General features: G+C 41.9%; 2 protein-coding genes and 2 pseudogenes across 26 annotated transcripts; 1 reads left to right on the top strand and 3 right to left on the bottom strand.

Annotated features, from left to right (window-relative positions):
* Positions 1-1,038: 1,038 nt before the first annotated feature.
* On the bottom strand, positions 1,039-1,157 carry LOC118143546 (5S ribosomal RNA; annotated as a pseudogene).
* Positions 1,158-16,061: 14,904 nt separating this feature from the next.
* On the bottom strand, positions 16,062-16,463 carry LOC108592737 (large ribosomal subunit protein eL39-like). The gene has a single exon (XM_078331180.1). The coding sequence runs from the start codon at positions 16,351-16,353 to the stop codon at positions 16,207-16,209; it is 147 nt and encodes a 48-aa protein (XP_078187306.1). The 5' UTR covers positions 16,354-16,463; the 3' UTR covers positions 16,062-16,206.
* An 8,476-nt stretch (positions 16,464-24,939) lies between these two features.
* LOC118143495 (small nucleolar RNA SNORA40) lies at positions 24,940-25,028 on the top strand (annotated as a pseudogene).
* A 5,635-nt stretch (positions 25,029-30,663) lies between these two features.
* ZMYM1 (zinc finger MYM-type containing 1) lies at positions 30,664-65,479 on the bottom strand. 25 transcript variants are annotated; one of them, XM_078331176.1, is made up of 13 exons: positions 64,808-65,479; positions 62,290-62,514; positions 58,660-58,759; positions 56,698-56,867; positions 54,586-54,658; positions 53,234-53,483; positions 49,044-49,140; positions 42,711-42,885; positions 42,411-42,623; positions 37,385-37,538; positions 35,279-35,416; positions 35,075-35,112; positions 30,664-34,296 (listed from the first exon to the last, which is right to left on the bottom strand). In XM_078331176.1, exons 8-13 carry the CDS (start codon positions 42,729-42,731, stop codon positions 31,990-31,992), a joined length of 2,871 nt encoding a protein of 956 aa, XP_078187302.1. In that variant the 5' UTR covers positions 42,732-42,885; positions 49,044-49,140; positions 53,234-53,483; positions 54,586-54,658; positions 56,698-56,867; positions 58,660-58,759; positions 62,290-62,514; positions 64,808-65,479; the 3' UTR covers positions 30,664-31,989. The 25 variants fall into 25 exon arrangements, with proteins under 25 accessions (XP_078187302.1, XP_078187300.1, XP_054115095.1 ...); XM_078331174.1 differs by having other exon boundaries at positions 65,421-65,479; XM_054259120.2 differs by lacking the exon at positions 49,044-49,140.
* Positions 65,480-71,527: the final 6,048 nt, after the last annotated feature.

Genomic DNA, 71,527 nt, shown 5'->3' with positions numbered 1-71,527 from the left:
TCTTGACCTTCAAATATATACCACTTCACATACAATGTAAGGACCTTAAAACAACATATTTCAATTTCCCTTTTTCCATCATTTGTGTTATTGTACTTTATTTCTATTTATGTTATAACCCCTAAAAAGAAATTATTTTTGCTTGGACACTCAAATATCTGTGAAATAGACTTGACAGCTAGGAAGAATTATATATACACACACATACACATATAAATTATATATATGTATACACACACATATTCACTCTTCATTCATTTGTATAAATCTGAATTTTCATTTGATATTATTTTACTTCAGCCTGAAGAACTTTCTGTAACATTTCTTGTACTACATGTCTGCTGGTGATGCATTCTTTCACCTTTTGTCTAAAAATATATTTGTTTTGCCTTTATTCTGAAAAATGTATTAACTAGATATAACACACACACACACACACAATTGTAGGTTAATGGGCTTCTTTCAGCCCACAATTATCATTGTGTTCTAGCTTGCATGGTTACTTTCCTTTTTTTTTTTGAGACCGAGTTTCACTGTTGTTACCCAGGCTGGAGTGCAATGGCACGATCTTGGCTCACTGCAACTTCCGCCTCCTGGGTTCAAGCAATTCTCCTGCCTCAGCCTCCTGAGTAGCTGGGATTACAGGCACGCATCGCCATGCCCAGCTAATTTTTGTATTTTTAGTAGAGACAGGGTTTCACCTTGTTGACCAGGATGGTCTCGATCCCTTGACCTCGTGATCCACCTGCCTCGGCCTCCCAAAGTGCTGGGATTATAGGCGTGAGCCAGCGCACCTGGCCGTTTTTTTTTTTTTTTTTTTTAAGATAGGGTCTTGTTCTTTTGCCCAGGCTGGAGTGCAGAAGCGTGATCATGGCTCAGTGCAGCCTCAACCTTCCAGGCTCAAGCAATTCTCCCATGTCACCCTCCCAAGTAGCTGGGACTACAAGCATGGGCCACTATGCCTGATTAATTTTTTATATTAAAAAATATATTTTTTAATTAAATTTTTTATATAAAAAAAATATATATATATTTTTAAGCCTACAGCACCTGGTATTGCCAGGCAGTCTCCCATTCAAGTACTAACCAGGCCCAACCCTACTTAGCTTCCAAGATCAGATGAGATCTGGCACGTTCAGGGTGGTATGGCCACAGGCTCTTTTTTTCTTTTGAGATGGAGTCTTGTTCTATCACCCAGGTTAGAGTTCAGTGGTATGATCTTGGCTCACTGCAACCTCCCCCTCCCAGGTTCAAGAGATTCTTCTGCTTGAGCCTCCCGAGTAGCTGGGATTATAGGCACCCACCATCATGCCCAGCTAATTTTTGTGTTTTTAGTAGCGATGGGGTTTCACCATGTTGGCCAGGCTGGTCTCGAACTCCTGATCTCAGATGAGCCATCTGCCTCAGCCTCCCAAAGTGCTGGGATTACAGGCATGAGCCACTATACTTGGCCAGTGTTTTTGATTTTTAGGAGAGATTTCTCTGTGTGGCCCAGGTTAGTCTCCAACTCCTGAGCTCAAGCAGTCCTCTTGCCTTAGCCTTCTAAATGCTGGAATTACGTGTGAGCCACTGCACCCAGCCAAGTTTGCATTGCTTCTAATGAGAAATTAGTTGTCATCTTTCTAGTTGCTTGTAAGCTTTTACCTCTATCTCTGATTTTCAGCATCTTGATTATTATGTGCCTTGGGATGGTTTGCTGTCTGTTATTCTGTTTCAGAATTGTTGAAAATCCTGAGTCTATGAGGTTATAGTTTCATCAAATTTTAAAAGTTGATTCCAGCAGCTTGGGAGGCTGAAGTAAGCAGATTACTTGAGCCCAGGAGTTTGAGACCAGACTGGGCAACATGGTAAAACCCCAACTCTATAAAAAAAAAAAAAATAAAAAATTAGCTGGCTATGGTGGTGTGCACTTGTAGTCCCAGCTACTTCGGAGGCTAAAGTGAGAGGAATCACTTGAGCCTGGGAAGGTCGAGGCTGCAATGAGTCATAATTGCACCACTGCCCTCCAGCCCGGGTGACAGAATGAGACTCTGTCTCAATAAAAATAATTATAATAATAAATAAAAAATTTAAAATAGGCCAGGCGTGGTGGCTCATGCCTAAAATCCTAGCACTTTGGGAGGCCAAGGCGGGTGGATAACAAGGTCAAGAGATCGAGAACATCCTGGCCAACATGGTGAAACCCTGTTTCCACTAAAAATACAAAAATTAGCTGGGCATGGTGGCACATGCCTATAGTCCCAGCTACTCAGGAGGCTGAGGCAGGAAAATCGCTTGAACCTGGGAGGTGGAGGTTGCAGTGAGCTGAGATTGCGCCTTTGCACCCCAGCCTGGCGACAGAGCGAGACTCTGTCTCAAAAAAACAAACAAAACATTAAAAAATAAAATTGGCCATTACTTCTTGGAATATTTGTTGTGCCCTCTTCTTTTTGTTAGACTTTTATTATATGTAAGTTGGATTGTTTGACATTTTCCCACAGGTCATTGAAACTGTTTATCTTTTTCTTTTCTTTTTTTTTTTTTTTTTTTTTGAGACGTATTACTCTCTCACCCAGGCTGGAGTGCAATGGCGTGGTCTCAGCTCCGCCTCCTGGGTTCAAGCAATTCTCCTGCCTCATCCTTCTGAGTAGCTGGGAATACAGACACATGCCCCTACACCTGGCTAATTTTTGTAGTTTTAGTAAAGATGGGGTTTCACTATGTTCGCCAGGCTGGTCTTGAACTCCTGACTTTGTGATCTGCCCACCTTGACCTCCCAACGTGCTGGAATTATAGGCGTGAGCTACTGTGCCCGGCCTATCTTTTTCACTTATTTTCTTTGCCTTAGGGCTTCAGTGAACTTAAAGACATGATTTGCCATGTCTTCTAGTTCACTGATCCTTTCTTCTGTAATGTCTAATCTCCTGTGTCCCCAATAAGTAAAATTTTTCTTTCAGATATTCTTTCATCTCTAGATGTTCAATTCATTTTATTTTAATATTTTCTCTTCCCTATGTTCATGTTTTTCTTTGTATACATGTATGTAGCCTTATTAGCTGCTTTTGGCATTCTTGTCTGCAATTTCATCATTTTTGTTATGCTGGAGTATTGTTTGCTTGTTTGTTTTTTGAGACAGAGTCTCACTCTGTCACCCAAGCTGGAGTGTGGTGGTGCAATCTTGGCTCACTGCAACCTCTGCCTCCCAGGTTCAATTGATTCTCCTGCCTCAGCCTCCCTAGTAGCTAGGATTACAGGTGTGTGCCACCATGGCTGGCTAATTTTTGTATTTTTAGTAGAGAGAGGATTTTACCATGTGGGCTAGGCTGATCTCAAAACTCCTGACCTCAGGTGATCCTCCCACCTCAGCCTCCCAAAGTGCTAGGTGTAAGCCCCAAGCCTGGCCTTTTTTGTTTTTCTTCCTATTATCTGATTTTTTTCTACTGCTATGGTTCACATTTTCCTGCTCCTTGACATGTCTAATAATTTTTATTAGATATTGGACATTGTCAATATTATGTTGTTAAATGTCTTACTTTTAAGAGTATTAGTTTTGTTTCGGCAGCATTTAGATTTGATAGAGCAAGTCTGGAGTGACCTTTTCTCTAAGACTAATTCCAGTATTTCTACTGGATACCTCAGGTGTGTAACAAAGTTATTCTATTCTGAATAGTCAGAATGTGAATGTCTCCCAGGACTGTGTAAACTCAAGGAATTGTTTAACTTATAACTCCCTGGTTGTTCCTTTTTCAATAATTGTTTTTTCTCTGACCTTGTGGAGTCTTGTTCTATACATGCACAGCTTAGTATTCTGCCAAGAACTCAAAAGAAATTTTACGCATATTCTTTTTCTGTATAGTTCTCTTCTTTCTAGTATTTTGTTCCACAAATTCCAGCTGCTTCGCCCTTATCAAACTCCAATCTCTGGCCAGGCATGGTGGCTCATGCCTATAAGCCCAGCACTTTGGGAAGCCAAAGCAGGTGGATCACCTGAGGCCAGGAATTCAAAACCAGCCTAACCAACATGGTGAAACCCCGTCTCTACTAAAAATACAAAAATTAGGGCTGGGCACAGTGGCTTACGCCTATAATTCCAGCACTTTGGGAGGCCGAGGCAGGTGGATCATGAGGTCAAGAGATCGAGACCATCCTGGTCAACAAGGTGAAACCCCGTCTCTACTAAAAATACAAAAATTAGCTGGGCATGGTGGTGTGTGCCTGTAGTCCCAGCTACTTGGGAGGCTGAGGCAGGAGAATTGCTTGAACCCAGAAGGCGGAGGTTGCGGTGAGCTGAGATCGCGCCATTGCACTCCAGTCTGGGTAACAACAGTGAAACTCTGTCTCAAAAAAAAAAAAAATACAAAAGTTAGTCAAGCATGGTGGCACCTGCCTGTAATCCTAGCTACTCAGGAGGCTGAGACAGGAGAGTCACTTGAACCCAGGAAGTGGAGGTTGTAGTGAGCCCAGATCGTGCCACTGAACTCCAGCCCTTTCCAGACTCTGTCTCAAAAAAAAAAAAAAAACCTCTCCAATCTCTGTTTCTTCAATGGAGCAAGACCTCCATGCTCTTGTTTGGGTCCTCTTTTCTATGCCATGGATTGGATGAAGCTTCCAGGCAGATAGCTGTGACAATCATAGGGCTTAACTCATTTACTCTTTTACGTTTACCCTTTTTTCAGGAGTCAGAATCCTGTATAGCCTGTTTTCCAATGTGTTATGGATTGAATTGTGTCCCCCCAAAATCCAGTTGAAGTCTTAACCCCTAGTGCATGTCAGAATGTGACTATATTTGGAGATATGGCCTTCCAAGAAGTAATTAAGGTAAAATGAATGCATATGGGTGGGGCCTTACTCCATCATGACTGATATCTTTATGAGAAAAGGAAGAATCACCATGGATGAGTGGACCACGTGAGGACCAGGAAAGAACACAGCAAGCAGGCAGCTCTCTGCAAGCCAAGGAGAAAAACCTCAGAAGAAATTAAACCTGCCAACACCACCATCTTGAACGTCTACCCTCAAGCACTGTGAGAAAATACATTTCTGTTTTTTTTTTTTTTTCTGAGATGGCATTTCACTCTTTCACCCAGGCTGGAGTGCAGTGGTGTGATCTCGGCTCACTGCAACCTCCGTCCCCCAGGTTCAAACGATTCTCCTGCCTCAGCCTCCTGAGTAGCTGGGATTACAGGTGCCCACCACCCTGACCCGCTAATTTTTGTATTTTTAGTAGAGACAGGGTTTCACCATGTTGGCCAGGCTGATCTCGAACTCCTGACCTCAAGTGATCTGCCCACCTTGAGTGCTGGGATTATAGGCATAAGCCACTGCTCCTGGCCTATTTCTGTTTTTTGAAGCCACTAGTCTGGTATTTTGTTATGGCAGCCTTAGCAAACACATATACCATATATGAACAGGCGGTTGTTTCATATACTTCATGCAGTTTTGTAGTGGTTTACAGCATCAGTTTTTTGTCTTAGCTGGAAGCTGAATACAACAGATTTGTTTTAACAGAGGACAGAGCAAGTTGGAAAAAGTTATAAATAGTCACATGAATCTCCATTTTACATAGGAAAACAATGAACATTTAAAAAAACAGCTTAAATGAAGTAATTGATGTACAATAAACTGCACATATTTAAAGTAAAAATTTGATACAGTTTGACATATGTATACACCCGTAAGATCATTATCACTGTCAATCTAAATACTAAACAGAGAGAGGCTCTCTCTAAAAAAAAAGAGATTTATTCGGGAGTTAGGCATTGCAATAGGAATATGTGTGCCGCAATCAGCTATGTGTATGTGTTGAGGAGGTAAAGAAAGACAAAGGTGGCCAGGCGTGGTGGCTCATGCCTGTAATCCAAGCACTTTGGAGGCCAAGGCGGGCGGATCACCTGAGGTCAGGAGTTCAAGACCAGCCTGACCAACATGGTGAAACCCTGTCTTAAAAAAAAAAAGAATGACAAAGGTTTCAGCTGGGCGTGGTGACACATGCCTACAATCCCAGCACTTTGGGAGACTGAGGTGGGCAGATACATGAAGCCAGAAGTTTGAGACCAGCCTGGTCAACATGGCAAAAACCCTGTCTTTACTAAAAATAGAAAAATTTGCTGGCCACAATGGTGCACATCTGTAATCCCAGCTGCTTGGGAGACTGAGGCATGAGAATCGCTTGAACCCAGGAGGAAGAGGTTGCAGTGAACCAAGATTACACCACTGCACTCCAGCCTGGGTGACAGAGGGAGACTCTGTCTCAAAAAAAAAAAAAAAAAAAAAAAAAAAAAGAGGGAGAAAGATTTTCAAAGGAAAAAGTGAAGAGGATTACGTAATTGTTTTGAAATGATATCCTTGGCTATAAAAATCCTTAACAAGGGTGTTGCCTGGCTGAGTTTGGATAGGGAGTTGCTGGGTAGATGTCTTTGCAGATGAATTTTTTGTGTAGGTTTGTGATGGCTATTGTGTAAGGTTGTGTTTTTTGCAGAATCTTGTGATAGCTTTTGTTATCAAGCATACAAGCCTTCCCTAGCTCTATTTTTTTTTTTTTTTTTCCGAGATGGAGTCTTGCTCTGTCCCCAGACTGGAGTGCAGTGGCACAATCTCAGCTCACTTCAACCTCCATCTCCCAGGTTCAAACAATCCCCTGCCTCAGCCTCCTAACTGGCACTACAGGCACGTGTCACCATGCCTGGCTAATTTTTTGTATTTTAGTAAAGACAGGGTTTCACCATGGCCGGGATGGTCTCGATCTCCTGACCTTGTGATCCTCCTGCTTCAGCCTCTGAAAGTGCTGGGATTACAGGCGTGAGCTACCAAGCTCAGCCTTTTTTTTTTTTTTTTTGAGACAGAGTTTCACTCTTGTTGCCCAGGCTGGAGGGCAAAGGTGCAATCTTAGCTCACCGCAACCTCCACCTCCCAGATTCAAGCGATTCTCTTGCCTTAGCCTCCTGAGTAGCTGGGATCACAGGCACATGCCACCATGCCCAGCTAATTTTTGTATTTTTAGTAGAGACGGGGTTTCACTTTGTTAACCAGGATGGTCTCGAACTCTTGACCTCGTGATCCACCCGCCTTGGCCTCTCAAAGTGCTGAGGTTACAGGCATAAGCCACCGTACCCGGCCCCGGGGTGCAGGGATTATAGGCGTGAGCCACTGCGCCTGCCCTCTTTTTTAAATTTTAAATTTGGTGATGTCCAAAATTTAAACACTAGTTAATAATACTCAACATAATACTAAATTTCAATGCTGAAAAGCTCTATAAAAGAAATAATCTATGCTTAAGAGTCACATTCTTTCTAATGCTGTTTTTTCTCCTACTGAGAATAAAGCTTTTTTGAATCACTGACCATAGGTGTTGAAGTTTGTGGTCCGACTGTTGATCTCTGCTCACTGCAACCTCAAACTCCTGGGACAAGCGATTTTCCTACTTCAGCCCCCAAGTAGCTGGTGTGCACCACCAATTCTAACTTGTATTTTTAGTAGAGAAGGGGTTTCACCATGTTGCCCAGGCTAGTCTTGAACTCTTGAGCTCAAGTGATCTGCCCTCCTGGGCCTCCCAAAGTTCTGGGATTACAGGTGTGTAGCCTTGATTGTAAAATTACCTTTCATTGGCATACACTACTTATTAGAGGACTGGACTTTTCAGCTCTTCCATACTGTGCATTACTAACAAATTTCATCTACCAGTTCACCACCTTCTGCCAAGAAAATTTGCCCAAGCTGCTCAGAGTGAAACAGAATTTCAAAGTCCGTGACCTGTTTATTCATTTCTGTGTATGTAGTTCTTAGAGCATTAGGTTTAATTTTCTACATTTCCATGTTCCTGTAATGTCGCTTAGAAAATTTGTTACTTCTGCTTTCAAACTTCTTAGATTTCCTCATAAAGATCTTTTAATTGAGGAGTTTATAGATTCTAAAGTACTAGAAGCTTTAATTTTCTTAAAGGCTAAATAATGTGACTAGCTACTTGAAAGAACATCTGAAACAAATTATTCGACCTCTTGCGGTTGAAATTCTCTGTAAAAAATGCTATAGGGCCGGGCACTGTGGCTCATGCCTGTAATCCCAGCACTTTGGGAAGCTGAGGCAGGCAGATCACCTGAGGTCAGGAGTTCAAGACCAGCCTGAGCAACATGGAGGAACCCCATCTCTACTAAAAATACAAAATTAGCCGGGCATGGTGGCATATGCCTGTAATCCCAGCTACTCGGGAGGCTGAGGCAGGAGAATTGCTTGACCCTGGGAGGCAGAGGTTGCAGTGAGCAGAGATCTCGACACTGCACTCCAGCCTGGGCAATAAGCGTGAGACTCCATCTTTAAAAAAAAAATAGTATAGAAGATTTTATTATGCCTCATTCCTGTAGCCTACTATTTAGACATCATTCATTATTTAACAAAGACCAGAACAGGCGATTTTCAAAGCCTCAAGAAAAAGAAAGTTACCTTTTTTTTTGAGACAGAGTTTTGCTCTTGTTGCCCAGGCTAGAGTACAGTGGCTCAATCTAAGCTAACTGCAGACTTGTCTCCTGGGTTAAAATTCTCATACTTCAGCCTTCTGAGTAGCTGGGATTACAGGTGTTCACCACCACACCTGACAATTTTCTTTGCATTTTTAGTAAAGAGGCAGTTTCACCGTGTTGGTCAGGCTGGTCTCAAACTCCTAACCTCAAGTGAGTCACCTGCCTCAGCCTCCCAAAGTGCTGGGATTACAGGCATGAGCTGGGATTACTGTGCCCAGTCAGAAAATTACTGTTATGTAGTTATTTCGGTTTTATTATTTTATCATATTTATTTTAGAGATGGGGTCTCACTCTGTCGCCCAGGCTGGAGTACAGTGACATGATCACTGCTCATTGCAGCCTTGAGCTCCCCGGCTCAGGTAATCCTCCGATCTCAGCCTCCTGGGTAGCTGGAACCACAGGTGTGCGCCACCATGCCCAGCTAATTTTTAATTTTGTTTTTTAGAGATGGGGTATTGCCATGTTGCCCAGGCTGATCTCAAACTCCTGGGCTCAAGCAGTCCTCCCACCTTGGCTTCCAAAGTGCCAGGATGACAGGCTGGAGCCACTGCACCCAGTTGCTGTTTCTTCTGAAGAAAAAAACTTTATGTGTCCCAGGTGTGTATATTGATTCTTCTAGCACCCCTGGACATGATTACCTTGGAGACTTTTATTGCTGTCTCCTGTAGATGAGGACACTTTGATGTGGAGTGGGGTAGTGTCTTCACTTGAGTCACACATTGAATTTGCGAAGAGGATCCATTTACTGTCCTCATGCTGAGATGTCTGAAGATCTGGTGTAGTTTGGCTCTTTAGTATCCGTAGGAATAGTTTTGAACTGTTCTTGACAGAGAAAAAGAAAATAACAGCTTATTTTACCCCTCGATAACCCTATCCAATATCTTTTTTCACTATTTGCTTGGTTGTATAAAGTCTCTTATACTTAATATTGGCATTAAATGTGGAGTATTTTAGAACATCTAGATATAAAAGTCATTTCCCCCCTATTTTTTTAATTTTTTTTTCTTTTTCTTTTTTTTTTTTTTGAGATGGAGTTTCGCTGTTGTTACCCAGACTGGAGTGCAATGGCACGATCTCGGCTCACCGCAACCTCCGCTTCTGGGTTCGAGCAATTCTCCTGCCTCAGCCTCCCGAGTAGTTGGGACTACAGGCGCGCACCACCATGCCCAGCTAACTTTTGTATTTTTAGTAGAGATGAGGTTTCACCTTGTTGACCAGGATGGTCTCTATCTCTTGACCTCGTGATCCACCCGCCTCGGCCTCCCAAAGTGCTGGGATTATAGGTGTGAGCCACCGCGCTTGGCCCCCCCCCCATTTTTTTTAAAGAAAATTATAATATGGCTTTGTTCTTAAATATGCTGGAAACATATTACATTTTTTTTTTTTTTTGAGAGGAAGTCTCGCTCTGTAGCCCAGACTGGTGTGCAGTGATACGATCTCAACTCACTGCAACCTCCACCTCCTGGGTTCAAGCAATTCTCCCTGCCTCAGCCTCCCGAGTAGCTGGGATTACAGTCACCTGCCACCATGCCTAGGCCATTTTTATATCTTTTAGTAGAGATGGGGTTTTGCCATGTTGGCCAGGCTGGTCTTGAACTTCTGACCTCAGGTGATCCATCCACCTTAGTCTTCCAAAATGCTGGGATTACAGGCATGAGCCACTGCGCCTGGCCAATGTGCTTAAATTCATATTTAAGAATTATGATTAGTCTTAAAAGTACTTAGCTTGATTTCCTTAATCAGGCATTTACTTTTCTCTCAGACTAGCCACTTTGGGCAGTTCCTTTTTCTGTTTTGTACCAGTAAAATTTTTGTACCCTTTGATTTGCTTTTGCCTTCAAAGCCCATGATTAATTCTGTAAGAAACAGTGAGCGATGAGCAGACTTTGCCTTTTGAGAACAGGTAAAGTTATCTGGAATCTTCTCTGATGAATAAAATACATAACTGAGTTGCTACTGTGTGACAAAGACTGTGCTAAGCACTTAATATGCATTATCTAAATTTATCTTTGTGGTCAGGCACAGTGGCTCATTCCTGTAATCCCAGCACTTTGGGAGGCTGAAGCAGGTTGATCACCTGAGGTCAGGAGTTCGAGACCAGCCTGGTCAACATGGCGAAACCCCATCTCTACAAAAATTAATACAAAAATTAGCCAGTGTGGTGGTGGGTGCTTGTAGTCCTAGCTACTTGGGAGACTGAGGCACAAGAATCACTTGAACCCAGGAGATGGAGGCTGCAGTGAGCCGAGATTGCGCTACTGCATTACAACCTGGCGACAGAGCAAGACTCCGTCTCAAAAAAAAAAAATTGCTTAGGCTCAAAGTACAAAATGATGGAACTGAGATTTGAACCAGTGTTGAATGACTCCAGAGCCTCTGCTTTTAGTCACTGTTACAGTCTTGCTCCATTTAGTTAAGAGGCTCACCTGAGTGCAGCTTTATTTCTGTGTGGAAATTCTCATGTACTTACCATCATCCCACATCAAACAAGGGCTATGGGAGTATCTCTTTTCCTGCTTCAGGGATACTGCTTGCCATTTGGAGGGATAACATGGAAGTGTGGGGGAATTAATGTTCCAGGGGAATTCTCAGTGAGAATTGGTGGATAAATGCCCCAACCTCCCTGTCCTTCAGTTGGACAGTCCAAAGTACTGTCTACATGGTTCCTTAGAGAGTCCCTATAAGATCAAGCCCCAGTTGTTCTTTGCATTGTGACCACTTCAGTAGCACCGTTTATTGGATTTTTTCCCCGTTCTTATTTCAATCATATTCCCTTCACTTCTGCTTCCTGGAGTCATCTCCCAAATAACCACAACCATGTCTTTGTCTCAGGCTCTGCTTTTAGGGAAAAAAATACCCTAAGAAATCTATGAATTCTGCCTCTAAGAAATGAGGCTTAAAAAGTAAACAAACCAACAAAAAAAAGTATTCAAACAACAAAAAAAAGTAATCGAATATGAACATAAAAAGAATATAGAACAACAGTTCTGTATATAGATCTTCTTATATTACTTGTTAGTTGTTTCTGAAATGTATATCTGAGCATCTATCGATTTCCTAGTGTCTGTGAGTCACTAATTCTACCAACATATAACAGCTTTATTGAGGGATAACGGATGCACAATAAAATGTATATATTTAAAGTGTATAATTGGATACTTTTTAATTTTTTTTTTTTAGATGAAGTCTCGCTCTGTCACCCAGGCTGGATTGCAGTGGCATGATCTCAGCTCACCACAACCTCCATCTCCTGAGTTCAAGCAAGTCTTCTGCCTCAGCCTCCTGAGTAGCTGGGACTACAGGTGCGTGTCACCACGCTCAGCTAAGTTTTTGTATTTTTAGTAAAGACAAGGTTTCACTGTATAAGCCAGGATGGTCTCGATTTCCTGACCTCATGATCCAACCACCTTGGCCTCCCAAAGTGCTGGGATTACAGGCGTGAGCCACTGCACACAACCCAATTTTTTTTTTTAAAGAGACAGGGTCTCACTTTATCACCCATGTTGGAGTACAGTGGTGCAAAGATAGCTTACTGCTGCCTCGACTTCCTAGGCTCAAGAGATCTTTCTGTCTCAGCCTCTCAAGTAGCTGGGACTATAGGCATGTGCCACCACACATAGCTGATTTTTATTTTTTTTTTTTTTTGAGATGGAGTTTCACTATTGTTACCCAGACTGGAGTGTAATGGCACGGTCTCAGCTCACCGCAACCTCTGCCTCCTGGGTTCAAGCAATTCTCCTGCCTCAGCCTCCTGAGTAGCTGGGACTACAGGCGCGCACCACCATGTCCAGCTAATTTTTGTATTTGTAGTACAGACGGAGTTTCACCTTGTTGACCAGGATGTTCTCGATCTCTTGACCTTGTGATCCACCCCCCTCGGCCTCCCAAAGTGCTGGGATTATAGGCGTGGGCCACTGCGCCTGGCCTGATTTTTTTTGAGACAAGGTCTTGGTCTGTTGTTCAGGCTAGAGTGCAATAGTGTGATCTCAGATCACCGAGGTGGGAGGTCCACCTCCCAGTTCTGCGGGAGAATCAAACGATTCTCAAAAAATTTTTTTTTGTAGAGACAGGGGTCTGTCTCCCTGTATTGCCCAGGCTGGTTTCAAACTTCTGGCTTCAAGTGACTCTCCCACCTACAGACTCCCAAATCACTGGGATTGCAGAGGTGAGGCACTGCACCTGGCCATTCTGATTTTTTTTTTTTTTTTTTTGAGACGGAGTTTCGCTCTTGTTACCCAGGCGGGAGTGCAATGGCGCGATCTCGGCTCACCGCAACCTCCGCCTCCTGGGTTCAAGCAATTCTCCCACCTCAGCCTTCTGAGTAGCTGGGATTGCAGGCAGGCGCCACCATGCCCAGCTAATTTTTGTATTTTTAGTAGAGACGGGGTTTCACCATGTTGACCAGGATGGTCTCGATCTCTTGACCTTGTGATTCACCCGCCTCGGCCTCTCAAAGTGCTGGGATTATAGGCGTGAGCCACCGCGCCAGGCCGAAAAACTTTTTTTTTTTTTGAGACAGTGCAGTGGGGCGATCCCGGCTTACTGCAATTTCCGTTTTCTGGTTTCAAGCCGGTTTCAAGCAATTCTCCTGCCTCAGCCTCCTGAGTAGCTGGAACAACAGGCACGCACCACCATGCCCGGCTAATTTTTTGTACTTTTAGTAGAGATGGGGTTTCACCATGTTGGTCAGGATGGTCTCGATCTCTTGACCTCGTGATGCGACCACCTCGGCCTTCCAAAGTGCTGGGATTACAGTCATGAGCCACCGTGCCCGGCCGACTAGAAAAACTCTTAATTCACCAGGTACTGGAAAAATACTCAGGTAGGGCTTGCTTCATCTAATTAGCCCTATCTTGGGCACTGCTTCAGACCTGCTGGACAAATTACAAAAGCAGGAACAAAAAGGATCAAACTGTTTCCAAGAAAGTTAACTGAATCCCAGAACAAAGATCAAGAATGTGAAGAAGAATAGAAAATATCAGGCTGGTCTTGCCGGCCCACGCCCATAATCCTAGCACTTTGGGAGGCTGAGGTTGGGGGAATCACCTGAGTCAGGAGTTTGAGACCAGCTTGGCCAACAACAACAACAAAAGTAGCCAGGCATGGTGGTGGGTGCCTGTAATCCTAGCACTTTGGGAGGCCGACACAGGCAGATCACCTGAGGTCAGGAGTGAGAGCAGCCTGGCCAATATTGTGAAACCCGGTCTCTATTAAAAATACGAAAATTAGCCAGGCGTAGTGCATGCCTGTAATCCCAGCTACTTGGGAAACTGAGGCAGGAGAATCTCTTGAGCCAGGGAGGTGGAGGTTGCAGTGACAGAGCAGGACTCCATCTTAAAATATATGTATATATATATATATATATATATCAGCCGGGCGCGGTGGCTCAAGCCTGTAATCCCAGCACTTTGGGAGGCTGAGGCAGGTGGATCACCAGGTCAAGAGATCGAGACCATCCTGGCCAACGTGGTGAAACCCTGTCTCTACGAAAAATACAAAAATTAGCTGGGTGTGGTGGTGCGTGACTGTAATCCCAGCTACTCGGGAGGCTGAGGCAGGAGAATTGCTTGAACCCGGGAGGTGGAGGTTGCAGTGAGCTGAGATTGTGCCACTGCACTCCAGACTGGTGCCTGGCAACAGAGCGAGACTCTGTCTCAAAAAAAAAAGAAAAAAAAAATATAGTATGACTTCACTTATATGAGCTATCTACGATAGGCAAATTCATAGAGAAAGAAAGACAAGAGATTACCAGATGTTGGGTTAGGTATGAATGGGAATTTTCTGTTTGTGGTGATTTAAAAAATGTGTAAATAGATTGAAGTGATGGTTGCATAACATGGTGAATGTAATTAATGCCACTGAACTGTATACTTCAAATGGTTAAAGTGGCAAGTTAAAAAAAAAATACTCTAAAGAGGAGCTCCCCCAACACCTTAAGGAGCTTAGAGGGCAGGCATACATGCAAACAATTACAACACAATGTGCTAATGTTATAATTTTGATGCACGCAGAGTGTGAAGAGTTATAGGAAAGAGCTCAGATGTTTGTGGGTGTCGGGAATTTGGAATAATCATGGTGAGTGCTGGAACCTCTCTCAGCTCAGTGTTGCCAGGGTGTGGAAGGAAAATATCTTGGGCCCCCAAGTCACCAAGCTAAAGGGAAAGTCAAGCTGAGAACTGCTGAGGGCAAACCTCCCTCCCATTCTATTTAAAGTTACCCCTCCACTCTCTGAAATAAATGCCTATCTGATTGCCTCTTTTGGAGAGGCTAATCAGAAACTCAAAGGAATGCAACCATTTGTCTCTTATCTACCTATGACCTGGAAGGCCCCTCTCTGAGTTGTCCTGCCTTTCAGGGCCAAACCAATGTTCATTTTTACATATGTGGATTGATGTCTCATGTCTTCCTAAAATGCAGAACACCAAGCTGTGCCCCGAACACCTTGGGCACGTGTCGTCAGGACCTCCTTAGGGTGTGTTATGGACGTGCATCCTCAACTTTGGCAAAATAAACCTCAGAAATTAACTGAGATCTCTCTTGGATTTTTGGGGTTCATGTTTTGATAACCACAAAGGGATTCTGAGTGGAGGTGCGTGCCCCTGACCTTCACAAATGTCCTATTGATGCTTGGTACCAGCTTGAGTTATCTTTATGGCTCAAACCAGTAGGACAATTTGCTGAGGCTGGAATCACCCACTCCAGATAATCTCTGATTTCCTAAAATTTGGTTGATATCTAAAATTTATTTTGCTGTACAACTTCCTTTTTTGTTAGTTTTACTCACTTCCAACAAGGCAGGCAAGTTTTCCTGTTTCCATGATAATGGGAGGCAGGTTAACTCCTTCACAGAGTTTGAGCTTACTTCCAATAGAGGTGAGTTGTTTTTTATTTTTTCCTGCTTCTAGGATGGTAGAGAGCAGTCTTCAGCCTGAAACCCATCCCCAGGTAAGTAGCTGAACTGGGATTTTGTCTTGGCTAAAGTTAACAACAATCTGATCTCAGTTTCTTCTTACCATTAGAGCACCCAGTAATCATATAAGTTGTGCAGTTGTTAGTTTTGTTTAACTGCTTTTTTTGTTGTTGTTGTTTGTGTCTGTTTTTGTTGTTGTTTTGGTCTTTTTCCTATTGGGTTTGACTAACTTTATCTGACTTGATCAAATTCAAAGGAAATTTGATCCAAATTCAAATCCAAATTTGATCCAAATTCAAATCCAAATTATGAAGAACGAGTCCTCTGAAATGGTTAAATTCTCCCTGCCACACACACAAAAAAGTGGTATAGTGGGGGAGAAAAAACAGCCAGCAAAAGGAGGAAAGGTTTTTTAGTTTGATTACTAAGGAGTTTATTTACATAACGAGGCCACCTCTTTGCTAGCCAGGCCAAACTGAAAGAGCAACGGCCCTACTTCTGAAATAGCAGCAATTTGTCATAGCTGAAATATGGTAATGAGATAAAAAAATTTTTTTTTTGGAAGTGAAAGGTCTCACATATTTATTACTGAATAACAGGCAACCAAAAAAGCCTTCTTTTTTTTTCTTTTAACATGAATAATGGAAGCACTGTGGGTTGTACTAACTAATGCCTTCATAGCAGATCCAGAGAGGAAACTGTTCAAACTTCTCCAGATAGCAGTGACATTTTTCAGCTTGATTTGGTTACACGATTGTAACTTTCAGACAGCATAAATATGTGTGCCATCGCATGTGTAATTTCTTATAGACCCAGCTTGGTTCTTCTCCAATTGGAGTTGTACCTGATTTTACTACCAGTTTTCATCTGAATCCACTGGGGAATGGGACGATTTTGCTTTTGTTTCTTGGCCAGGAATCGCTTAATCCTGAAAGTCTTGTTAGAAGACATGGTGAGAAATGGAATAAAGCACACACCACGATGGCGGAGAAAGGAAGAGAGGCTTTTTTTTTAAAGACCGGGTTTCACCGTGTTGGCCAGGCTGGTCTTGAACTCCTGACCTCAGGTGATCTGCCTGCCTCGGCCTCCCAAAGGGCTGAGATTACAGGCATGAGCCACCGCGCCCGGCCTAAAAAAAATGTTTTAAGGCTCTCAATGGTTAAGTCATCTTAATTAAAAGCTAACATCCAAGACGTGTGTGTGTGTGTGTGAGATAGCTGAGTGTGGTGGCTCACAGCTGTAATCCCAGCACTTTGGGATGCTGAGGTAGGCAGATCATCTGAGGTCAGGATTTCGAGACCAGCCTGGCCAATACGGTGAAACCCTGTCTCTACTAAAAACACAAAAATTAATCATATTAGTTGGTTGTGGTGGTGAGCACCTATAATCCCAGTTGGGAGGCTGAGGCAGGAGAATCACTTGAACCTGTGAGGCAGAGATTGCAGGGTGCCAAGATTATGCCACTGCACCCCAGCCTGGTTGACAGAGCAACTCTGTCTTAAAAAAAAAAAAAAGTGTGTGTGTGCATATGTGTGTGTTTGTATTTAAAAGACCTTTAAGATTTTGTTTTTGTTTTTCTCCTAGGACCCTCTTTTTTTTTTTTAGCAAAAGTTTTTCTTTTTTTTTTTTTTGAGACAGAGTTTCGCTCTTGTTACCCAGGCTGGAGTGCAATGGCGCGATCTCGGCTCACCGCAACCTCCGCCTCCTGGGTTCAGGCAATTCTCCTGCCTCAGCCTCCTGAGTAGCTGGGATTACAGGCACGCGCCACCATGCCCAGCTAATTTTTTGTATTTTTTTTTTTTTAGTAGAGACAGGGTTTCACCATGTTGACCTGGATGGTCTCGATCTCTTGACCTCATGATTCACCAGCCTCGGCCTCCCAAAGTGCTGGGATTACAGGCTTGAGCCACCACGCCCGGCCAAAAGTTTTTTCTTCTCAGTTGACTGAATTCTATTTTCTTCATTTACTTCTGCTGTCTCTCGTTTCTCTTACACCCTCTATTGCATGGGGGACCTAAAATAGTTTTTAATATCCTGGAGTTCCTTAAAAAAATGGGGCTCTGGGCAGTGAAACCTGTTTTCACTTATGGAAGGTGGAAGAGAAACCTGTTTTTTCTGTATAGAACCCCAGGAATGTAAATAGACAAGTTCCTCTCAGCTCTTAAACTGCTTTTGTATTGTGTCACCTGGTTTTTTTTTTTGAGACAGAGTCTCACTCTGTCGCCAGGCTGAAGTGCAGTGGTGCGATCTCAGCTCACTGCAACCTCCGCCTCCTGGATTCAAGCAATTCTCCTTCCTCAGTCTCCTGAGTAGCTGGGATTACAGGCATGCACTACCACATCAATTTTTGTAGTTTTAGTAGAGACGGGGTTTCACCATCTTGGTCAGGATGATCTCAATCTCTTGACCTTGTGATCCACCCGCCTCGGCCTCCCACAGTGCTAGGATTACAGGCATGAGCCACCGCGCCTGGCTGGTTTTTTTGTTATTGTTTGTTTGTTTTGACTTTGTTATTGAAACAGAAGTTACTCGGGATTTTAAGGAAGAGTTAGTTTAGGCACTTAGAAATGACTTTGTTTAAAAAAAATTTTTTTTAAGTGCACTGTAAAAACATCATGTGGTCTACTCTCATAACAAGTCTCCCTTTTTAGAGACCCAGGATTCACTGCGAGCACTGCCCAGAGCCCAGAGATCCATTTAAATGATAGATCCCTAAGTAAAATTGACCTCCTTATACAATCCTATGATAGATTTCTATAACTCTACGTTTGATTTGACATCCATCTTTAATCTCCCTCTAGTACCACCAGACTTTTTCTCTCTGTACCTTATGATGTAAATTTTGCTATTTGATTTTCACCTGAGTTTTTTCCTTTAACATGCAAATTTAAGGCTATTTAGCCGACAACTGCTTAGGATTATCAAGAGTCTGAAAGTTTAATATGGCAAAGAAAAGGTTTTTATAAATCTATTAAGATGTATTTCTAGGCCAGGAGCGGTGGCTCACGCCTGTAATCCCAGCACTTCGGGGGGCTGAGGCGGGTGGATCATGAGATCAAGAGATCCAGACCATCCTGGTCAACATGGTGAAACCCCGTCTCTACTAAAAATACAAAAAATTAGCTGGGCATGGTGGCGCATGCCTGTAATCCCAGCTACTCAGGAGGCTGAGGCAGGAGAATTGCCTGAACCCAGGAGGTGGAGGTTGGGGTGAGCCGAGATCGCGCCATTGCACTCCAGCCTGGGTTACAAGAGCGAAACTCTGTCTCAAAAAAAATAAAAATAAAAATAATTTTAAAAGATGTATTTCTATTGGCATTTATGTATTTATATGTTGTGTACACAATGTTTCACTCCTGAAAATTCATGATAGAGCTCTCATTAATTGACTTAAAGAAAAACAAAAGCGTGTAAATCAAATACTTTATCTGAAAAAGGAAAGACTAGTCAAATGGTTTTTCAAGTTTACATGACAAGTAAAATCTTTAATAAATAAGGTAGCTTTAAAATTATTGCTAAAGTAATATTAAAAATGTCATACCAGCATACATTTTTATTTGCATTTACTAATCAAGCAGTTTTATACTCAAGCAGTTTTATTAATCAAGCAATTTTATACTCATCCCTGCCAAATACTATAAGAGTCAAAATTTGGGATGGAGTTACAAAACTATAAACCCAGCCCCAAACAGAATGATTTTTGCTTGTATAATTTTTATAAGACATTGATACTGGTTTTTTTTTTTTTTTGAGACGGAGTTTCACCCTTCTTACCCAGGCTGGAGTGCAATGGCGTGATCTCGGCTCACTGCAACCTCTGCCTCCTGGGTTCAGGCAATTCTGCCTCAGCCTCCTGAGTAGCTGGGATTACAGGCACGCGCCACCATGCCCAGCTAATTTTTGTATTTTTAGTAGAGACAGGGTTTCACCATGTTGACCAGGATGGTCTTGATGTCTTGACCTCGTGATCCGCACACCTCGGCCTCCCAAAGTGCTAGGATTACAGGTGTGAGCCACCACGCCCGGCCCGATATTGGTTTAAATGAAAATAGCTACATCTTAAATTTAGTAAGATCACCATAACTTCTAATCCTGTGGCTTTAGGCAGTCTAATCCATAGGCAGTAAGGAGGTTTGCTTTGGGAAAGGACTGTTCATCTTTGTTTCAAAGCTAAACTATAAACTGTTTCTCCCAAAGTTGGTTTGGCCTGTGCCCTGGAATGAACACAGATAGCCTGGAGGTTAGAAACAAGATGGAGTCAGTTAGGGCAGATCTTTTTCACTGTCTGTTATAATTTTGCAATGGCAGTTTCATAACTTTAAATGACAGTTGTAATTTTCTAAATAATTTAGGAAAATGATTAAAATAATTAGGTAAATATAATGCGATAAATACTTGTAGACAAACTTGTCATAATTTAGAATCTAAAGTTATGTTAAATAATACATATTTCAACCAGGCACAGTGGCTCACACCTATAATCCCAGCACTTTGGGAGCCCAAGGCAGGAAGATCACTTGAGGTCAGGTCTTGTCCAGCCTAGCCAACATGGTGAAACCCCGTCCCTACAAAAATATAAAAATTAGCTGGGCATTATGGCAGGTGCCTGTAATCCCAGGGAGGCTGAAGTGGGAGAATGGCTTGAACTTGGGAGGTGGAGGTTGCAGTGAGCACAGATTGTGCCATTGTACTCCAGCCTGGGTGACACAGTGAGAATCTGTCTCAAATAATAATACCCATTTCATTATTTGGGTAGTTTCCATATGTTGCATCCAGTAAGATCACAATTACTCAAGCTATCACCTTTGGTTAATTTTATATGAGAAAAAATATTGTATGGTAAATTTAGTCCTAGGATAAAATGACTGGTTGTTTAAGAAAGAGGGAAAACCAGAAAGTCCAAGCATATCGTGAATGGTCTGTGTAAGTCACAATAAGAGGATTTATATTAAAAAACAAATGAAACAAAACCCAAAAAACTTTTATATAATCAAGTTGTCTATAATTAAAAGGAAATTATAATGGTCCTTCTAGAGATTGGGCTTGATATCAAAATATATACATATAATTTTAATTAAGATTATTACATCTATGTTTCTGTACATACTTTTTTTTTTTTGAGATGGAGTCTTGTTCTGTCACCAGGCTGGAGTGCAGTGGTGCAATCTCGGCTCACTGCAACCTCCGCTTCCTGGGTTCAAGCGATTCTTCCACCTCAGCCTCCCGAGTAGCTGGAACCACAGGCAACTGCCACCACGCCTGGCTAATTTTTGTATTTTTAGTAGAAATGGGGTTTCACCATGTTGGCCAGGATGGTCTCGATCTCTTGACCTTGTGATCCGCCTGCCTCGGCCTCCCAAAGTGCTGGGATTACAGGCATGAGCCACCATGCCCAGCTCTGTATGTACTTTTAAAGTCCTTGTGACATTAAGTTACAGGGCTTTGACTCCTGGGCCTAAAAAGGACACCAAGTCTTGCTGGCTAACATGGTGAAACATGTCATGCACCTGTAGTCCCAGCTACTCAGGAGGCTGAGGCAGGAGAATTGCTCGAACCTGGGAGGTGGAGGTTGCAGTGAGCCAAGATCGTGTCACTGCACTCCAGCCTGGGCAACAAGAGTGAAACTTCATCTCAAAACAACAACAACAAGGACACCAAGTCCTGCCAAATATTAAACACAGACAGCAATTAAAGCCTCATCTTCATGCCTGCTTTAAGATACCAATCAAAATAAACTGTATTCCTGAAATACATGTGGTAAATAGAAAAGTTCCTTTTTAAAGTTTCCTTTCTTGTTAAAGAATAAGTATGCTAGTAACTTTGTTAAGCCCTATCTTAGGTAGCTGTTAGACATGCCATGCTTACAGGCACATAGTACATTCTATGTCCTTGTACTTTAACCAAGATATTTATGCTGGACATGCTCACAGCCATGTCCCAGCTCTCCAGTGCTTTTACCTGTTTAGAAAATTTTAAGTTGTTAGCCAGTTGGGTTTTAGATTGTGAGGTCTGGCTCCAGCCAACAGAGATCAAACACAGCAGTAAGGACAACCCCAAATGCATAAGAAATAAATGTGTGTGTTTTCCTTTGTTCATTGTACTCTTGTGGCAAGATGGCTAGTGAGAGTACCCTTCTGCAGTCCAGAAAGTAAAAACTGTGTTTCTGAAAGATCCTTTGTCTCAGTGCGAATTTTTCTTTGCAGCACTGAGCAACTATTTCCAACATCTATTTCCAATGATACAGGACCAGAAATTAGGGCTATTCAACTCAAGGCCCAGGGACTATTGTGGCAGAGGTAGGCACGTGTGATTGTAAGGGCCAATTTTAAAAGATAAAATAAGTTGCATGAGGCCCCAGGTTCATTCTCCGGCACATTAAAAGAAAAAAAAAAATGATAAAATAAGTTTAATTTCTCTATAAATTAATCATTAATGTCAAAGGCACACTGATGCAAGACCAGCATATGGGCCCCCTGTGTCAGATTAACAAGGTTTTCTTGAAGCATTAACTGACTCCCTAATAAAGGTTATAAAGATTATAAAAGACTTATATACAGCTTTAAAAAGTCTTATCTGAGATTCATTCTATTGAACAAAGTTCCATCAAAGCTACTTTAAAAGCCTATGGAAAAAACAATAATTACTCTTGCTACAGTATATACAAATAATCAGGCCAAGTATAATAAAGCAAATCAGTCCTACCATGATTTCTCTTAGTAAAAATGGGAAACTGGAAAGAGAAAAATTATGTTTCAAAAACTTTAGTATACTTGTTAGATTCTAGTCTTGCCTAATGTTTACCGATTTTTATTTTTTTCTACAATTCAGACCAAATTCTAATTTTTCTTGGCTATGAGCCTGCAAAATGATATTTTCAATTTTTTTCTCCTTTTTTCCTCAGTTTTCCTAATTTTGAGTCACTGAAAATTAAGCTGTACGTCTTTTTCTTTTTTCTTTTTCAGACGGAGTTTCGCTCATTACCCAGGCTGGAGTGCAATGGCGTGATCTCGGCTCACTGCAACCTCTGCCTCGAGCAATGGTGCGATCTCGGCTCACCGCAACCTCCGCCTCCTGGGTTCAAGCAATTCTCCTGCCTCAGTCTCTCGAGTAGCTGGGATTACAGGCACGTGCCACCATGCCCAGCTAATTTTTTGTATTTTTAGTAAAGACAGGGTTTCACCATGTTGACCAGGATGGTCTCGATCTCTTGACCTCGTGATCCACCCACCTTGGCCTCCCAAAGTGCTGGGATTACAGGCGTGAGCCACCGTGCCCGGCCTAACATAACCTACTTTCATACCTGCCTACTGACGTATGGACTTCAGAGTAATGTGGCCTATATTGATTTTCCAGGATTGTTCTTTTTGTTGTTTTTCTTCCTTCTTCCTGTTTCCTCTTCATAGGACATGAGACTTCACAGCCTTCTAAAAATGAGCTTTTTGGCCAGGTGCAGTGGCTCATTCCTGTAATCCTGATTTTGGGTATCCTCATGACCATTCTGCTGATCATCATCCCAATACTGATTCTGCAAGCCTATCAGTAGATCCAGAGGAATCATCCCGGCCAGGGGCTCTGCCCATGACCTGTCTCCCACGTACTCCAGCTTCCATTCCTTGCCCTGCCCCCAGCTGATCCTGTATCAGCCCTTTACCCTCACACACTTTTCTACAGTTGTGTTCAATAAAGTGCACGTGTTCCTGGGAAAAAAAAGCAACCAGAGAAAAAAGACACAGCATGTAGAGAATAAAGATAAGAATGACAGCCAAGTTCTTGAAGAAAACAATGCAAGCAGAAGTAGTAAACATCTTTAAAGTGCTGAAAGAAATATATTAAAAAAACTATTAACCTATAATTCTATATCCAGCAAAAATGTCTTTCAAAACAAAATACAGGCCAGGTATGGTGACTCACACCTGTAATCCTGGCACTTCAGGAGGTTGAGGCAGGAGGCTGAGGCAGATCACCTGAGGTCAAGAGTTCAAGACCGGCCAGGCATGGTGGCTCACACCTATAATCCCAGCACTTTGGAAGGCCGAGGCGGGTGGATCACGAGGTCAAGAGATCAAGACCATCCTGGTCAACGAGGTGAAACCCCGTCTCTACTAAAAATACAAAAATTAGCTGGGCATGGTGGTGCGCACCTGTAGTCCCAGCTACTCAGGAGGCTGAGGCAGGAGAATTGCTTGAACCCAGAAGGCGGAGGTTGCGGTGAGCCGAGATCGTGCCATTGTACTCCAGTCTGGGTAACAACAGTGACTCTGTCTCAAAAAAAAAGAGTTCAAGACCAGCCTGGCCAACATGGCAAAACTTGTCTATTTAAAAATAGAAAAATTAGCTGGGCATGGTGATGCATGCCTGTAATCCTAGTTAATCAGGAGGCTCAGGCAGGAGAATCACTGGCATCCAGGAGGCAGAGGTTGTAATGAGCCAAGATGACGCCACACACACACAAAGTGCATAAAAAAGACTTTTTCAGACACACAAAAGTTGAAAATTCACCAGAAGCAGACTTGCATGATAAGTAATGTTAAAGGGCCTCTTTCCAGTAGAATAATAATAATACTAGATGAAATACGGGCTTATACAAATGAATGAAAAATAAAAAGTGGTAACTATGAGGCCAGACGTAGTGGCTCGTGCCTGCAATCTCAGCACTTTGGGAGGCCATGAGATTGCTTTGAGCCCAGGAATTTGAGACCAGCCTGGGAAAAATGGTGGTCTCAAACACTGTCTTTACAAAAAAATGGAAAAATTGGGCTGGGTGCTGTGACTCACACCTGTAATCCAGTACTTTGGGAGGCTGAGGTGGGTATCATGAGGTCAGGAGATGGAGACCATCCTGGCCAACATGGCAAAACCCTGTGTCTACTAAAAATACAAAAATTAGTGGGTCGTGGTGGTGCAGGCCTGTAATCCCAGCTACTCAGGAGGGTGTAGCTAGAGCCCAGGAGGCAGAGGTGGCAATAAGCTGAGATCACATAACTGCACTCCAGCCTGGATGACAGTGACTCTGTCTCAAAAAAAAAAAAAAAAAAAAAAAAAGACCTGCATGGTGGTTCACGTCTGTAACCCCAGCACTTTGGGAGGCCTAGGCAGGTGGATCACTTGAGGTCAGGAGTTCAAGACCAGCTTGACCAACATGGTGCAACCCCGTCTCTACTAAAACACATACAATTAGCCAGGAGTGGTGGTTCATGCCTGTAATCCCAGCTACTGAGATTACAGCCCAATCTCCTGAGTTGAGGCAGAGGTTGCAGTGAGCCGAAACCACACCATTGCACTCCAGCTTGGGCGACAAGAGTGAAACTCTGTCTTCAAAACAAAACAAAACAATAGATTTGAACCTGATCATATTAATCACATTAGATTTATATGTATATATATTTTGGGTCTTGCTCTGTCACTTGGGCTAAAGTAGAGTGACATAGGCCAAGCATGGTGAGTCATGCCTGTAATCCCAGCATTTTGGGAGACGGAGGTGGGCAGATCATCTGAGGTTGAGAGTTCGAGACCAATCTGACCAACATAGAGAAACCTTGTCTCTACTAAAAATACAAAAATGGTCCTCTTTTGCAACCCAAAACTCATTGTTCAGTATGAGATTTGATAATATAAGAAGGAATATGATACTTGAGACAGTTAACTGATGGGAGTATTGATAGCTATAAAGGTTGGTTCCAAGCCAGGCCCAGTGGCTCAAGCTCGCAATCCCCACACTGAGGTGGGGGTATTGCTTAAAGCCAGGAGTTCCAGACTAGCCTGGGCAAGAAAGTGACAAACACCTCATCTCCACAAAAATTTAGTAATTATCTGGGTATTGGGGCATGTGCCTGTACTTGCAGCTACTCAGGAATGGGAGGCTGAGGCAAACGGATTCAGCCCAGGAGTTGGAGGCTGCACTGAGCTTTGATGGCACCACTGTACTCCAGCCTTGGTAACAAAGACAGAACCTATTTTTTTTTTTTTTTTTTGAGACAGAGTTTTGCTCTTGTCACACAGGCTGGAGGGTAACGGAACGATCTCGGCTCACCCCAACCACCGCCTCCTAGATTCAAGCAATTCTCCTGCCTCAGCCTCCCAAATAGCTGGGATTACAGGCGTGCGCCACCATGCCCAGCTAATTTTTGTATTTGTAGTAGAGACGGGGTTTCACCATGTTGACCAGGATGGTCTCGATCTCTTGACCTTGTGATCCACCTGCCTCGGCCTCCCAAAGTGCTAGGATTACAGGCGTGAGCCACCGCACCTGGCCCAAACCCTGTCTCTTAATTTAAAAAGATTGATTCTAGGACTGTAGAATAAATAGGAGGGGATATGAAAGAAATCCTCAGAAGTATTACTTTTGCATTCCAATTTCATGTTGACTTGATATATAAGATGGCTTTTTGTTTTTTAAAGGCTTTTATCTTGAGAACGTGATGTCTGGAGTTAAACATACTGGTGTATTTCCACACCTGTACTATTCTTGTGATCCCTTAGGAATGAGTATGATTTGAACCAAGAGAGGGTGTCAAATTGAAAACCAGGCAGATCCACCACCTATAATAAAAAAGGAGCACCTATAATAAAAAGTAAATTGGTTGAAGAAATTAGATACCAAAGATTCTTGGTGAATTTTGAAGTCTTCATCGGTATATCCATATTAAAAGGAGATGACAGAAGCCAAAATAAAAGAATTATGGGCTGAAACAACTGGATTAAAATAAGCATTAGTTTCATTAAAAAGGGATAACTTGAACATAAATCTTTTCATTTCGGCTCCTTAGAGGATCTAAAGTGACCCTGATGGACAGTAAAGAAATCATAACATGAAATTCCTTAAATAAAAATTTATTGACTTTTGGCTAATGTTACATATACACAATTACAAAAAACAAATGAAAAAAACAAACAAACAAACAAACAAACAAAAGGCTGGATGCAGTGGCTCACGCCTGTAATCCCAGCACTCTGGGAGGCCGAGGTAGGCGGATCACCTGAGGTCGGGAATTTAAGACCAGTCTGACCAACATGGTGAAACCCCGTCTTAAAAAAAAAAAGAGAAAAAAAAAAGGCCGGGTGCGGTGGCTCACGCCTATAATGCCAGCACTTTGGGAGGCCGAGGCGGGTGGATCACGAGGTCAAGAGATCGAGACCATCCTGCTCAACAAGGTGAAACCCCATCTCTACTAAAAATACAAAAATTAGCTGGGCATGGTGGTGCGCGCCTGTAGTCCCAGCTACTCGGGAGGCTGAGGCAGGAGAATTGCTTGAACCCAGAAGGCGGAGGTAGCAGTGAGCCGAGATCACGCCATTGCACTCCAGCCTGGGTAACAAGAGCAAAACTCCGTCTCAAAAAAAAAAAAAAAAAAAAAAACTTGGCCGGCATTGTGGGGCATGCCTGTAATTGCAGTTACTCGGGAAGCTGAGGCAGGATAATCACTTGAACCTGGGAAGTGGAGGTTGTGGTGAGCTAAGATCGTGCCATTGCACTCCAGCCTGGGTAACAAGAGCAAGAATCCATCTTAAAAAAAAAAAGTACAGTGACATAATCTTAGCTCACTGTATCCCTGACCTCCCAAGCTCAAGTAACTCTCCCACCTCAGCCTCCCAAGTAGGTGGGACTACAGGTGCATGCCACCATACCCAGATTATTTTTTGCTTTTTTTTTTTTTTTTTTTTGCAGAGATTAGGTCTATGTTGCCCAGGCCAGCCTTTGAACTCCTGAGCTCAGGGGATCTGCCCACCTTGGCCTCCCAACATGCTGGGATTACAGGCATGAGCCACCATGCCTGGCCACATTAGATGTACATGCTCTAAACATCCCAATTAAAAACCAGAGATTGTCAGATCGTACTGAATTGAAAAACACCCAATTATATGCCACCTACATGAAGGGCACCTTAAATATAAAAGTAGACAAAAATTAAAATAGGCTTATATTTTAATAACATAATAATTAGGTGTGTACCCTTATAATAGGGTACAGTGGCTCCTACCAATAATCCCAGCATTTTGGGAGGCCAGGGTGGGAGGATCACTTAAGGCCAGCATTTTGAGACTAGCTTTGGCAACACGGCGAGACCCTGTCTATACAAAAATTTTAAAATTAGCCAGGCGTGGTGGCACACGTCTATAGACCTAGATAGGAGGCTGAGAAGGGAAGTTCACTTGAGTCCAGAAGGTTGAGGCTGCAGTGAGCCAAGATCATGCCTCTGCACTCCAGCCTGGGTGACAGAGCAAAACCCTGTCTCTTAAATAATAATATTGTTGACCGGGTGCAGTGGCTCATGCCTGTAATCCCAGCACTTTGGGAGGCTGGGGTGGGCAGATCACCTGAGGTCACGAGTTTGAGACCAACCTGGCCAACATGGTGAAACCCCATTGCTACTAAAAATAAAAAAAATTAGCTGGGTGTGATGGTGGGTGTCTGCAATCTCAGCTACTTGGGAAGCTGAGGCAGGAGAATCACTTGAACCCAGGAGGCAGAGGTTGCAGTGAGCTGAGATCGTGCCACTGTACTCCAGCTTGGAAAACAGAGCGAGACTCCGTCTGAAAAAAAAAAAAAAAAGTTAAAAGTAAAATTGGCCGGATACAGTGGTTTATGTAATCTCGGAACTTTGGGAGGCCAAGGTGGGCAGATCACTTGAGCCCAGGAGTTCAAGACCAAACTGGCAACATGGCAAAACCCCATCTCTGCAAAAAATACAAAAATTAGCCAGGCATGGTAGCATATACCTGTAGTCCCAGCTATTTGGGAGGTGGAGGTAGAGGCTGCAGAGAGCCGTCATCATGCCACTGCACTCTAGCCTAGGCAACAGAATAAGACTCTGTCTTAAAAAAAAAAAAAAAAAAAAAACACACACACAGGAAAAAAGAGGTAAAATAATGGAGTAAGATAGACCATAAGAAGAGCAATAAAGAGAAAACTGGCATGGGAGCTATGTCAGTACAAAACAGTAGATTTCAGAGTAAAGACTGTTACCTGGGATAAAGAGGGCACTTTCATCAAGAGGCCTGTCACCAGCAATCCTTGGCTTGTGGGCACATCACTCCATCTCTGCCCCGCTGTCATCCCATGACATTCTTCCTGTCTTTGTTTCTTATAAGGTTACCAGTCAATTGGATTAGAGCTCACCCTAATAACTTCATCTTAACTTGATTACATCTGCAGATACCTTATTTCCAGATAAAGTCACATTAGCAAGTCCTAGGGGTTAGGACTTCAAGACCTTTTTTTAAATTTTATTTTTTAAGAGATGAGGGTCTTGCTATGTTGCCCAGGTTGGTCTTGAACTCTTGGCTTCAAGCAATCCTCCTGCCTCAGCTTCCTGAGTAACTGAGATTATAGGTGTGAGCCACCATGCCAGGCTCTTCAACATCTTTCTAGGGGACACAGTTCAACCAAAACAAAAGACATAACCTGTTCCAAGGCCAGGTGCAGTGGTTCACACCTGTAATCCCAGCATTTCGGGAGACTGAGGCAGGCAGATCACCTGAGGTTAGGAATTCAAGATCAGCCTGGACAACATGGTGAAACCACATCTCTATTAAAAATACAAAAGTCAGCCAGGCATGGTGGTGGGTGCCTGAATCCCAGCTACTCGGGAGGCTGAGGCAGGAGAATCACTTGAACCTGGGAGGCAGAGGTTGCTTTGGGCCAAGATCATTGCCACTGCATTCCAGCCTGAGCAACAAGAGTGAGACTCTGTCCCAAAAAATAAAACCAAACTAAAGACATACCTGGGCTGGGCACAGCTCATGCCTGTAATCCTAGCATTTTGGGAGGCTGAGATGGGTGGATCACCTGAGGTCAGGAGTTTGAGACGAGCCTGAAACCCTGTCTTTAAAAATTAAAAATAAAAAAGACATACCTGTTCTAAACATTGCACACTTAATAATAAAGATTCAAAATACACAAAGCCAAACTGCTAGAACTGCCGGAACAGAGAAATTCATAATTAAGACTGGAGATTTCAGTATCCTTTCATAATCATTATGCTATTGAGAAAATCAGCAAATAAGAAAACTGAACAGTACCTAGTTAATATTTATAACTTTTTGGGGGGCTAGGTATAGTGGCTCACGACTGTAATCCCAGCACTTTGAGAAACTGAAGCGGCAGATCACCTGATGTCAGGAGTTTGAGACCAGCATGGCCAACATAGTAAAACCCCATCTCTACTAAAAATACAAAAATTGGCTGGGCATGGTGGTGGCACCTGTAATCTCAGCTACTCAGTAGGCTAAGGCAGGAGAATCACTTGAATCCAGGAGGCAGAGACTGCAGTGAGCCAAGATTGTGCCATTGCACTCCAGCCTGAGTGACAGAGCAAGACTGTCTCAAAAAATATGTACATGAATTTTTTTTTCTTTGGGACGAAGTTTTGCTCGTTACCCAGGCTGCAGTGCGATGGCGCAATCTCAGCTCACCACAACTTCCGCCTCCTGGGTTCAAGCAATTCTCCTGCCTCAGTCTCCCAAGTAGCTGGGGCTACAGGTGTGCGCCACCATGCCCAGCTAATTTTTGTATTTTTAGTAGAGACGGGGTTTCACCGTGTTGACCAGGATGGTCTTGATATCTTGACCTCATGATCCACCCACCTCGGCCTCCCAAAGTGCTGGGATTATAGGTGTGAGCCATTGCGTCCGGCCTATTTTTTCTAGAGACTGATTCTTCCACTGTCACCCAGGCTGGAAGTTCAGTGCTATGATTATAGCTCACTGTAATAACCTCAAACTCCTAGGCTCAAGTGATCCTCCCAGCTCGGCCTGCCAAGTAGCTAGGACTACAAGTACATGCCACCATGCCAAGTTTTTTTCGTGTTTGTTTTTTGGTAGAGACAGGGTCTCACTATATTGCTCAGGCTGGTCTAGAACTCCTAGCCTCAAGCCTCAAGTGATTTTTCCAGCCTCAGCTTCCCAAAGCATGGGGATTACAGGCGTGAACCACCATGCTGGCCTAATTGATATTTATAGACTACTCCACCGAACAGCAGAACACACATTATTTTTAAGGGCAGATGAAAAATTAATTAAGATACACCCTAGCCTAGGCTATAAAGTACGTCTTGGTGATAAACATAATTTTTTTTTTCCACTCAGCGAGGCTAGTTTACTTCATGCAGGAAGGGTATAACTCCCTCACAGTCTTGGCATGAACAAAAAAGACAGACATAAAGTAACCTAATTTGTCATCCAGCTGAAATGTGTAAACCAAAAACACAGCATTGATTTTAATGTTTAAACAGGACAGTTTACAAAAAAGTAAATACATATGGCTCAAACAAAGATATCCAACTTTATTTTTGTTTATTTTAAAGAGATAAGGTCTCACTCTGTTGCCTAGGCTCTGGAGCATAGTGGTGAGATTGTGGCTCATGCAGCCTTCAATTTCTGGGCTTCAGCAATCCTCTCGCCTCAGCCTCCCAAGTAGCTGGGACTTCAGGTATGCACCACCACACCTTGCTAATTAAAAAAAAACTGTAGTGATGGGGTCTTAATATGTTGCCAGTCTGATCTTGAACTCGTGGCCTCAAGTGACCTTCCTTTCTGTGTAGGCCCTCAAAGAGCTGAGATTTAAAGTGCGAGCCACCACCATCAGTCCCCAACCTTATTCTTAAGTGAATATAAAAAATACCACTGGGATTAAAATGCCCTTTTTAAACTAACAGATTGGGAAAGATCAAAACATTTGATAACACTGATAAAGATTTAATAGGCACTCTCATGCATTGTGGGTGGGGCTGCAAACTGGCACAATCCTTATAGATGGCAACTTGCCAATATCTATCAAAAGTAAAAATGCACATATCTTGACCCAGTAATTCTAATGTTAGATTTCCAGCATACAGTAACTTACTCATGGTGCAATATGACCCACATACAAGGTTATAAAATAAATCATTATTTATTTATTTATTTATTTTTTTTTGAGATGGAGTTTCGCTCATTACCCAGGCTGTAATGCAATGGCGCGATCTCGGCTCACCGCAACCTCCGCCTCCTGGGTTCAGGCAATTCTCCTACCTCAGCCTCCTGAGTAGCTGGGATTACAGGCACACGCCACCACGCCCAGCTAATTTTTTGTATTTTTAGTAGAGACGGGGTTTCACCTCATTGACCGGGATGGTCTCGATCGCTTGACCTTGTGATCCACCCGTCTTGGCCTCCCAGAGTGCTGGGATTACAGGCTTGAGCCACCGCGCCCGGCCTATGAATCATTATTTATAATAGCAAAGGTTAGAAAAAAAAATGTCAGTAGGGACTACTCAAATATACTATGGTAGGCCCTACATTTTTCATACAAAATCTGCAGTTATAGACAAAGAATCAAAAAACTCTTCATGTAATGACATGAGACAATCTCAAAAATGTTACATGGAAAAGACATGCTGAAGAACAGTGTACACTATATAATACCACTTAGGAAAAATATCTCTAGAGGGATATTTAGGGAACAGATAACACTTTTCAGGAAGAGAAAATGAGTTCTAAAGGAGGGAAGGCGACTTCACTGTATATTGTTCTATGGTTTTTGAATTTTGAACAATTTTGAAATAAAAACATTCCAACAGAAATACAAGTCTAAGTTCAAATGAGCAAGTGTTATATTTCTTTCATCTGACTGATAAACTTTTCCACAATTTCATCGAGTTTTTCAGGCTCCATTAGTTTATTTACCAATTCCTGCTCAACAGCCATTAGGGCTGGGCCAGTAAGCTTCTCTTGTCCCATGGTATTACATAAATATGTTTTGAGACGAGGCAGGGTAGAAAATGAGTTTTCAGTACTTGCTGAAGTAATTGGCCAAGACAAAGCAATATATAATAGCTTTGAGAGGCAAGGAATATTATTGTGAAGACCATGCTGAATAAACAAATAGCCAAGACTGATGAAGTTTATGCAATTATTATCTATGACAAAGTTGAGTTTTGCATAATGTCGATAAAATCTAAGTTCTGGGATAATGTCCTCATCAAGTTTATAAAATTCCTGAATATGTTTTGCTGTTGTTTCATTTAATGGTTCATTCCATTTAAATAAGAGTTCTGAAATTTGCTTTATTTTGCAATAATCAAACTCTGAAAAACATAATTTTAAATTTTGTAATACAGTATCTAATCCTTGGTAATAGATATTAATTTTATATTGTTCTTCTGTTGAAGTAGGAAAAAACATATTATCTGAATTGCCAAGATCTACTGATTTCTGAATTTTTCTTCTTTTCTGAAGAGAAGGTTTTTCAACTTTAAAACCTTTACACGTTATTTTTTGACATATCTCCTCTGCTCCATCCCAGATTGTTTTAAAATATACATCATTTCTTTCAGATGATAAACATTCCAAAATTGCTTCTATTTTTGAAGACAAAGAAAAAATGTCTATGGTTTTATTTTGAAGCTCTTTGGAAAGAATTCCTGTAACACTTAGCACTCGATACAGAAATTTCAAACAAAAGACAAATTCAAATTTGGAAACCAATGTCAGCAAATCACTCAATTCATCAGCGAAACTTGTATTTGAAGAATGGCTTGCTATAACTTCCAATGTTTCAATAATCTCCGGAAGACCGTCAATCACAGATAGTAATATACGATCATGGACTGTCCAACATGATTGTGATATATGTTTCTTGCATGTTTTGTTTTGACTTAGCCTACAAATGTTTCGAAAATTTGCCAACATTTCCCCAGACATACGAATAGTGTTGAACAAAGAACTGAGAGTTTTTAGAGCACTTCGGAGTTCTTTTACTTCTTTACAAAACCTAATTATTGCTAAATCCAAAAAGTGGGCATAACAGTGTATGTATAAAGCTCTTGGTTCTCCTTTCTTGAATTCTGCTGCAATTTTATTAAATTTTATCCTCAAATTAGTGGTGCTATCATAGGCCTGGCCATGTATTTTATCCATATCAACCCCAATTTGCTGCAGATAAGTTATGATAGTCCTATATAAATGGGTCCCAGTTATCTCCTCAGCATCAACAAAACCTAAGAATCTTTCCTTAATTAAGATAGCGTTTGATGATTTTTGCGGGTATCTTACACAAATTGACAGCTGTTCTTTCATGGCACTATTGGTTGTCTCATCACATATTATTGAAAACGCTGGGGAGTCATTGATCTCATTCACAATATCCTGCAACATTTCAGTCTTTATTATTTCAATAATATCGCTTTGAATTTGTGTGCTATTATAGAAGTCAACTTGTGAATTCATAAGTCGAAATATTTCTTCTCCTTTATCTTTTGCTCTGATTTCTAACAATTCTAAAAAATTGCCTTTATTCACAGATGAAATAGACAGGTCATTTCCTCTTAAGGGTAAACACTGCTTTCCAAGAAATAAAATATTTTCAATTATAAGCTTTAGGTACTTTTTATTTCCCTCAATCTGTTTCGAATGAATAGATAAATCACCACTGATAGCTCCATCACAAAACTGGTATTCTCTCCAAAATTCCAATGACTTCAAATGCATTTCACTTTTTTCATGCTTTCTGAATTTTTCCAGAGTTTTTTTCCAATTTGAAGTTCCGTGGGTTGCAAATGACTCTCTTTCACAGCTAAAATATTTTTGGCAGAACAACTGGCATGAATAACAGAATGTCACATCTTTTTTACTGTTTTCCAAACACTGAAAATCTGCACAAGATTTTTTAATACTTCGTGATTTACCTTTAACTTTCTGTACTTTGGATGTACATTTTGGGTTACATGGTTCATCACTTATTTTCATAGATTTCATATTACATGCAGGATCCTGGTTTGACACTTTATCTTTTTGTACTTCTACACTGGAACCAATTGCATGTTGACTGAATACTGATGAAGATGGTGAGAGACTTGGCTGTTCCATACTATTACTAGCAGTACCACTACTGGATTTACTAGGTGAACTCTTAGAAAGCTTTGGGAGAAAATGAGCAAAGAACACTTGTTATAACAGTTTTCAAAAATAAATTAAAATACCAAATATATTTACTCTAATTACACAGTAAAATAAATGACCGAGTTATAGTATGAGCTCCACTAGAAGGAAACATGAATAATGATGTATAACTTATTTATTTGCAATCTAGATTCAGAATTAAATGTCTGAAGGACCTTTTGGTATGTAATTGTCATAATTATATACAAAATAAATTTTTATCGCTCAGATGACTCAAATGGCTTAGTAATTTTTTTTTCTTTTCTTTTTTTCCTTTGCATTGGAAGTAATTTTTTAAAAGAAGAACCCAGAGTAAAAAAATAACTTCTGTTTAAACAATTTACACACACACACACACACACACGAGCACATGCACACTATATATGTATATATATAAAATCTGGGCTGGGTGTGGTGGCTTACACCTGTAATCCCAGCACTTTGGGAGGCCAAGACGGGTGGACCACCTGAAGTCAGCAGTTCAAGACCAGCCTGACTGACCCACATAGGGAACCCCATCTCTACTAAAAATACAAAAAGTAGCCGGGCCTGATGGCAGGAGCCTGTAATCCCAGCTACTAGGGAGGCTGAGGCAGGAGAATTACTTGAACCTGGGAGGCGGAGGTTGCAGTAAGCCAAGATTGCATCACTGCACTCCGGCCTGGGTGGCAGAGCAAGACTCCACCTCAAAAACAAAAAAAAAATCCGCTTATTAAAAAAAGACCATGGTAAAAAAGAAAGTTAAAATAAAACTTACATCCACAATGACATCTGCTGTTACTGAAGAAACTGTATCTGTTAAAATAGAGCATAAATTCAAGATATTATACTATATCCTATAAAATAGCATCATAAACTGTAATTGCTCATTTCATACAAGAAAAAGAAAATTTAGCATATAGAGATTTATCAAGTGTGACAAAACAATATTTATGTCAAATATCTTAACATCAACTTTTACCTTGTAAGACATCATTGTTCATGATGGGCAAGGTAACATGAGTGTCTGCCAATGACACTATATTGCTTATAACCGGAGTTGTATCTTTCTTTGGAGAAAGAAGCTCTGTTGAAGTATCATGTGCCATGGAAACATTTACTGACAAAAACAAAAACAAAAAGATTTCTTAAAAAGTAGGAAAAAAAAAAATTCAATCAATCAGATAGTACTGTTTAATAACGCTATTTCAAGAAATAATGCAGGCATTTAACAGCATAAGAAATTGGTAGGTGCTGAAGTAATTTTTATTAGGGCTTAGGAATAGCCAGGTTCTTTAGTATCATATTTATAATTACAATACTACACTGGAAATTTACACTGCTCGAACATTTTATGTCTTAACCTTTGTGCACAATTTCCTAGCCCTTTTAAACAATTTGTTTAAAATTATGAGCAAATTTTTACTGTCATATTACTCATGAAGAAAAGAGATTCCTATAGAATCTCCTAATGGGCATCAATTTCAAACTCTTCCAGGATTCATAAACCTCAGCATCAATGGAGCGCTAGGCTGGTGTCCAAGCTACTATTGCAGACATTTCTGTAACAAGCCAGTTTGCATGATTTACAAATCCCAGAGGCATCATTCAATCTATGGTCTACGTAAATAGCACCACTAGTCCTACATGAGGCTTTCTGATGGAATACTTAGTTGGCTGGATTATTTGTGCTTTTTTATTAGTGAGTCTTAAAGCATTTACAATTACCTCTATTTCACGTTTAAAAAAAAAAAAAAAGTAGCCAGGTGCAGTGGCTCAAGCCTGTAATCCCAGCACTTTAGGAGGCCAAGGCGGGTGGATCACAAGGTCAAGAGATCGAGACCATCTTGGTCAACAAACCCCGTCTCTACTAAAAATACAAAAATTAGCTGGGCACGGTGGTGCGTGCCTGTAATCCCAGCTACTCAGGAGGCTGAGGCAGAACTGCCTGAACCCAGGAGGCGGAGGTTGCGGTGAGCCGAGATCGTGCCATTGCACTCCAGCCTGGGTAACAAGAGCAAAACTCCATCTCAAAAAACTAATGAAAATTCTTGTTTTTACAAAGCAGGGCTAAGTAAAACATTCTATGTCTTAATAGAAGCAGTCTTGTAAATATATTAATTAAACTCTATGTTGACCGAGTGCCTCCTATGTACCATGTTCTGCAATAGGTACGCTCTCTCTTTCCATTTATATATGTATATACTTTTTTTCTTTTTGAGACGAGTCTCACTCTGTAGCTCAGGCTGGAATGCAGTGGCCAAGGCTTGGCTCACTGCAGCTTCCACCTTCCAGTTTCAAGTGATTCTCCTGCCTCAGCCTACTGAGTAGCTGGGATTACAGGAATGTGCCACCATGCCCAGCTAATATTTGTATTTTTAGTAGGGACGGGGTTTCACCATATTGGCCGGGCTGGTCGTGAACTCCTGACCTCATGATCCGCTCACGTTGGCCTCCCAAAGTGCTCGGGATTAAAGGCGTGAACCACTATGCCCAGCTGATGCGCATATATATTGATGTAAACGTATGTATGTTCATTTACTAAAGAATCCAAATAATCTAAAGACACGTATATTTAAATTTTTATTTTATTATTATTATTATTTTTGAGACAGAGTCTCCCTCTGTTGCCCAAACTGGAGTCCAATCGTGTGATCTCGGCTCACTACAACCTCCACCACCCAGGTTCAAGTGATTCTCCTTCCTCAGCCCCCTAAGTAGCTGGGATTACAGGCACCCACCACCACACCCACAGAATATTTTGTATTTTTAGTAGGGAATGGTTTCGCTATGTTGGCCAGGCTGGTCTTGAACTCCTGACCTCATGGATCCACCTGCCTTGGCCTTCCAAAGTGCTGAGATTATAGGCGTGAGCCAGTGTGCCAGGTTTACAAATAATATTAAATCTTGGGTGGTTAAGTAGCCTTACTTTTATACAAAAATACTGAAGAATAGTTCTTTGCAGCAAGTTTAGATTGTTTTGACTTTAAAAGTCAGTTTAAGTTGAAAATTAATCAAGGTTATAAATTAAAGCAAAATATTATTATTAATAATCACTAAACCCATGAAATTGCTAAACAAACATTACCTGAAGAAGATTCCATCTTAGCTTTACTGTATGCAGAGAAACAATTAATAGAGCAGAAAAGCGCTGTCTTCCCCAAATCACTGGTAGTCTCAATCATTTCATCTGAGGGCTTCAATGGTTTGCAAGGAACAGATGTAAGTGGTTTGGCAGCTTTCTGTGTAGAGATTAAAAGAATATTCATATTCCTGATATATGACATATGCTGTTAACAAACAAGAACTTATCTATTACCACTGCTTTTAGTTGAAATATTAAAAAGAACAGGCCAGGCGGGGTGGTTCATGCCTGTAATCCCAGCACTTTGGGAATCTGAGGCGGATAGATTACTTGGGGTCAGGAGTTCAAGACCAGCCTGGCCATATGGTGAAACCCCACCTACTAAATATACAAAAATTAGCTGGGGGTGGTGGTAGACACCTGTAATCCCAGCTACTTGGGAGGCTGAGGCATGCAGATCACTTGAACCCGAGAGGTGGAGGTTGCAGTGAGCTGATAACATGACACCACACTCCAGCCTGGGTGACAGAGTGAGACTTTGTCTCAAATTAAAAATAAAAAATGAAAACAATAACAATGAAGCCAGTTTTTACATTTTCTTAAAAAAGATATTACAGATTACAATAATTAAAATAAAGAATATTGGCAAATTTGAAAATGATTTTATTAGCTATATTTAACAGCAATAATACCTATGAAAGCAATAGGGCCAGGCTCAATCTAGCACTTTGGGAGGCTGAGGCGGGCAGATCACCTGAGGTTAAGAGTTTGAGACCAGCCTGGCCAACATGGTGAAACCCATCTACTAAAAATACAAAAAATTAGCTGCAGGTGGTGGTGAGCGCCTGTAATCCCAGCTACTTGGAGGCTGAGGCAGGAGAATCACTTGAACCTGGGTAGTGGAGGTTGCAGTGAGCCAAGATCACGCCACAGTACTCCAGCCTGAGTGAAACTCCATTTCAAGAAAAAAATATAAAATGAAATAAAGCAATAGAAAAAGTGGTCACAAAAGAAGTTCATCATATCAGGCAGTCAAAGCCTACTGGATAAACAAAGGCCTTATTAATTACAGGTGTGTCCTCAATCGTAGCTTGGGAATTAACTTTGGAAAATGTCTACCGACGCTGAGGAGTAGCCAGGAAGGAGTGCTTAACATACCTTACAAGTTACTGTGGGAATTACTGTTTTTCTAGGCTAACTTCATCGTAAAAATTATTTTGAGTTCAGTAAGTAGTAACTGTGTCAAAGAAAGGATATAAACTTTGCGAAAGGCAGGCATTACTGCAAAGATTATGTTTATCATCTATTCTTTCTAGTCAAACAGGACCCAACACTCCTGGATTTAAGAACATATCAGAGCCTGGGCACAGTGGCTCACAGCTATAATCTCAACTTTCAGAGGCTGAGGCAGGAGGATCACTTGAACCCAGGAGTTTCAGACCAGACTGCTAAAGTAGTAAGACCTCATCTCTTAAATATAAATAAATAAATAAAAATAAAAAATTAGCCTAGTGTGGTGGGATGTGCCTGTAGTCCCAGCTACTTGCGAGGCTGAGGTGGGGAGGATCACTTGAGCCCAAGAAGACAGAGGTTTCAGTGAGCCAAGATCATGCCACTGCACTCCAGCCTGGGTGACGGAGTAAGACTCTATCTCAAAAAAAGAAAGAAAAAAGAATAATCAGGTTGGGTGTGGTGGCTCTTGCCTACAATCCCAGCACTTTGAGAAGCTGAGGCAGGAAGATCACTTGAGCCCAGGAGTTCGAGACCAGCCTGGGCAACAAAGTGAGACCCATCTCTACAAAAAACACAAACATAGGCTGGACGCAGTGCCTCACGCCTGTTATCCCAGCACACTGGGAGGCCAACGCGGGTGGATCACAAGGTCAAAAGATCGAGACCATCCTGGTCAACATGGTGAAACCCCGCCTCTACTAAAACTACAAAAAATTAGCTGGGCATAGTGGCACATGCCTGTAATCCCAGCTACTCAGGAGGCTGAGGCAGGAGAATTGCCTGAACCCAGGAGGCGGAGGTTGCGGTGAGCCGAGGCCATTGCACTCCAGTTTGGGTAACAAGAGCGAAACTCCGTCTCAAAAAAAAAAAAAAAAAAAAACCACAAACATAAACCAGGTGTAGTAGCACATGCCTGTGGTCCCAGCTACATGGGAGGCTGAGGCAGAAGGATTGCCTGAACACCTGAGGTTGGGCCTCCAGTGAGTTGTGCTCACCAGTGCACTCTAGCCTCCAGTCTAGACTCAGTCTAAAAAAATAAATCACCAATGGTAATGATAGAATAAAACTCCTTTTGGAGATACAAAGTACAAAGACAGGCTGGGTGTGGTGGCTCATGCCTGTAATCCCAGCACTTTGGGAGGCCGAGGCAGCCAGATTACCTGAGGTCTAGCGTTCAAGACCAGCCTGGCCATCATGGTGAAACCCCGTCTCTACAAAAATACAAACTTAGCCAGGCGTGGTGATGTGCTCCTGTAATCCCAGCTCCTCGGGAGGCTGAGGCGGAAAAATAGCTGGAACCTGGGAGGCGGAGGTTGCAGTGGGCCAAGATCGTGCAACTGCACTCCAGCCTGGGCAACAGAGCAAGACTTTGTCTCAAAAACAACAACAACAAAGTCCAAAGACAAAAAACTACATATATGTTCTATTTTTCTGTGAGAGAACAGGATATTGCCAAAGGTACAATGAAACAAATTTCTATTTTTATCCTTTATTAATATGAAAAACTTTTATATTTTGAGAAATCTTAAAAATTCACTAATCTTTAACATTAAGCAACAATAGTGGCATAATATTTATTTATTTATTTTTGAGACAGAGTCTTGCTTTGTTGTCTAGGCTGGAGTGCAGTGGTGCAATCTTGGCTTATTGCAACCGTTACCTCTGGGGTTCAAGCAATTCTCATATCTCAGCCTCCTGAGTAGCTGGAATTACAGGCATATGCCACCATGCCCGGCTAATTTTTGTATTTTTAGTAGAGAAGGGGTTTCATCATGTTGGCCAGGTTGGTCTTGAACTCCTGACCTCAAGTGATCCTCCTGTTTGGCCTCCCAAAGTGCTGGAATTAGAGGTGTGGGCCACCGGGCCTGGCCCAATAGTGGTATAATTTAAAATTAAGTTAGTTTATTATTCATAAGAAAAGGCTAACAATACACTCTATTAACATGTGGTCAAAATAATTACATCTAATAATCTACTTTTTAAAAATTAAAAGCTACCCCCTTTTTAGATTCACATATTTGGACATTTTTCTAATTCTGGATTATAGTTCACTAACATTATAGATTTACTCTGTTATCACTATCACATGGTGTCTTACATTTAGATGCAAGGGCAAAGTATTAGGCTGTACTTGTTAACTAGCTGGTTTACCCAAATCAGTCCTGTCCCTTCATATAAGCTGAACAACTAGGTACTCAATACAAGCTCTTAAAAACAGAACAAGGCCTATTTATTGTCACTAATAAATAAATTTTACAAAGGAATATTATTTCCTGCCTTTGGGAGAAGTCTGTGCTTTCCGTTTTCCCATTTCTGGTCTTAAGGCAGAATATTCTCAAGATGGGGCATTCTGCCATAGAAAAGATGTGGGTCACATATGATCTATTTGAATTATGGCTTGTTTTGACTCTCATCTTCAACTGCTTTTTCTTTTTTTTTTTCTTCTTGAGACAGAGTTTCACTTTGTTGCCCAGGGTGGAGTATAATGGTGCCATCTTGGTTCACTGCAGCCTCCACCTCCTGGGTTCAAGCGACTCACCTGCCTCAGACTCCCGAGTAGTTGGGATTACAGACGCCTGCCACCACACCTGGCTAATTTTGTATTCTTAGTAGAGACAGGGTTTTGCCAATGTTGGCCAGGCTGGTCTGCAACTCCTGACCTCATGTGATCCGCCTGCCTTGGCCTTCTGAAGTGCTGGGACAAATAATCCAAATCTCATTGGATTATTTCCTCCTATGACTGATTCAGAAAAAGCATGTGATATTCTTTTTTATTTTTTAGAGACGGGTTCTTTCTATGTTTCCCAGGCTGGTCCTTAACTCCTGGCTCAACTGAACCTCCCACCTTGGTCTCCCAAAGTGCTAGGATAACAGGTGTAAGCCACCATGCCAAGACACATGTGACCTTCTTGATTCGTTTTTGCATTGTTTAGTATAAGAGTTAAACACATGGAATTAAAAACAAAAACATGGCTAGGCTCACACCTGTAATCCCAGCACCTTAGGAGACGAAGGCAGAATCAGCTGAGTTTGGGAGTTTTAAGATAAGCTTGGACAACACAGTAAGAGCTTGTCTCTATAAAAAATTTAAAAACTAACCAGGTGTTGTGGCATGTGCCCGTAGTCCCAGCTACTCGGGATGCTGATGTTGGAGTATCACTTGAGCTAAAGAGATCAAGGCTACAGTAAGCCATGACTGCCACTGCACTCCCGGCTGGCTGACAGAGCAAGACCTTGTCACACACACACACAAAAAAAAAAAAAGAAAAAAAAGCTGGGCACGGTGGCTCACGTCTGTAATCCCAGCTCCTCAGGAGGCTGAGGCAGGAGAATCACTTGAACCCAGGAGGCAGAGGTTGCAGGCAGCCAAGATTGTGCCACTGCACTCCAACTTGGGCAAGAGAGTGAGACTCCGTCTTAAAAAATAAATAAATTAAAAACAAAACAAAAATACTTTTATGTTTGGGTTTTATTGACCAGTAGACTATTGTTTTTGCTATACTTATTTGTAGTTTATACAACCTGCTTGCCCTCTCCTTAAGGTAAGATTATCAATCTGAGATTATTTAGGAAAATCTCCATATAACATTTATAATGAATTCTTTTTTTAAATCACACCCTGCCCCATCAGGAATTCTTACGCAAGAGGAAACTGTCAAAAGTCTTCTATTTCATCTTCATCAACTTACCAACTGACATTATTCCAAAGGGTACCAAAAACTACTTCCCACATTTTCCTAGAGTGGAACCATTCATAGGGCAGTTAATAGAAGAAACAATAGGTCTTTATTCATACCTGCTTATATGCTGTAATACTCTTTGAACTATTAAAGTAATGAGACTGTCCTTCTACCTGAAGTATGTGGGACAGACTAGAGCTGGTGTAACAGTAGGCACCACAGTTCTCACAGCAGTTCATGATGAAGTTGTTAGCAGAGTGAAACTTTGAAAGGCAGGCATTACCGCAAAGATTATGATTCACATTCTGGTATTTTACTTCATACTGAATCTAGGATTTAATAAAAAGATTCAGTAAAAACTCTGATATTTAAGCAGAATCATCAGAACCCCTTCAAAAGTTATAATTGCAACTTACAGTAGCAGTCTTCTGGCACATGCTGCACTTGGTCAAAATGCTATTAGTACATATGATAACAAATGGTTTCCTTTTTTCTTCATATGATGAAAGACAAGATAGGCTGCAAAAAGTTTTGCAAGAGGCAGCATCTTCCAGCTGGACACTGATCACATCCTTTGGATTTAAAATGTCTCTAAGAATAAATATCAAGGACACCATTAAGCAGTTTAAATTATAACTTCTTTATCTTTATAAACAAAATGACCTCTCAAAATAGAGTAAGAACATTAGCCTTGAAATGAGAAAACCTGAATTGGTATCCAGTTCTCTCACATTTATACTCCCTAAGTGTTAATTTTCTCATCTATACCTCACAGATTATAAAGCACATCTGATAGTGCAGTTTTTTTGTTTTTGTTTGTTAAAGAGACAGGGTCTTGCTGTGTTGCCCAGGCTGGCCTCGAACTCTTGGGTTCAAGAGATTCTCCTGTCTTAGCCTCCCGAGTAGCTAGGATTACAGGTACGGAATCCCACCATGCCTGACTTTGACAGTACAGTTTTGAAGACGAGCTAGCCTATATTAGGTAGTGCTAGTGAAAACCAAGTAATGATGAGAGATCACATATTCATATGAGCAACTCTGGAAAGCTACAGGACAGAGAATCTAAAGGTATGGTCTTCAAATCCTTGGGGGGGGTTCCCCAAGATCAAAACTATTTTCATAATAATGTTATTTGCCTTTTCACTGTGTTGATGTATGCAACATCACTTTGCAACTGATGTTGCAAAGCTAATGGCAGGACCCTGCAATCCCACTCTTTGGTATACACCCAAAAAACTGAAAATGGGCACTCAAGCACATGTACCTGTATATTCATAATAGCACTATTCACAGTAGTCAAAAGATAAAAAAAACAGCCCAAACGTTCATCAGTAAATGAATGACTGGATAAGCACATTGTGTTATATACATACAGTGGAATATTATTCATCTATTAACAAAAAGAATTGAGTATTGATACATAGTGCAACATGGACAAACCTTGAAAATATTATGCTAAGGCAAAGAACCAGACATAAAAAGTCACTGCACTATAGCCTGAGCAACAGGGTAATAATATCCAGTCTCAAAAAAGTCACATTTGATTCCATTTATATGAGATATTCAGAAGATATACATCTATAGATACAATGCATACTGGTGGTTGACAGGCACTGTGGGGAGAGGGAAATCGGGAGAAACTGCTTAATGTATAAGGTGTTTTACTTTGAAGTGACGGAAATGCTCTGGAACAAGAAAGAGGTGATAGTCACACAAATTATGAATATACTAAATGCCAATGAAATTTTTTTTTTAAATACTAATTTCACTTCAATGAATTTGGAAAAGAAAAAAGGCAATAATGTCTAAAACTGTCAGAGCCTTAGCAGAAATCAAGGCAGCGGCACCAAAATGTACTAAATTCATGTTATTCCCTGCTACACATTCACTGCTAAAAATAAAAAAAGTATCCGTTTCACTTAAGGATTAAGTACAATTAAAAAATATTCTGTCTTGGCCAAGTGGTAGGGCCAGAAAAAAGTAATTCTGTGTGACAAACTGGGACAAAGGCATAAAATATTTCTGGACACCAAAGGATGACGGTTGCCTCAAGGAAAAGCTCATATGGAAATGCTGAGTTATAATAAATTAGCCACTTTTTTCATGGAAAACATTTTTACTTCAAAGTACTGTAAATAGTTTACCATAAATAGTTTAAAGACAAACTATTATCCAGAAGTGGGTATCTGCTGATATTTTCTTGAAAATGAAAAAAATGAGACTGTCACTTCAAATAAAATGACTGATAGTATTTATCACTAACGATAAAATGTTGGCTTTCAAGTGATAATTAGAATTTTGGAAAACTTGTTTCTTCCAACTTCAACTTGATTGATTCCCAAAACTTAAAAACTTTTCTGAGATTAGTGGTGATTTGAGAAATACTACCTGATAAAATATGTCCACATTTGAAAGATCTGCAGTACTAAATGAACCAATATTTTCCAAATGACAATAGCATATCACAGAAATCATTCATGGGTAAAAGATCCATTCAAAGTACAAGACAGATTAACAAATTTTAACATTAAGAGTGCAAAAAGTTAACTGAGCCACATTGTACAAAATGTTTGATTCCACATTGCAACTAGCATTTAAGAAACTACCACTTGATTTTTGGTTGTAGTATCAAAGAACATCCACACTTATCTGAAAGGCTAAACACTCTCCCCTTCTCCAATCATGTATTTGTGAGGCCAGATTTTCTTCAAACAACATATTTTGCAATAAAGTGAAGGCAGAAGCAGATATAAAAATCCAGCTAGATGTAAAGTGATTTGCAAAAGTGTTAAAACAATGATACTATTACCAATCAATTTTTTAAAATATGGCCATTTTTCATTTAAAATGTCATTTAATTTTTGATATAGTTAATATTTATAGATCTAATCTACATAACTAAAGCTTTGGGTCTTCAATAAATTTTTATTTTTTTTGAGACAGAGTCTTGCTCTGTCGCCAGGCTGGACTACAGTGGCAGGATCTCAGTTCACTGCAACCTCCACCTCCTGGGTTCAAGCAATTCTAATGCTTCAGCCTCCCAAGTAGCTGGGATTAGAGGCATGTGCCACCATACCCAGCTGATTTTTGTATTATTAGTAGAAACAGGGTTTCACCATGTTGGCCAGGATGGATTCGAACTCGTGATCCACCTGCCTCAGCCTCCCAATGTGCTGGGATTACAGGCATGAGCCACCATGCCCGGCCAGGTCTTCAATAATTTTTAAGTGTTTAAGAAGTCCTCAGACCAGAAAGTTTGAGAACTGCCACTGTAGAAAATATCAATATACCTAGTAGCTGGGTGTGGTGGCTCATGCTTTTAATCCCAGAACTTTGGGATGCCAAGGTGGGCAGATCACCTGTCAGGAGTTTGAGACCAGCCTGGCTAACATGGTGAAACTGTCTCTACTAAAAATACAAAAATTAGCCGAGCATGGTAGTGGGTGTCTGTAATTCCAGCTACTCGGGAGGCTGAGGCAGTAAAATTGCTTGAACCTGGGAGGCAGAGGTTGTAGTGAGCTGAGGTCATCCACTGTACTCTAGCCTAGGAGACAGAGAGAGACACCAACTCAAAAAAAAAAAAAAAAAATCACTATAGCTGGTTACCTAGAATCCTCAGTATATCTATATCTGAGAATAGTTTTCAAGATGAACTAACCCTGAAATTAACATTAACACTTTAATATTTTCAGCTGGGCACAGTGGTTTATGCCTGTAATCCCAGCACCTGGGAGGCTGAGGTGGGCGGATCTTTTGAGGTCAGAAGTTCTAGACCAGCCTGGCCAATATGGCGAAACCCTGTCTCTACTAAAAACAAAAATCAGCTGGGTGTGGTGGCACGTGCTTATAGTAATTCCAGCTACTCCAGAGGCTAAGACATGAGAACTGCTTGAACCTGGGAGGTGGAAACTGCAGTGAGCCAAGATTGTGCTACTGCACTGCAGCCTGGATGACAGAGTAACACTCTGTCTCAAAAAGAAAAAAAAATTCAAAATTTAATCTATTATGAACTTTCCATATTTTAAATAGAACCAAAAATAACAGGCTTACTTCATTATTACATTTGTCATTTTAGTGATTTCAAATATAGCTCATCCACAGTGCTATCCTTATAGTTCATTTGATTAAAATTCTTCTAGAATTCACTGTGTACCAAGGAATGTTAGATATAAGGGATGATATTCTAGTCCTTAATGTCAAGACTCTAGTCACAATCTAACCAGGACAGTATCAATTACTAATGACTTTAATATTTGATGATCAATGTTTTGGGAGTTATGAACACAATGCTAAAAACACAGACCACAGAATTAATTTGGGGGGCGGACAGGTTTAAGAGGAGAGTTGAAGAATGGTGTGGGAACAGACAAAAGGTAAAAATATTTGAGGCATACCTTTCAGACAGAATGATAAGACATCAGCCAGGTGGGAAGGGAGGCAGAAGAAACTACATCAGCAGGCTCATGGAAGTCTGAAAATGCTTCCAAGTTTTCATTGCTATCAGCATGCTAGATTGCTGGCTTTAAAGAATCTACTAAAGCTTTATAAAAAATTTAAAAATTATCTGCAGGAGTTGGAAATAGAACAAAAACAAAAAAAATTAAAAAATGAATGTTGGCTGGGTATGGTGGCTCACACCTGTAATCCTAGCAATTTGGGAGGCCAAGGCACGTGGATCGCCTGAGGTCAGGAGTTTAAGACCAGCCTGGCCAACATGATGAAACCCTGTCTCTACTGAAAATACAAAATTAGCCGGGCCTGGTGGTAGGCGCCTGTAATCCCAACTACTCAGGAGGCTGAGGCAGAAGAATCACTTGAACCTGGGAGGTGGAGGTTGTAGTGAGCAGAGATCTGCCACTGCACTCCAGCTTGGGCGACAGAGTGAGACTCTACCTAAAAAAAAAAAAAAAAAAAAAAAAAAGTTTGCTGGGTACACTGGCTCAAACCCAGCACTGGGGGAGGAAAAGGCAGGAAGATCACTTGAGCCCAGGAGTTCAAGACCAGCCTGGACAAGGTAAAACCATCTCTACCAAAAAAAAAAAAAAAAAAAAAAAAAAAAAAAAAAACTGGCCAGGCAGCGTGGCATGTGCCTATAGTCCCAGATACTTGGGAGGGTAAAGGTGGGAGGATTGCTTAAACCCAGGTGGTCAAGGCTGCAGCAAGCCAAAATGGTGCCACTGCACTCCAGCCTGGTTGACAGAGACCTTGTCTCAAAAAAAGAAAAGCCAACAACTTAGGAACAACTTTCCTATAAATAAATCAAACATTAGTGCAGGGGCCTATTTTGGACTTTATTAATGCATTCAGGATTTCTAGTTGGTTCCAACTGAGAAACTAAAGAAATGACACTTCTTAAACACATAGTACCCAAGAACAAGTCACATTTTTTTTTTTTTTTTGAGACAGGGTCTCAATCTGTCACCCAGGCTGGAGTGCAGTCACACAATCTCAGCTCACTGCAACCTCTGCCTCCCAGGTTCAATTATCCTGCCTCAGCCACCAGAGTAGCTGGGATTCCAGGTGCGCACCACCACACCCGGTGAATTTTGTTATTTTTAGTAGAGGCAGTAATTCACCATGTTGGCTAGGCTGGTCTCCAACTCCTAAGTGATTCTCCTGCCTTGGCCACCCAAAGTGCTGAGATTACAGCTGTGAACCACCTCAACTGGCCCACAAGACACATCTTTCTAGTAAGATTTAATTGGGAGGCCAAGGCGGGTGGATCACGAGGTCAAGAGATCGAGACCATCCTGGTCAACATGGTGAAACCCCAACTCTACTAAAAATACAAAAAATTAGCTGGGCATGGTGGCGTGTGCCTGTAATCCCAGCTACTCGGGAGGCTGAGGCAGGAGAATTGCCTGAACACAGGAGGCGGAGGTTGCGGTGAGCCGAGATCGCGCCATTGCACTCCAGCCTGTGTAATGAGAGCGAAACTCCGTCTCAAAAACAAAAAACAAAAAACAAAGAAAACAGGTATTAAGTCATTCCTATAAAAGAAACCTCAAAAATAGCTAAAAATCAGGCAGGGTGCAGTGGCTTACCCCTGTAATCCTAGCACTTTGGGAGGACAAGGTAGGCAGATCACTTGAGGTCAGGAGCTGGAGACCAACCTGGCCATAAAGGCGAAACTGCATCTCTACTAAAAATTTAAAAATTAGCTGGGCACACGGCATGCACCTGTAATCCCAGCTATTCAGGAGGCTGAGGCAGGAGAACTGCTTGAACCCAGGAGGTGGAGGATACAGTGAGCCAAGATTGCACCACTGCATTCCAGCTTGGGCGACAAAGCGAGACTCCACCTCAAAACAAACAAACAAAAAAACTGAAAATCAGCAAAGTGGCTCAAACCTGTAATCCCAGCTGCTTGGGAGACCAAGGCGGGAAGATCACTTGGGCTCAAGAGTTTGAGACCAGCCTGGGCAACATAATGAGACTCTGTCTCTGAAAAAAAGAAATAAAACAAATAAATAACTGAAAATTATTTTGAAAGATAGCTTCACTAGAAGAAAACAAACCCCAGATGATTAGCTAAAATTTATATAAAAGGGTAATTAATGTGGAATTTTTAAGTTTTAAAAAAAGCACCTACTACTCTGAATCATGGATGGCCTTTCCCAGCCTAAAATTTACTACCATCTTTCTACCAACTACAAAATAATGTTTTATAAAAAAATTTTACTCTAAAGGAAGTAAAACTTATCTCAAATTTTTACTCATATTGGATTTCCATGCCTAAGAGAACTTACACACTAAATCTTTCCTGCTTCAGCCTTTTTCAATCTGTTTGGGACATCTGCTGAAGATGTGTAGTGAGTCTCTAAGGTCCCTTCCAGTTTTATGATTCTGCAGGGAGAGAAAGCAGACTGAAGAGAGTACCATATTGCCCATAGAAAGAAAGTAAAAAGACAGAAGACTAGTATAGTATTGAAGGGTTGAAAAGCAAAAGATAATAGTAAGTAAAGTTCCATGGAGTAACACCTGAAGCAAAAGATAACTGAAGCAGCAGCCAGAGGAGCTGAAGCAACGCATCAAAAGGGTTTATGAGTTTGTTAAGAGAATAATAATAGTTAACATTTACTGAGTTCTTATTACATGCTAGTATTATTCTGACCATTTAAATATACTATTTAATGCTCATAATTCTTTTGTACATTTATCAAAAACAGATATGACTGCTAAGTAGCAAGGAAGTTCTCAATACTGCTCCAACTTTGGCATGTATAGAAATCACATAGAGATAAATGCAGTTCTCAATCAGTAGGTCTGGGTGAGACCTGAGAAAGTGTATTTCTTTTTTCTTTTTTTTTTTTGAGACAGAGTCGCACTCTGTTGACTGGGCTGCAGTGCAGTGGCATGATCTCAGCTTACTGCAACCTCCGCCTCTCAGGTTCAAGCAATTATCTTGCCTCAGCCTCCAGAGTAGCTGGGACTACAAGTACATGCTACCATGTCTGGCTAATTTTTTGTATTTTAGTAGAGATGGGGTTTCACCATGTTGCCCAGGCTGGTTTCAAACTCCTGAGCTCAGGCAATCCACCCACCTTGGCCTCCGGGAAGTGCTAGGATTATGGCATTACAAGCGTGAGCCACCGCGCCCAGCCTGAGAAAGTACATTTCTAACAAATTCTTAGGTGATGCTCATCGAGCAACTCAGGGATGAAACTTGGAGTAGTAAAATATAACTAAAAGCAAGAACCAAAACTCAGATTATGGCAACCCGAGTCTAAAACAGGTATTACTTGAAAGGAATTTGTTAGATTTAGAAGCACTGTCATTGCCTGCCAATTTTCTTGTTCTGAACATCTAAAAGTTAGCATGCCCTAGGTACTAATGACCATAATTATATTGCCTTAGGACTCTCAAAGCCAAAAGGACACTGATTCTTCACAAATTCTCACAAAAATTTTTAAAACATTACATAGAGAGGCCAGGCGAGGCCTGTAATCCCAGCACTTTGGGAGGCCGAGGCAGGCAGATCACCTGAGGTCAGGAGTTCAAGATCAGCCTGGCCAACATGGTGAAATCCTGTCTCTACTAAAAATACAAAAAATTAGCCAGGAGTGATGGCGGGCACTTGTAATCCCAGCTACTCGAAAGGCTGAGGCAGGGGAATTGCTTTAACTTGGGAGGTGGAGGTTGCAGTGAGCCAAGATTGTGCCACTATACTCCAGCCTGGGAGACAGAACGAGATTCTGGCTCAAAAAACAACAACAATAAAAAATTACAAAGAAACACTAGGTTTATCTATGGCCATGAATTTTTCAAAAGAATCACTTCATTTACAAGAGAAATATTATCTACATCTTGGAAAATCTACAGTAACTGCCAACAGGATTAATTTTTTAGTAGATTGTTCCCTATACAGTTAAACAATAGAACAGGATGGATGTACAATAATCCCACTTACAGAGAATTTCAAATGAAAAGAGTAGGAAAATAAGTTTTAGAAGTTACGTTACATAAAGTTGAAGAGAAACAGGCCAGGTGAGGTGGCTCATGCCTGTAATCCCAGCACCTTGGGAGACTGAGGTAGGTGGATCACAAGGTCAGGAGTTCAAGACCAGTCTGGCCAAGATGGTGAAAAACCTATCTCTGCTAAAAATACAAAAATTAGTCTGTGAGGTGGCAGGCACCTGTAATCCCAGCTACTCAGGAGGCTGAGGCAGGAGAATCACTTGAACCCAGGAGGTGGAGGTTGAAGTGAGCAGAGATTGTGCCACCGCATTTAGGCCTGGGTGACAGAGATTCCATCTGGGGGGGAAAAAAAAAACCTCGAAGAGAAACAGAACTTTTCACATGTCAATTTCCACAAAAAAAAATATAGACATAAAAATATACCTATATATATTTTTATAGATATATAAATGTATATATATATTTATGCATATACAGATATATATATCTGTATATATTTTTTTTCCTGAAAAATCTATCAGAGGAACTAAAAAAGTAGAAAAAGCGGCCGGGTGCGGTGGCTCACACCTGTAATCCCAGCACTTTGGGAGGCTGAGGCAGGTGGATCACAAGGTCAAAAGATCGAGACCATCTTGGTCAACATGGTGAAACCCCATCTCTACTAAAAATACAAAAAATTAGCTGGGCATGATAGCACATGCCTGTAATCCCAGCTGCTCAGGAGGCTGAGGTAGGAGAATTGCCTGAACCCAGGAGGCAGAGGTTGCGGTGAGCCGAGATCACGCCATTGCACTCCAGCCTGGGTAACAAGAGCGAAACGTCGTCTCAAAAAAAAAAAGCAAAATTAGCCAGGTGTGGCAGTGCATGCCTGTAATCCCAGCTACTTGGGAGGCTGAGGCAGAAGAATCACTTGAACTCAGGAGGCGGAGGGTGTAGTGAAGAGATCATGCCATTGCACTCCAGCCTGGGCAACAAGAGCAAAACTTGGTCTCAAAAAATAGGAAAAAAAAAAGCTTCTTTCCACTAACCAAGACGACATGTCTAGGCAAAACCATTCAGGACACAGGTATAGGCAAGGACTTCATGACTAAAACACCAAAAGCATTGGCAACAAAAGCCAAAATAGACAAATGGGATCTAATTAAACTCCAGAGCTTCTGTACAGCAAAAGAAACAATCATTAGAGTGAACTAGCAACCAACAGAATGGGAAAAAATTTTTGCAATCTACCCATCTGACAAAGGGCTAATATCCAGAATCTACAAAGAACTAAAACAGATTTACAAGAAAAAAATCAAGCCCACTCAAAAGTGGGCAAAAGATATGAACAGACACTTTTCAAAAGAAGATGTATACGAGGCCAACAAACATGAAAACATGCTCTATCATCATTGGTCATTAGGGAAATGCAAATCAAAACCACATTGAGATACCACCTCACGCCAGTTAGAATGGCAATCATTAAAAAATCTGGAGACAACAGATGCTAGAGAGGATGTGGAGAAATAGGAACACTTTTACACTGTTGTTGGGAGTGTAAATTAGTTCAACCATTGTGGAAGACAGGGTGGCGATTCCTCAAGGACCTAGAAATGGAAATTCCATTGACCCCGCAATCCAATTACTGGGAACATATTTAAAGGATTATAAATCTTTCTATTATAAAGACACATGCACAAGTATGTTCACTGCGGCACTGTTTACAATAGCAAAGACCTGGAACCAACGCAAATGACCACTGATGATAGACTGTACAAGGAAAATGTTGCCCGTATACACCATGGAATACTATGCAGCCATGAAAAACGAGTTTGTGTCCTTTGTAAGGACACGAATAAACCTGGAAACCATCATTCTCAGCCAACTGACATAAGAACAGAAAATCAAACACCGCATGTTCTCACCATGTGTAGGTGGGTGTTGAACAAAGAGAACACATGGTTACAGGGAGGGGAACATCACACACTGAGGTCTGTTACAGGGAAGCTAGGGGAGGGACAGTGTGGGGTGGAAGGTTGGGGAGGGATAACATGGGGAGAAATGCCAGATGTAGGTGACAGGGGGATGGAGGCAGCAAACCACATTGCCATGTATCTACCTATGCAACAATCCTGCATGATTTGCACATGTACCCCAGAACCTAAGTACAATATATATATATATATATATAAATAAGAAAGAAAATGGCCTGGCACAGTGGATCACCTGAGGCCAGGAGTTCAAGATCAGCATGGCCAACATGGTGAAACCTTGTTTCTACTAAAAATACACAAAAGTAGCAGGGTGTGGTGGGACATGCCTGTAATCCCAGCCACTCAGGAGGCCGAGGCAGGAGAATTGCTTCAACCCAGGAAGTGGAGGTTGCAGTGAGCTGGGATGGCACCACTGCACTCCAGCCTGGGCAACAAGAGTGAAGCTGAGTCTCAAAAAAAAAAAAAAGAAAATGTAGAAAATTACAACTAAGACTATGATCAACAACTAGGTAGGGAAGTAAAAGGGGGCATAATTTAGAATTATATACTTTGAGCAGTTTGAACAAGTTCTCTTAGAAGGAACTGGTGAACTGGCAGATAAAATGTATTCAGTGATGCATGGTATGGAGCAGAAAAGCTGAGTAGATCCTTTCCTCTGATAAGCAGTTTCCCCCTTCTGGAGACTTTTTTTACAACCGGAACAGGAAACCTGAATAGCTGTGGTTGAAACTGAAGGAAGCATTTTATTCATGCCAGATGATGCCAGGGAAAGCTGAACATCTGCAGTCAACTGTGAAGCTATAAAAACAGAAGAGAGAGGAAAAAATATTGGTATTTACACAAAATTAAGTAGGCATTCTTTTCTTTTCTTTCTTTTTTTAGAGACAGGGTCTTGCTCTGTTGCCCTCTTTTGCACTCTAAGGGGTATAGTGCTATGATCATGGCTCGCTGTGGCCCTGACACCCTGTACTCAAGAGATCTTCCCGCCACCCTGTGCGGTGGTTCATGCCTGTAATCCCAGCACTTTGGGAGGCTGAGGCGAGTGGATCGCCTGAGGCCAGGAGATCGAAACCAGCCTGGCCAACGTGGTGAAACTTCATCATAAAAATACAAAATTAGCTGGGTGTTGTGGCACGTGCCTGTGATCCCAGCTGCTTGGGAGGCCGAGGCAAGAGAATCACTTGAACCCTGGAGGTAGAGGTTGCAATGAGCCAAGACTGTGCCACTGCATTCCAGCCTGGGCAACGGGGTGAGACACTGTCTTAAAAAAAAAAAAAAAAGAGATCCTCCTGCCTCAGCCTCTCAAGTAGCTAGAACTATAGGCATGCGTCACAGCACACACCTGGTTAATTTTTAAATTTTCTGTAGAAAATCCACTATGTTGCCCAGGCTGGTCTCAAATGCCTACCCTCAAGCAATCCTCCCACCTTGGCCTCCCAAAATGTTAGGATTACAGGTGTGAGCCACAATGCCCAGCCACTTTCATTTTCTTTCTTTCTTTTTTTGAGAGTGCAGGGGTGCAATCTCGGCTCACCACAACCTCCGTGTCCTGGGTTCAAGTGATTCTCCTGCCTTTGCCTCCCAAGTAGCTGGACTACAGGCTTATGCCACCATGCTCGGCTAATTTTTTTTTGTATCTTTAGTAGAGATGGGGTTTCACTATGTTGGCCAAGCTGGTCTCTAACTCCTGATCTTGTAATCCACCTGCCTTGGCCTCCCAAAGTGTTGGGATTACAGGCATGAGCCACCATGCCCGGCCTCTCTTTCATTTTCTTACAGGTTACTTCTCCTGGACTTGAAACCCAACAGGGAGTAATAGTCAAAGTCATTAAAAAAGAATGAATGAATTAGCTATCATACTGGTCTGAATAAACATGATTAACTTAAATAATTCTATTACCATTCTCTGAAAACACAGAGTTTATTTTCAGTTCATTCTCCTGAGTTCTGGACTGTTGGGTGTGACAAAACTCCTGAAAAGAAAAAAAAAAAAAGAATTAAAAATAATGAATACAGTTAATTTAAGACAACCAGTCATTCAACAGAAAATGATAAATTGTGGTCAGGTCTGGTCAATGAATTGTATAACTGAACTGAACCAAAATACATAGAGGTATGCACTACCATTTTGGTGCTCTTTAGCTGACAACACCAATCACCCAATACATGGTTTTCTATGGTATCCAGGTATGACTTCAGAATCTTTGTCAACAAAATCCCTTAATTCACTACCAATAGTAAGCAGACATTGAATTGCAACTATTTTCACTAACTGTTTTGCTTTTGTTTTTTTGAGACTGATCTCACTGTCACCCAGGAGTGTAGCGACGTGATCTCAGCTCACTACAACCTCCTACTTTCAGGTTCAAGTGATTCTCGTGCCTCAGCCTCCCAAGTAGCTGGGACTATAGGTGCATGCCACCATGCCTGGATAATTTTTTGAATACTTAGTAGAGACGGGGTTTCACCATGTTGCCCACGGTCTTGAACTGGCCTCAAGTGATAAGTCTGTCTTGGCCTCCCAAAGTGCTGGGATTACAGGCATGAGCCACTGTGCCTGGCCTTCCCTGCTTGTTCTAATAATTAACAGCTAATTTTCTTCATAAAGACCTTAAACCCAGAAATTGTCTATTGGGCAGAATGATTTTTACAAGAGACAATTTTTTCAGAGCAGCAGGCAATTTCATAGCCACCATATCTAAACTTGATCTATGCCTGAATGTCCATGGAATGAAGAAGCAGTAGATAGTTCCTATATGAGTAACGTTCCCCAGTAAACTCAATGGTAAGCACACCCTTATTTAATATTAATACTTCAGGCTATTTCTAAATATACTTCTACAAATAAATTATTCTTTTTAGTAATCTATTTTTTCTTTCATTAGAAATTTCAGCTGGTTGTTCATACAGAAACATTCTTTTTTCTTTTTAAGAGACCGGGTCTCACTTCGTCATCCAGGCTGGAGTGCAATGGCATGATGATAGCTCACTGCTTCCTTGAATTCCTGGTCTCAAGCAATCCTCCCACCTTAGCCTCCCAATGTAGCTGAGACTACAGTCATGCGCCACTATGCCTGGCTAATTTTTTTTTTTTTTTTTTTTTTTTGAGATAAAGTCTTGCTCTGTCACTCAGGCTGGAGTGCAGTGGCACAGTCTCGGCTCACTGCAACCTCTGCCTCTCAGGTTCAAACAGTTCTGTGCCTCAGCCTCCAGAGTAGCTGGCATTACAGCTGCCTGCCACCACACCTGGCTAATTTTTTATTTTTAGTAGAGATGAGGTCTCACCATTTTGGACAGGCTGGTCTTGAACTCGTGACCTTGTGATCCACCAGCCTTGGCCTCCCAAAGTGCTGGGATTACAGGCATGAGGTACCATGCCTGGCCAAATTTTGTATTTTTTTATAGAGACAGGGTCTTATCATCTGGTTGGTCTCAAACTCCTGGTTCGAGTGATCCTCCCACCTTGGCCTCCCAAAGTTCTGGGATTACAGGTGTGAACCACTGTGTCCAGCCATATATACAAACATTCTAAGGAATGTTTTCCCTACTTAAACTATATTCACAGCTCAAGTCAGTTCATCCTTCATAGGTTATTTAGTAAGTGATATGACTAAAAAAATTTTTTTAATTTACGTATAAAATTAATTCAGATTAAAAAATTATAATTTGTATTGTTTCAAGTTAAGAAAAACAGAAATAAAAATGTGTTAAGCCTTCTCTGGAAATAGACTCTACTGAAAAAAAGTGTTAACCTTAGCTAGGCTCATAAAACCCTAAACAATCCTTTTACTCACACAAAAACCCAATTCCAAACAGTCCATTCTTTCCTGAAATCATTTGCTTACATATACTTGTAATGGCACTTAACACCATATACTTTGTATTATTTAATTAACTGCTTTGGAGGAGATAAGGATCTGAGTTTTTCAATTAATAATTTCAGTTCCTTTGTAACTAAAATTTATAGTTAAATGCTGCTCTAGAAATAATGGAAATAACAGAAAGTATTTACTTGAACATTGTCGGGTTCTGCCTTAATTTCATCTAGCAGCCCCAGTTGTGATGCCTCTGCCTTGTCACATTCACCATCTAACAATGGTTCTTTCATTTCAGTATCTGATGCAAAGGAATCCTCCAGTTCCAAACTAATGGATTTCTTCCTGAAGAACAGTTTCCAGATTCCTAAAATAAAATATTGATAAAGAGTTTGATTTTAAAATTAGTCCTTCTAAATATGGTAATTTATTAGTACCACAAAAGGGTCTTTAGACAGCTTGAAATCAAGGTTCCTTCACTGTAAAAACACTGGCTTCTTTCCTGTCATCCATTTTTCAATATAGTTTTGCTCTACTCTTCTCTGGTAGCTACCTACCAACTCTGTGCTTTCTTCTGGAAATAGTCTCCATTTCTGTTCCCCCAAGCCCCTGAATGCAGTACAAAACCACCAAAACTTGCAAGTTTATTTTTAACTTTTCAATAGTAGAAAATGTAAATTTTTTGGTTGGGGTATGGTTGCTCACACCTATAATCCCAGCACTTTGTAAGGCCAAGGCAGGTGGATCGCTTGAGGTCAGGAGTTTGAGACCAGTCCGGCCAACATGGCAAAAACCCATCTTTACTAAAAATATAAAAATTAGCTGGGCATGGTGATACATGCCTGTAATCCCAGCTACTCAGGAGGCCAAGGCATGAGAATCGCTTGAACCTCGGAGATGGAGGTTGCAGTCAACAGAGTGAACTGCACTCCAGCCTGCGTGACACAGTGAGACTGTGTCTCAACAAACAAAAAGAAAGAAAATGTAAAGCTTTCTATCTGAGGTTAACTCAATCTATCCTCACGACTCCTCCCTGCCCTCCAGTTATCCTTCTCATTTGCTTCTTCAATTCCTCTTCCCCTCCTATTGATTCCAGGACACAAGCATTTAAAAACATTCTAGAATCTAAAGCTATCCGCTCTCTCTCTGACCACCCCTTTGCATCTCCCCTTTCCTCATTCTTGAAATTCCTTTGATTTTTCTTGCTCTAAGATCTCCTATTTCTCTTTTTACCTTTTTACCAGTCTTTTTCACATGTACTTATTTTACCTGCTTTTAAAATGTTTGTTCCTCAAAAGCACAATTCCTCAATACTCTTCTCGCCTGCTCTATGATCTTGAACTCCTGGCTTTTAAAAAATAACCAAGTTGGCCAGGCACAGTGGCACATGCTTGTAATAATCCCAGTACTTTGGGAGGCGGAGGCGGGTGCATCACCTGAGGTCAGAAGTTCAAAACCAGCCTGGTCAACATGCTGAAACCCTGTCTCTACTAAAAATACAAAAAATTAGCCAGGTGTGGTGGTACGAGCCTGTAATCCCAGCTACTTAGTAGGGTGTGAGAAGAGAATTGCTTGAACCTGGGAGGCTGAGGTTGCAGTGGGCCAAGATGATACCACTGCACTCCAGCCTGGGCAACAGAGCAAGACTCTGTCTCAAAAAAAAAAAAAAAAAAAAAAAAAAAAAGAACCTGTTGGCCAGGTGCAGTAGCTCATGCCTGTAATCCCAGCACTTTGGGAGTCCCAGGTGGTAGATGACCTGCAGTCAGGAGTTTGAGACCAGCCTGGCCAACAGGGCGAAACCCCGTCTCTACTAAAAATACAAAAAAAATAAGCCAGGTGTGGTGGTGCATGCCTGTGATCCCAGCTACTCAGAAGATTGAGGCAAGAGAATCACTTGAACTCGTGAGGCGGAGGTTGCACCACTGCACTCCAGCCTGGGCAACAGAGACTGTCACAAACAAACAAAAAATCAAGTCTTTTTTTTTTTTGAGACAAGATCTCATTCTGTCACCCAGGCAGTGGTATTATATCAGTTCACTGCAGCCTCGCCATTCTGGGATCAAGCAATTCTCCCACCTTAGTCTCCTGAGTAGCTGGGACAACAGGCATGTGCCACCATGCCCACCTAATTTCTTTTTTTTGTAGAGAAGGGGTCTTACCATGTTGTCCAGGCTGATCTCGATCTCCTGGGCTCAAGTGATCCTCTCATCTCAGCCTCCCAAAGTGCTGGAATGACGGGTGTGAGCCACTGTGCCTGGCCTATGATCACAGCCTCAGATTAGACTATCACCTATGGGCTGCTATTCCCCTGCATTCCTAAACTGTGGCCCATATACCCAATTCTCTATGAAATATCTCCAATTGAATGTTGAATCCCCACAGGTCCCTCAAACTCAAAGGGTTTGAACTCTGGTCTCAAGCAATCCTCTTGCCTCAGTAAAATGATATTCTTTTATTACCCCCACAAACCTGCTTTACAGATATTCCCTTTTTTTGTAAATGGCAATGTCATATACCTTACTTCCCATGCCAGAAATCTAGGATTAACCTGGAATTCTTCTCCCTAAATCTAATCGTGAAATTAGATCAATCTACCTTTCACATAAGTCTTAAGTCTATTTTCCCATCATACATCATGCCTGCTTCACCTTACTACCCAAATCAATAGATTGCTTTTTGGTCAATAGGCAGCTAAAATCCAAACTCACAATACACAAGACTGTTTTGCATTCAGGCTTTATAAAAATTCCATTTTTCAATTTTTGAGGAACTACAAGAGGAAGGTCTCTTTTTCAAAGACAGAGTGGTTCCTTGTGTTCTTCTTTTTCCTTGACTGAGGCCTACTTTCCACTTTTCTAGTAGCTGCGTCACCTCTGATTCTAAATCCTTTGGAACTCTTTTCCTTCCTGCTACCCTAGCTTGGCTTCAGAGTGCTTTGCTTCCTGTCTCCTAGATCCCCCATTTTGATCAACCCCAAGACAAACATCTACTCTTAAAAAAGCCGGGCGCGGTGGCTTACGCCTGTAATCCCAGCACTTTTGGGGGCCGAGGCAGGCGGATCAAGAGATTGAGATCATCCTGGCCAACATGGTAAAACCCCATCCCTACTACAAAAAAATACAAAAATTAGCTGGGTGTGGTGGCACATGCCTGTAGTCCCAGCTACTCTGGAGGCTGAAGCAGGAGAATCTCTTGAACCCAGGAGGAAGCAGTGCAGTGAGCCAAGATTAAGCCAGTGCACTCCAGCCTGGCAACAGAGTGACACTCTGGCTCAAAAAAAAAAAAAAGAGGGGGAGGGCTTACAACTAATTACTATGGAGGGCAGACAATAACTAACACAAATGTGGAGAAGTTGAAGTTCTTACAGGATCACTTAGAATAATGGGATCCAAAAAAGAAAAAAAAAACAAAAAACCTCTTGCAGAAGTAATTCCAGGACTATGGTTTTATTCTGGGTGAGTACATGAAAGACCTAAATAATTCTGCCAGTATTTTTTATTTTGGGGACTGGGGCTCAACCACTTTCCCTCATTTCTTTTCTTTTCTTTTTTTTTTTTTTGAGATGAAGTTTCGCTCTTGTTACAGAGGCTGGAGTGCAATGGGGTGATCTCGGCTCACCGCAACCTCCGCCTCCTGGGTTCAACCAATTGTCCTGTCTCAGCCTCCTGAGTAGCTGGGATTACAGGCACGCGCCACCACGCCCAGCTAATTTTTTGTATTTTTAGTAGAGACGGGGTTTCACCATGTTGACCAGGATGGTCTCGATCTCTTGACCTCGTGATCCACCTGCCTCGGCCTCCCAAAGTGCTGGGATTACAGGCTTGAGTCACTGCGCCTGGCCCTTTCCCTCATTTCTACCTTTAATTCAGCTTTTGTTGAAAGTTCCTGTCCCCAGCCAGGCGCAGTAGCTCATGCCTGTAATCCCAGCACTTTGGGAGGCCGAGGCAGGTGGATCACGACGTCAAGAGATCGAGACCTGGTGAAACCCCGTCTCTACTAAAAACACACACACAAAAATTAGCTGGGCATGGTGGCGCGTGCCTGTAATCCCAGCTACTCAGGAGGCTGAGGCAGGAGAACTGCCTGAACCCAGGAGGTGGAGGTTGCGGTGAGCCGAGATCGCACCATTGCACTCCAGCCTGGGTAACAAGAGCGAAACTCCGTCTCAAAAAAAAAAAAAAAAAAAAAAAAAAAAAAAATGCAGGAAGTTAAACAAGGCCTGAGTGCAAGTGCGATAAATAGTTCCTACAACCTCTGTCCAGCCCATTTGAGCGTTATATACAAGCAAAGCAAAAATCACTAAAAATTAACTATCTGTCATTAGGTAGATTCCCTTCACCTAAAAGTAAATATGCCATGCAAGTCTAAACATCAATTAAATACAAAGCACTGAGGGCTGGGCACAGTGGCTCACACCTGTAATCCCAGCATGTGGGAGGCTGAGGTGGAAGAGACTAGCCTGGCCAAATGGTGAAACCCCATCTCTACTAAAGATACAAAAAATTAGCTGGGTGTGGTGGTGGGTGCCTATAATCTCAGCTACTCAGGAGGATGAGGCAGGAGAATTGCTTGAACCCAGGAGGCGGAGGCTGCAGTGAGCCAAGATTGTGCCATTGCACTCCAGCCTGGGTGACAAGGCAAGACTCTGTCTCAAAACAAACAAACAAACATGAAAACAAACAAACAAAAGACCAAAGCGTTGAGTTTTGTGCAGTGGCATTATCACAGCCAATGAGGTTTACATGCAGTACAATTATTGCTATTTGGATAAAACAAAATAAAATAAAACAAAGCACCTATAAGCTTTGGCATCTTGCAACCCCTTCAAATGTGTCATCACACAAACAGAAAAAGAACGGAGGCTGGGTGTGGTGGCTCATGCCTGTAATCCCAGCACTTTTGGGAGGCTGAGATGGGTGGATCATGAGGTCAGGAGCTCGAGACCAGCCTAGCCAACATGTTGAAATCCCATCTTTACTAAAAATACAAAAATTAACTGGGGGCAGTAACTGTACCCCCCAAAAAAAAAAAAAAACAAGCCAGTAATCCCAGCTATTCGGGAGGCCAAAGCAGGAGAACCACTTGAACCCAGGAGGCAGAGGTTGCAGTGAGCCAACATCGCATCACTGCACTCCAGCCTGGGCTACAGAATGAGACTGTCACCAAAACAAAACTAAACAAAAAACAGATACATCCAGGCATAACAGAGTATCCTTTGGCGTACTGTATCCTTTCACTGGAATCAATTACAAAATTTAACAGGCTTTCCTGGTAAGGGCACTTTCCAGGACAGAGTAGTAGAAACCCAAGCAGAAAACAGCAGGAGACAGAGTTAGAAATACTGGGTTCTCAAGTAGCTGGAACTCAAGAGGCACAATCTGGGAGAGGAGGGAACCACAGAGGAATAATATGCATACAAATCTCCCCTCCTCCAAGTCATTGGCTGACTCCTAAACTGCACATTTACAGAGTGAGACTTCAAAAACTTAACAGAAAACAGCAGTTAAAGGTCAAAGAGCTGATAAGAGATTATAGCAGCTATGCAAAGTTGAGAGTTGAAATTTAAGACTAGCAAGATATGGGGGTTTTGGTAAAGACCTAGATTTCCAGTTGAAACTCAAGGAGGGCCTTGCCCTAGGAGTAATGGCTATGCCCCAGGAGAAAAAGAGACCACTTCCAAGAAGAAAGGACAAACTAAAATAGACCAGCCCTAACAAGGCCTATAATCAACCCTCAACAGGATCAATGTCATTTGCTACTACTATCCACCTGCCTAATGGCAACCTTACCCTGCTCTGAAGGAAGTACATCCAGATGCTAATAATGTTCATCCAAAATGTCCAGAATCCAGTAATAATTTATGGACCAAAAGTAATTTTTAAAATGCCAAAACTGATTGGAAAAAAAATGGCAATAGAACCAAACCACAGGTGGCTCAGATATTGTTCTTGTCAGGCAAGGACTTAGTTATATTTCAGATAACAGCAGAGAAGATGGAGAAGTTCTGTAGTGACCTGGAATCCATTAAAAAAAAAAAAAAGAGTTAAATGGAAAATCTAGAATTGCAAAACACAGTGAGGAAATTAAGACTTCAATAGATGAGTATCAAATTAGTGAAGAACACAGGCTAGAAGGTACTCTTATGCACAGAGATAAAAGGATGGAAAATAGAAATAATGTGCCATGTGGGATTCCTATTCAGTTCTAGAGTAAGAATCTAAAATAAGGTGTCATGTGGGATCTTTTATTCAGTTCTAGAATGAGAGAAAATAGACATTGCAAAAGAAGCAGTATTTGAAAGAAAATACCAGGCAAGGTGACTCACACCTATAATCCCAGGGCTTTGGGAGGCTAAGGCAGGAGGATCACTTGAGCCCAGGCGAGTAAGGCTATAATAAGTCGTGATCATGCCACTGCACTCCTACCTGGGGGGACACAGTGAGACCCTATCTCAAAAAAGAAAAAAGAAAAAAGAAACAGTGAAAGCCAGAGCCAATGTAGTATCTTTAAAGTGCTGGGGAAAACTCTCCATAAAATTCTGTATTCAGTAAAGATATCCTTCAAGATTAAGACCAAAATAAAGACATTTTCAGATAAATGAAGACACTGTAGAAATGCTAAAGGAAACTCTTTAAGCTAAAGTAAAATGGTAGATGGGAATTTAGCATAAAAGTTGGAAAGGAGGCTAGGCATCGTAGCTTACACCTGTAATCCCAGCACTTTGGAAGTCTGAGGCAGGCAGATCACTTGAGGTCAGGAGTTTGAGACCAGCCTGGCCAACATGGTAAAACCCCATCTCTACTAAGAAATACAAAACCTAGCTGGGCATGGTGGCGCATACCTGTAATCCCAGCTACTTGGGAGGCTGAGGCAGGAGAACTGCATGAATCCAGGAGATGGAGGGTGCAGTGGGTCGAGATTACACCACTGCACTCCAGCCTGGGTGACAATGCAAGACTCCGTTTAAAAAAAAAAAAGTTGGAAAGGAAGAAGAAAACTGTTGGGTTTTTTTTTTTGTAGACAACATGACTGCATATAGAAAACTCTTAAGGAATGTCCCTCACCCCGCCCCTGCAGAAGAAACTACTAGAATAACTGAATTCCGCAGAATCATAGAATACAAGATTCACATTTTAGAATTTCCTAACACTTATCTTCAACACTGTAGAAGTTCTAGTCAGATAAATAAAGCAAGAAAAAATAAGACATAAACTTTGAAAAGAAATGGTTATTTATAGATAACATGATTGTGCACATAAAAAATTCAAAAGAATCTCCAAATTACTAAGCTTAGCAAGACATTCAAAAATCAATTCTGGCCAGGTGCAGTGGCTCACACCTTTAATCCTAGCACTCTGGGAGGCTGAGGTGGGTGTATTACCTAAGGTCAGGAGTTTGAGACCAGCCTGACTAACATGGTGAAATCCATCTCTACTAAAAATAAAAAAAAATTAGCCGGACATGGTGTCGGGTGCCTGTAATTCCAGCTATTCTGGAGGCTGGCTGAGGCAGGAGAATCACTTGAACCTGGGAGGCGGAGGTTGCAGTGAGCCCAGATCGCACCACTGCACTCCAGCCTTGGCGACAGAGAGAGACTCTGTCTCAAAAAAAAAAAAAGATTTATTCAACTGAGTTCTGCAAGCTCATTTATTAGCCTGATAAGAAGGCTGGAGGCAGAAGGCTATATGCTTTTCAAACCAAACTATAATGTCCATGGTCAATTCTACAGGCAATGAGGAGCCATCGTTTACAAGCGCCTTGGAACCGGGGTTATAGAGATGAGTAAGATTTCCCACCCAGTAAGTATATACAAGGTATAGAGCCAAAATGAGAAAAGAGAAGACGGTCAGTCTTCTGGGAGGTGAAATTTGAGCTGGGTTTTAAAGTGTCTACCAACCAATAATGGGGGATATTCCTGGTATAGAGACAGCATGTACAAAAGCACAAATAGCGGGGCATGGTCGCTCACGCCTGTAATCCCAGCACTCTTCGAGAGGCCGAAGCGGGTGGATTGCTTCAGTTTAGGAGTTCGAGACCAGCCTAGGCAACATGGAGATTACCTGTCTCTACAAAAAAACACAAAAATTAGCTGGGCATAGCGGTGAGCACCGGCGAGGAGGGCGAGACCCTGTCTCCAAAAAAAAAAAAAAAAAAAAGAACAACAAATACACAGGAACTAGAAGGAATGGGACTATGGGGACTATGGGACTATTGTTAAAGAGTGCTAATAGAAGGAACTGGAAAGCTGGAAAAGAGGCTGGAAAAGTAGACTTGGGTCATGTCAAGAAGGTCCCTGACACTAAATACCTTAAAATTAATCTTGTGAATCATCACCGTCCAAACTGTGCTTTTGGGGTTCAGCAACCATTTCATTCTTGTTTGTTTGAGACGGGGTCTCGCTCTGTCTCCCAGGCTGGAATGCAGTGGCGCGATCTAGGCTAAATGCAACCTCTGCCTCCCGGGTTCCAGCGATTCTCCGGCCTCAGCCTACCGAGTAGCTGGGATTACAGGCGTGAGCCACTGCACCTGGCCAGGAGTCAAACTTTTGAAAAAGCACTGCTCAATGAAGGAGAGCTACAGGTGTGATGAGGACTTTCGAAACGGAGGCTGCGGAGGGAGACCCAAAGTCTGAAAGCCCAGTTACGACGCGGAAGCAGGAGGCGGCAAGAATCGCTGGAAGTGGGGAGCAGTAACCCCCTAATCTCTGCGGGCACAGTTAAAGGTGGCGACAAACACAATCCAGGTCTGGGCCTGGCCCGCAGTTCCCGAACCCATCTGGCGGAATCTGCACTCAAGGCTCCGTCTCTAACACCCCGACCCGGCGCGTCATTCCCCCCTCCGACCGACAGCAGAAACCCTGTCCCTTTCGAATAAGCCGCAGGAGTAAAGACCGAAACCAGAGTCCCACGAGGACGCTTACTAATTTCTTCCAGAGACACCCGCCGCCTAAGGCTTCTGAAACAATCCTCGAAGCAAAACGGCCCCGCCGGCCCCGCCCCTCTCCCGTCGTGCTCTGCGGCTGAGCATGCGCAGGGATGCCGGCCCAGCATGGTCCCAAGTGCCTGCGTTAGGAAGGGCGACCTTGGGATAGAAAGTGTGGAAGAGGGGGAGGGGACGAATCCTTCTGTCCGCTTGGGATCTTACCCTTGAGGTCATCGCTGGCTGGCAGCCAATGTGGGACCCTTGCCTCAGAGCTCAAGCAGGGCAGTTACATTTCCTGGATTTGAGAGATGGCTCTACCACTCATTAGCTGTGTGTTAGTAAGCGATTTGACAACTTCTATAAATCTCAATTTATAGAAGTTGGGGATAATTGTAGTGGCTGCATCATAGGTTTGTAAAGATTAGGCAGGCTTCTGCAGAAGCTGGACTCAAGAAAAAAAAAATTAGGCAGGCAATGTTAGTAAAGTGCCAGGTACAGAGTAAATTCCCAGTAAAATGAAATTATCCTTAGAGGTAAGGAGTTCAGATTTCTTTCATTAGAGGAAGTATGTACATTAAAATTAAAATGACCCTTGGCCAGGCGCAGTGGCTCACGCCTGTAATCCCAGCACTTTGGGAGGCCGAGACGGGAGGATTGCTTGAGGTCAGGAGTTCAAGACCATCCTGACCAACATGGTAAAACCCTGTCTCCACTAAAAATACAAAAATTAGCCGGACATGGTGGCGGGGGCCTGTAATCTCAGCCACTCGGAAGGCTGAAGCAGAAGAATCACTTGAAGCCAGGAGGCGGAGGTTGCAGTGAGCCGAGATAGCACCACTGCATTCCAGCCTGGGTGACAGAGAGGGACTCTGTCTCAAAAAATAATAATAAAATAAAACCCAAACTGCATGTCAAAAAAAGGTACATTTTGAATGTTTTTAACAAAACTTTCGCCACTTAAAAAAGTATAGGAGCAACTAATTGTGCTATTCCTAAAGGCATAAGAGGATTCTAAAAATATATATAAGGTGAACTTGAATGGTGAACTTATAATCATATTTGACAATTACTTTTAAAGGAGATATTCTCAAAGATCCAAATTTGAGTCCCTTGTGAAGGTAAGGCCCAGAGAAAAAGGGTCTCTTGATCCTTGCTGCTATGGTCCTTAAATATCCTTTGGAATTAGCCTCAAATCTAATACAAACCCTTTGGTAATTTGAAATATTATACAAGTAACTGAAGTTAATTTCTCCAACACTTATTATAACTTCTAATAATCTATTTAGACTGTTAGGATTAGAAAGGACCTCACTAAAATGATCTCTCGTCTAATGTTCCCTTATTACCGAAGGAAAAGCTGAGGACAAGGGGATAAAGGTAATTTGCCCCAAGTTACACAGCAACTCAGTGACTGGGATTAGATCAGAACCCAGAAATGAGTCCTGGTTCAGTGGGCTTGCAAAGGCAAGTAATGTCATTGTAACTGCCCAGTGGGTTCACCTTGCTCGCCACCTAAACAGAGCCCATTTATCAAGACAGGGGAATTGTAATAAAGAAAGAGTAATTCACGCTGAGCCAGCTGTGCAGGATACTGGAGTTTTATTATTATTCAAATCAGTCTCCTTGAGGATTTGGGAATCAGAGTTAAGGACAACTGGTGGGTGGGGGGAAGCCAGTGAGCCAGGAGTGCTGATTGGTTAGGTAGGAGATGAAATAATGGGAAGTTGAAGCTGTCCTCTTGCTCTGAGTTAGTTTCCTGGTGGGGGCTGTAAGATCAGGTGAGCCAATTTATCGATCTGGGTGGTACCAGCTAATCCATTAAGAGGAGTCTGCAAAATATCTCAAGCACTGATCTTACGAGCGGTTTAGGGAGGGTCAGAATCTTAGCCTCCAGCTGCATGACTCCTAAACCATTATTTCTAATCTTGTGGCTAATGTGTTAATCCTATTAAGGCAGTCTAGTCCTCAGGTTAGAAGGAGGTTTGTTTTGGGAAAGGGCTGTTATCGTCTTTGTTTTAAACTATAAACTAAATTCCTCCCAAAGTTAGTTCAGCCTATGCCCAGGAAGGAACAAGGACAGCTTGAAGGTTAGAAGCAAGATGGAGTCGATTAGGTTAGATCTCTTTCATGGTCTCCGTCATAATTTTGCAAAGGTGGTTTCATCATCATTACTAACTTCCTTGGGCATTGAAAAAATGGTAAGATTCATGATATCACAACAAATTATAAGGATATGTGATAATTTTTAGATGTGACATTCCAACCACCCCCACTGATCTGAAAATTTAGCCCAATATTTCAAGCAGTAGATGTAGGTCACAAGTTGCATGTGTCTTTATTGCTCTGAAGTCTCAATAGTTTATACTGGCGGAAAGATTAAGTCCTAAGGAATAGGAGGAGAGCTCTGGGAGGTAGGAAGCTTGATTCTTCTTTTTTCTTTTTTTTTTTTTAAGACGGGGTTTCACCATGTCGGTCAGGCTGGTCTTGAACTCCCGACCTCAGCCTCCAAAGTGCTTGGATTACAGGCGTGAGCCACCACGCCCAGCCGATTCTTCTTTTTTCTTTTCTTTTCTTTTTTTTTGAGATGGAGTTTCTCTTTTATCACCCAGGCTTGAGTGCAATGGCATGATCTTGGTGACTCACACTGCAACATCCGCCTCCTGGATACAAGTGATTCTTCTGCCTCAGCTTCCTGAGTAGTTGGGACTACCACCATGCGCCACCACACCCGGTTAATTTTGTATTTTTAGTAGAGATGGGGTTTCGCCATGTTAGCCAGGCTGGTTTTGAACTCCTGACTTCAAGTGATCCATCCACCTTAGCCTTCCAAAGTGCTGGGATTACAGGTGTGAGCCACAATGCCTGGCTTATTCATTTTATATATAGGATATATATCATATATCTCAGAAAAAGATTTTTCATATCTCTTTATTTTTTCAATTAAGATATTTTTTTTTCTGTGTAACATACAGAAAACTACCCTTGATTATATGATAATGATGCCTTAACTAATAAGCTGGAGCCTAAAGGCATTTCCTCAACCTCAAATGTAGCACCTGAAAGAAGTTGTTAATATTGTTACACCGGGAGCCTGTAGGAGCCAAGACTGGAACAGTGAATGGAATCATTAGATTGGTTTAAGAGTGGGGAGTGTTTGGGACAGCAGTGCATGGAAGATCACATGCTCCACTGAAAGGGATACTTACTACTCAGCTCTTCAGAAATGCAGGGCACACTGTTGCCCAAACTTCCAATTTTCAAAAGAAATTAGAAGTCTGGGCCAGGCGCAGTGGCTCAAGCCTGTAATCCCAGCACTTTGGGAGGCCGAGGCGGGTGGATCACGAGGTCAAGAGATCGAGACCATCCTGGTCAACATGGTGAAACCTCGTCTCTACTAAAAATACAAAAAATTAGCTGGGCATGGTGATGCATGCCTGTAATCCCAGCTGCTCAGGAGGCTAAGGCAGGAGAATTGCCTGAACCCAGGAGGCGGAGATTGCAGTGAGCCGAGATCGCGCCATTGCACTCCAGCCTGGGTAACAAGAGCGAAACTCCGTCTCAAAAAAAAAAAAAAAAAAAAAAAGAAAGAAAAAATTAGAAATCTGTATTTTCATGTGAAATTGCCTGATTAAAAAAAAAAAGTTAGAAACAAATTAAACATTTTAGAATGTCTGGTAGTTAAAAAGTAACAACTCTGTGGGCTAAATCTAGTCCACAGACTGCCTATTTGCAACCTTTGTGTTAGATGGTTGCTGGTCAAAAGCCCAGAAGTTAGCAATCTATCACTAAATTATGAAGGCTGTCCGTCCTTCAGTTTAGCCCCTAGAGAACTCCCAAGGGAAGAGAAACAGGTTCTATTAAGTAAAAATCGAAAACTGCCAGAACTAAACTTTCCAGAAACTTTACCCCCGTTTTCTTGGTGGGACTAGAAAGAAAGAGGATCCAAGTATCAGAAATGTGTGAACCAAAGCAACTCCATCTTGAATAGAAACTAGGTAAAATTAGGCTGAAACCTACTGGGCTGCATTCCCAGATGGTTAAAGCGTTTTAAACCACAGGATGAAATAGGAGGTCAGCACAAAATACAGGTCATAAAGGCCTTGCTGTTAAAACAGTTTGCTGTAAAGAAGCCAACTAAGGCCGGGTGCGGTGGCTCATGCCTATAATCTCAGCACTTTGGGAGGGCGAGGCGGGTGGATCACGAGGTCAAGAGATCGAGACCATCCTGGTCAAGAAGGTGAAACCCCGTCTCTACTAAAAATATAAAAATTAGCTGGGCATGGTGGTGTGCACCTGTAGTCCCAGCTACTCGGGAGGCTGAGGCAGGAGAATTGCTTGAACCCAGGAGGCGGAGGTTGCGGTGAGCCAAGATGGTGCCATTGCACTCCAATCTGGGTAACAAGAGCGAAACTCTGTCTCCAAAAAAAAAAAAAAAAAGAAGCCAACTAAAACCCACCAAAACCAAGATGGTGACCAAAGTGTCCTCTCTTTGTCCTCACTGCTACACTACCACCAACACCATGACAGTTTATATAGATGGTCAGAAAGTATATGGTCTACAAAGGGGAGGCATGAATAATCCACCCCTTGTTTAGGATATAATTGTAAGAGTTAACAAAAGAGGAAATAAACAGGAAAAGTGGCCCAACAGTCAAAGACAGGTTTATTTTGGAGATAAGCCTGAGAAGAGCTTCTGGCCAATTTTGGTCAAGATCATTCTCTCTTACAAACTAAGGGTATTTAATGGTTTGGGGTGGGAGAGCCTATTGCAGGCTCAGAATATTTCTGTGTGAGGGAGAGATTTATTGCAGAGTTGGAATGTCTCTGGTCAGAGGGAAGGTTTTCTCAGGGTTGGCGTGTTCCTGGTTGGAGTGGGGGTTTATCTCAGGGTTGGAAAGGTTCTGGTGATGCTGACATTAGCCACTAGGCTGATGTTTTTGAGCTAGGTTTAGGTGGTTTTTTAATCAAGGAGAACTTAAAATGGTGGTGTTTGTCCAAGATGGTGATGCTTCTGCTCTGTCACTTTAGTCCCTGTAGTTGAAAAAGGGTGAGGTACAGCGTGCTCTTTCTGGCTACTTCCTGCTCATGGGGGTGCAGGGAGTTCTTTGATCTCAGATTGACTGTAGGAGTAACGCTGTCTGTAGATGTTTCTGGGTAGTTTTCTGTGAGATGGCCATGATACTGTCAGTTAAAAATCTTTTTTTTTTTTTTGTGAGACGGAGTTTCGCTCTTGTTACCCAGGCTGGAGTGCAATGGCACGATCTTGGCTCACCGCAACCTCCGCCTCTTGGGTTCAGGCAATTCTCCTGCCTCAGCCTCCTGAGTAGCTGGGATTACAGGCATGCGCCACCATGCCCAGCTAATTTTTTGTATTTTTCGTAGAGACGGGGTTTCACCATGTTGAGCGGGATGGTCTCGATCTCTTGACCTCGTGATCCACCTGCCTCGGCCTCCCAAAGTGCTGGGATTACAGGCTTGAGTCACCGCGCCTGGCCCTAAAAATCTTTTAAAAAGGTTAATGAGGCAGGGTAAGAACATTAGTCCTAGGCATATTACTGGGAGAGGGCCCAGGAATGGGATGACCCATGTTATGATTTTGTTCCCAAACAGAGAATCTATTTGGTTGTTTTGGTAGTCCCTTAGCTTTTTAACCCTTTCTTTATGTTTTTCAGCAGCATCTCTTACTAGGCCTAACTGGTTGAGATAGAAGCAACATTCCTTACCCAATGAGAGGCAGAGGCCCCCCTTTTCAGCCGTTATAAGTTCTAATCCCCGTCTATTTTGGAGGACTGCTCCAGCCAAGCAGTCTAGTTGGTCTTGGACTCTTGTAAGGCTTTGGGTTATATCTTCTAATGAACCCCCAAGTTCTGTTGAAAGAACTTTAAAGCATGTCATGCCTATAATCCTAGCACTTTGGAAGGCCAAGATGGGTGGATCACCTGAGGTCAGGAGTTCAAGACCAGCCTGGCCTGATCATAGTGAAACCCCATCTTTATTTAAAAAAAAAAAAAAAAAGAAAAAAAAACAAGGAAGTGGCTATCCACCTGCTCCCAATCCAATCTAAGGTGGCCATCAAAGGAATGACTTGGATGGCCCTCCTTCTAA

This window comes from Callithrix jacchus, chromosome 7 (genome assembly GCF_049354715.1).
Source record: "Callithrix jacchus isolate 240 chromosome 7, calJac240_pri, whole genome shotgun sequence".
In the NCBI taxonomy this organism is placed as follows: domain Eukaryota; kingdom Metazoa; phylum Chordata; class Mammalia; order Primates; family Cebidae; genus Callithrix; species Callithrix jacchus.
The sequence above is the reverse complement of the archived record's forward strand: the minus strand, read 5'-3'. Positions and strand labels throughout refer to the sequence as shown.

Bases quoted from the DNA above. Each gene is read 5' to 3' on its own strand.
- LOC108592737 (XM_078331180.1), bottom strand. From the start codon at position 16,353: ATGTCTTCTAACAAGACTTTCAGGATTAAGCGATTCCTGGCCAAGAAA.
- ZMYM1 (XM_054259120.2), bottom strand. From the start codon at position 56,793: ATGAAAGAACCATTGTTAGATGGTGAATGTGACAAGGCAGAGGCATCA. The intron at 42,886-53,233 runs GTATATAATTCT...ATTTATTCTTAG, and splicing joins ACTTGTTCAAACTGCTCAAA to AGACATTTTAAATCCAAAGG. The intron at 37,539-42,410 runs GTATGAATAAAG...ATCTCTACACAG, and splicing joins GTATTACAGCATATAAGCAG to AAAGCTGCCAAACCACTTAC.